The sequence below is a fragment of the Phodopus roborovskii genome, unplaced genomic scaffold (assembly GCF_943737965.1).
Source record: "Phodopus roborovskii unplaced genomic scaffold, PHOROB, whole genome shotgun sequence".
Classification (NCBI taxonomy): Eukaryota; Metazoa; Chordata; class Mammalia; order Rodentia; family Cricetidae; genus Phodopus; species Phodopus roborovskii.
In genome coordinates this window covers 3677140-3749228 of record NW_026125575.1, presented here as the reverse complement: position 1 = coordinate 3749228, position 72089 = coordinate 3677140, and the positions used below count along the sequence as shown (strand labels likewise).

General features: G+C 42.0%; 1 pseudogene and 6 gene segments (V, D, J or C); all 7 read right to left on the bottom strand.

Annotated features, from left to right (window-relative positions):
- Positions 1–7584: 7584 nt before the first annotated feature.
- LOC127216999 (Ig heavy chain V region PJ14-like) lies at positions 7585–8177 on the bottom strand (annotated as a pseudogene).
- A 13955-nt stretch (positions 8178–22132) lies between these two features.
- On the bottom strand, positions 22133–22549 carry LOC127216958 (Ig heavy chain V region PJ14-like). The segment is given in 2 exon segments: positions 22133–22422; positions 22504–22549. Coding segments are annotated over 2 exon segments (336 nt in total).
- A 5272-nt stretch (positions 22550–27821) lies between these two features.
- Positions 27822–28270, bottom strand: LOC127216957 (Ig heavy chain V region PJ14-like). The segment is given in 2 exon segments: positions 27822–28135; positions 28218–28270. Coding segments are annotated over 2 exon segments (360 nt in total).
- A 3117-nt stretch (positions 28271–31387) lies between these two features.
- LOC127216998 (Ig heavy chain V region PJ14-like) lies at positions 31388–31870 on the bottom strand. The segment is given in 2 exon segments: positions 31388–31725; positions 31807–31870. Coding segments are annotated over 2 exon segments (384 nt in total).
- Positions 31871–40678: 8808 nt separating this feature from the next.
- LOC127216997 (Ig heavy chain V region MC101-like) lies at positions 40679–47227 on the bottom strand. The segment is given in 2 exon segments: positions 40679–41058; positions 47172–47227. Coding segments are annotated over 2 exon segments (426 nt in total).
- A 7405-nt stretch (positions 47228–54632) lies between these two features.
- LOC127216955 (Ig heavy chain V region PJ14-like) lies at positions 54633–55095 on the bottom strand. The segment is given in 2 exon segments: positions 54633–54949; positions 55032–55095. Coding segments are annotated over 2 exon segments (363 nt in total).
- Positions 55096–68092: 12997 nt separating this feature from the next.
- Positions 68093–69160, bottom strand: LOC127216996 (immunoglobulin heavy variable 3-48-like). The segment is given in 3 exon segments: positions 68093–68136; positions 68542–68949; positions 69051–69160. Coding segments are annotated over 3 exon segments (498 nt in total).
- Between the last annotated feature and the right edge of the window lie 2929 nt (positions 69161–72089).

Below are 72089 nucleotides of genomic sequence, written 5' to 3'. Positions count from 1 at the left end.
TCCACTGATAATGGGAGTGCAAACTTGTACAGCCCTTTTGGAGATCAATATGGTGGTTCCTCAGGAAAATGAGAATCAGTCTACCACAGGACCTGGCAATCCCACTGTTAGGCATATACCCAAAGGATTCACATCCATGCAACAAAGAGGTCTGATCAACTATGCTTGTGGCAGCATTTTTTTTAAATAGCAAAAATCTGGAAATTACCTAGATGCCCCTCAATTGAAGAATGGATAAAGAAGATGTGGCACATTTACACAATGGAATACTGCTCTAGGGGAAAAACAAACAAACAAAAAAAATCCAATGGAATCTTGAAGTTTGCAGGCAAATGGATTGAACTTGAACAAACTATACTGAATGAGGTAACCCACCCACTAAAAGAGGAACATGATATGTACTTACTAATTTATGGATTTTAGACATAGAGCAAAGCATCACAAGCCTATAATTCAAAGAGCCAGAGGAACTAGGATACAAGGAGTAATTTAAGAGATTTTTTACAAAGTCCCTCATACAAGGGGAAAGGAACAAGATCTCCTGAGAATATTGGGAGTGGGGGGGGCAGTGAGTGGAGAGAGAGCTAGAAGAAAGGGGAGGAGATGAAAGCACATGGGTCTAGGAAGATTTAGTCAGGGGAAGAATAGACAAGAGAATGAGAGAGAGAGAGAGAGAGAGAGAGAGAGAGAGAGAGAGAGAGAGAGAGAGAATAAAAGAGGGAGCCATTATAGGATTGAAGAGAAAACAGAATCTAGAGAAATGTCCAGAGACCTACAAGACTGACCCCACCTAACAATTTGAGCAACAGTGGAAAGGCTACCATAAATGCCCTTCCCTGATAATGAGATTGATGACTAACTTATCAACTATCATAGAGTCCTCACCTAGTAGCTGATGGAAACAGAAGCAGACACCCACAACTAATCACTGAGCCTAACATGAATCCAGATACAGAGAGGGAGGACAAGACCAGGCTACAGAAACCCACAGAGACAGCTGACCTGAACAAGGAGGAGCTAATGGGCCCCCAGATTGATAGCTGGGAATCCAGCATGGGATCGACTCACATCCCTTGTACACGGGTTTCAGTTATAAGGCCTGGGCAGTCTAAGGGACCTCCGAGAATCGAAGCAAGAGTTATCCCTGGTGCACAAAAGGAATTTGGGTACAAATTCCCCATGGAGGGATACTCCCTTAGCCTAGAGACAGCAGAAAGGGCCTAGTCCCTCCTCCAAATGACTTGACAGATTTTGCTGACCCCTCCTGGAATGCACTACACTCCCTGTGGAGTGTGGGGGGATGGGATTGGATTGTGGTCTGGGTACAAGGCATGGAGCTAGCCTGGGAGGGTGGGGACCAGGGAGGTAGGGTAGGACGGAGAGGAACTGGGGTTGATATGTAACCACATTTTAATAAATAAAAAAAGATATATAAAATAACATTTTAAAGGTATCATAGGAAAGTAAAGTTAATTCAAGGAAGGGGCGCTTTTCATTCATATTCACCACCTAAATAAGGAATATCAATTAAAGGTCATTCAAAATTGAAGTTTTTTTGTACAAATATATGCATATGTAATACATATGCATATGTACACATGGAACATGTAAAGCCATATGCTGATATGCCTGATAACAAGAAGCATATAGATACCTTAGAGAATTCGTGAGAAAAATAATTTGTTCTAGTGTGTGAATGAGTAGGAAGTTAAATAGAATGTGACCATGGGCATGGGCCGCTTTAAGGTTTCCTTGGTTAGAACGGAGCCTGCAGGTCCCGAGGATAAATCACTTACTCTTGTAGCATAGTCCGATAGTTCCAAGGTCCCGAAGTAACTATTGTTACAGGAGACTCTCTGAAAGTCCTTGGTTCCATCTGCTGGTCCTAAATGTACTTGCAGAGAGGTTTTGGTGTAGGCTCAAACTGGAGTTCCCTTACTGTGTGTTGCTGGCACAGTAATACACGGCTGTGTCCTCAGTTTGCAGATTGTTCAGTTGTAAGAAAACTTGGCTCTTGGAGGTGTCCCTGCTGAAGCTGACTCTGGATTGGAGAGCTGAATTATAATTTGTTTTTCCATCGTGCCATATTACTCCCATCCACTGCAGACCCTTTCCTGGAGGCTGGCGGACCCAGTGTACTCCATCAATGCTTAATGAGGACCCAGAGACAGTGCAGGTGAGGGACAGGGTCTGTGAGGGCTGCACCAGGCCAGGTCCTGACTCCTTCAAATGCACCTGGGACAGGACACCTGTGGACAGACAGCATCATCATCAGTCATCCATCCCATAATGACACTCCTGGTCCCTCTCCTGAAACCCTGCACACTCACAGCATGGAAAGGTCAGCAGGCAGAGGAGCAGCACCAGGACAGCCATGCTCTGCTGGAGGCTCCAGTGAGAAGCAGATGGGGCTGCTCAGCTAGGCCTGGGCTTTCAGCCTGAGCCTGAGGCTGCTTTGCATTGTGGGAGGATCCTGAGAGGATAAAAGGGGGCTTAGGGCAAGGTTTCCACTCTTCTCTGGGGTGGCTGATATTTGCCTTGTGCTTCCAGAGGAAGTGGTGTTAAATTAATCAGGAACTATTTAATACTTCTGCCTATATGCCCACTTACATATAAACAGGAGCTTGTATGATTCACATTGTGCAGGCTTATGTCAAATACATAGATCCACATTCATGCTGCGCAGAGAGAAGAGCACATCTCTTTAAATTGAAGCAGAGTTTTTGTGATGCAATTTAGTCACATGATAGACTTCAGTCTCTTATTTATGTGAAATGAGTTCAAGGATCTCCTTAAAATACTCCCCTTTGCCATTGAGTTAACCTTATTCTCATGACTGACCATTAATTCCAACTTGTGAGAAAGTAAGTCACAAACATTTAATACATGTGATATTAAATGTAAACACACACATTTAGTGCATGTGATATTAAATGTTCATCTGAGAGGAGACAAGAAGTTGGCTTCTGTGATGAGATCCTCTCCTTTTTGAACAACTCGGTCTGATTATTGGACCTGTCTTGGAAACTTTGGATTTGGTAACAATTGAGTCATCTCTTTATTTACTTTAGAGTAGCAATCTTCCATCTAGTGTTCTCAGCTCACTCAGTCTCCTCCCTCTAAGGGTCCTCCTCAACTTTACGGTCATACAGGACGTAGAAGAATTGTAGTGCTTGTATCTCTGAACACATCCATTAATAAATATTTTAGAGAAATTAGCCATGATCTTTTGGAAATAAAAGGCAATGACAACAATGGCCATTCTCAGGCATCAACCAGGCTGGACCTTATTTCCAGTTAATGAATCATTCACTAGTGGCAGTTGCGGCTATGAAGTTGTTGTGGTCTTGATATTAATGTCTCAGCTTCTTACCAGTCAGAACATAGTCCTCACACAATTCTATGGACCAGATGCTGGAAGGGCAGGAAAGAAATGATGGAATTGCTTTGCAGAAGTAGCCTTGGCTCCTGTTTTTAAGTTCCAGGGACTCTGCTTAATTGCTGAACTTATCAATACCCAGCCCTCTCCTGACAGTTTCCCAGAGCTCACAGGATGCCAGAGTATCCCATCCCTAGTTAAGACATCATCATAGAAGAGACTAGTTCAAGACAATGTGACCATGTTTAATCAGTTCTCAGGGTCATCACACTTTCACTGAAAAAATAATTCCTGGTTTTAAATACTTAACTGCATTTTCACAGACTCCCAACAAGCCATTGAGAGAGGAATCATTATCATTGAAAGCCTCTCCCAGGTTTCTGTAGGAGCCATACTCGAGTGCATACAAGCTTCAGGTAAGAACCTGTTTCAGATTTAGCATCAGGGACTAAAAATCATGTGTCCTGGGGACGAAGAGTTAATCAGTCATAGTAAGGATCTACAGGAAAGAAAAGGAATGAGCATGTCAAAAGAAAGTTCCTCAGGCCCATGGAATTTAGAGGAAGTATGAGATTAACACTATAACAAATAAATAGTAAAGAAGGAATTGAAAGGCATGCTGCCTGCTGAGTGGGTTAGGAGCTGCTTGCAGCCTTCTGAAACCTTCTTGGTGTCCCTGTCTGCCTTGTGCTCTCTGTCTCATTGATGAGCCTCACACACATTTCACGTCAGGCCCACACCTGCATCTGATGTGCACCTGTTTTGTGATGATGGAGGTGGTAATGAGGGCATCCAGTTTCTTGGTCTCTGACTCTGTGTTATTCCTATGTTGGCTAGAACTTGCACCCCACACAGTGCTCTGACCCTGGTAAATGCTGTCTGTGGCCTGAATCTGAGGATTCATACTCTCCAGTGCCTTTGGGTATTTCAGGATCTGTTTATTTCAGGATCACCACACAATCAACTCATCCCTTTGACACTTTACCTTTATTTAGATCAGAGCATGCTATAAATGTCACCAAAAATAAGGTCAGGGGAAGAGCTCTGTGGTTCACGTTTCACCACGTGAGAATCCTTGGGTGGGATCTGTACTCTTATTGGGAGTGAGAGAAACATAATAAAACATCACGACATATTAAAAAACCCAGAAAATTGGATAACCATTTGGATACTTCAAGGATTAATGTGCTCTACAGCTGTAAAAAATGCTTGAGTGTGATATGAAGAGGGGCTAAACACAGAGGAGTCAAGCCCTGTTTGCTTCTCTGGAACTGATCTGTTAGTGCTTTGTGTATCATCTGCTGGACTTGAGCAATGTTGTAGGGAGGTTTGTGTCTGAGCTCACAGTAGCATTCACTCATGGTGTCTATTGCACAGTAATCCATGGCTGTGTCCTCAGACTTGAGATTGTTCATTTGCAGGTACAGGGTGTTCTCGGCATTGTCTCTGGAGATGGTGAACCGATTCTTCATGGCATCAGTATATTTGATATAAGTACTACTGTCATAACTAATATATACAACCCGCTCCAGCCCATTCCCCGGAGCCTGCTGGATCTTGTGCAAGTAATAGCTACTGGAGGCGAAACCAGAGAGTGCACAGGAGAGGGTCAGGGGACCCTTAAGGTGCACCAGGCCTCACCCAGACTCCACCAGCTACTCCTCACAGTGGACACAGCAAACACACATAATTCTGGTTAGGAATCTGTCAAAGAAGCCATATTTTCTTTTTTCATTTATCTTTCTTTTTTTATTTTATATAACCAAGTCCATTTAAATGAAAACAAATATTTATAGACAAGATTTGGGAATTTGGGCATTGTTCTTTCCAAACTACTTCCTGCGGGTAAGGGGCGCTGTCATGGGGGATCAGATATCCTGGCTGTAGTCTGTCAGGCTGCTTTGTCCAGCTGTTTTGAATGTAGGATCACCTGGTACTCTGTTTCAGGTGGTCTGGCTTGGTAAAACCACACCAGTCTGGAAGGAATCCACATCTTTCCATTTTCTGTGGAGACAAAAATAGAAATCCTTTTCCCCAGTAACTTGTCCTTGAACTTAAATTTTGGAGTCAAAGCATTTTTTTAAATTTAATTTATTATTTTACATGTCGAACCCAGTTCCCTCTCCCTCCCTCCTTCTTTCCTAGCTCCCTTCCTCTCTCCCTCCCTCCCTCAGAGCCTCCCTCCATCCCTTTCTCCCTACCTCCTTTCCTCCCTTTTACTCTCTCTGCCCTCTCTCATGCACTCTAAACACCCTCCACTCCCATCCCCCACCCCAATTCCACATGCCTCTGGATGTTAGCAGAATCCTTCCTAGTGCAAAGAACACTTTGGAGTTTTCTGAATTTTACCTAGTTATGAGATAAGGCTGACCTCAAGTCATAAGAGGATTACAAATATGCCTTCCCTTGTCACATTGCTCTACTGCTGTCTTTGGTGCAGAGACACAGTTCTATTTATAGTAAATTCACTTGTTTTGCATTTGAACTTCTCTCTTTGATTCCTTTAACTCCCAATTTCCATTGTCTTATTCTGTCATTGCAGCAGGCAACTCATGACTTTCTTTATGCTACTGGCAGTGACTGGAGTGGGGTTATTGCATTCATCAATTCATCATGTCCCCTCTTTTCTGTGTATACTCTGCCTATGAACACATCCACAGTGTTTATTAATTGCAGGCCTTTCCTCTTACTGAGGAACTGTTGGATGTAAATGGATCAAGGAGAAGAAGAATCCATTTTTGAGACTGTCTTCATTGGTAGATATTTTTTTATGTTGCATGTTTGGCTCTGTGCACATATGTGCAATGTTAACTGTCCTTTAAATGTTACGAAGTATTTTTAGCCTTATTTTAGGGAACATATTGGTGGTGTTTTAGGAGAAATTGGGCAGAGATGTATTATATTTAAATATCTATTTGTAGAGATTACAGTTCCATAAATGATGAAAATAGTAATATGTGATGAATTAATAAATGTTTAAGATGAAAACATAACCTAAATGACTCTTAGCAGAGGGGACCATGAGAAGAGACACGGAATATCCAGGAATTGGCAGACAGGGGTTTGGGAGATCTCCTGTGGGAGAAATGCAGGGAGTTGGATGTGCATTATGTCTGTGTCTGACTTAGTGGGACTGACTGAGGGTCCTTGGTTGTCAGTTGGGATGATTTTGGGACTCCTGAATGAAGTGGGGTGAGGAGAAGAAACACAAGATACCAGATTAGCAATTGATTATATATTAGGGACTGACTATTCTTAAGGGGGCTGAGGAGGATCAGAGTCTGATTTGAAGAGATCTGGACAGTGCAGTCTTTCCTTCGGACAGTACATGAGGAGAAAATGTCACACAGATTAGCTATAGCTGGAGTCAGCTGGGATTGCAGACAGGTGGCTGAGAATTTCCTCATAGAAAAGCACACAGTACACCTGCAGAGGAATCAGTATTAGGGACTTTGATGTGTGGGGTAATTTCTCTCTCTCTCTCTCTCTCTCTCTCTCTCTGCTTTTTTATTTATTATTTTATTTCTTTCTATATATACCAATCCCAGTTCCCCCTCCCTCCCACCCTCCCATGCCCACCCTGACCACCTCCTGTCTAATTTGTCATGCACTCCCCACGGTGATTGAGTCCTTTAAGGATGGATCATCAAAATCTGTCCAGTCCTTTGGGGTAGGACCTAGACCCTCTTGAGGGGTAATTTCTACCAAGCTGGAAATACATAAAAAGGGACTCTGTAAAAGATAGTAACCATGTGAACTCTTTTAAGTCCTGTTGGTTTAGACGGAAAAACTGAATATTTATAATTTTAAGGTGTTATTGGAAAGTAACATTAATTAAGGGAAGGTATGTTTGCCTCATCATATTCACCCCCCAAAATAAAGAATATCAATTACAGATTTCTCAAAATGTCAGTCTACTGTAGAAATATATGCATATGTTATGGAATCCATATATGTGGAACATCTAACAGCATATTCTGGTATGTCTGATAGCAAGAAGCATATAGATAGCTTAGACAATCTGTGAGAAAAGTCATTTTCTCTAGTGTGTGAATGAATGGGACGTTTAATAGAATGTGAACATAGGCAGAGACCTCTAGGGGATTTCCCTATGTAGTAAGGAGCCCACAATTTCCTACAAAAAACCACGTGCTCCTGCAGCATAGTCCAATATTTTCTAGGTCCTGAAATAATTCCTCCTGGTCCTAGAGAGTGTCCATGGTCTGCGTCGCCATCTGCTGGTCCTGAGCGTCCCTGCAGACATGTTTCTGTGCAGGTTCACACTGGAGTTTCCGCATTGTGTGTCTCTGGCACAGTAATACATGGCTGTGTCCTCAGTTTGCAGGTTGTTCAGTTTTAAGAAAACTTGGCTCTTGGATGTATCCCTGCTGATGCTCATTCGGGGTTTGAGAATGGAGTTATAATATAAGCCTCCACCACTACTGATTGCTCCCATCCACTGCAGACCCTTTCCTGGAGGCTGGCGGACCCAGTGTACATTGTAGTCATTTAATGAGAACCCAGAGACAGTGCAGGTGAGGGACAGGGTCTGTGAGGGCTGCACCAGGCCAGGTCCTGACTCCTTCAGCTGCACCTGGGACAGGACACCTGGGGACAGACAACATCACCATCAGTCATCCATCCCATAATGACACTCCTGGTCCCTCTCCTGAAACCCTGCACACTCACAGCTTGGAAAGGTCAGCAGGCAGAGGAGCAGCACCAGGACAGCCATGCTCTGCTGGAGGCTCCAGTGAGAAGCAGATGGGGCTGCTCAGCTAGGCCTGGGCTTTCAGCCTGAACCTAAGGCTGCTTTGCATTGTGGGAGGATCCTGAGAGGATAAAAGGGGGCTTAGGGCAAGGTTTCCACTCTTCTCTGGGGTGGCTGATATTTGCCTTGTGCTTCCAGAGGAAGTGATGTCAAATTCATCAGGAACTATTTAATACTTCTGCCTGTATGCCCACTTACATATAAACAGGAGCTTGTATGATTCACATTGTGCAGGCTTATGTCAAATACATAGATCCATATTGATGCTGTGCAGAAAGAAGAGCACATCTCTGTAATTGAAGCAGAGTTTTTGTGATGATTTTTAGTCATATGATAGACTTCAGTCTCTTATTTATGTGAAACGAGTTCAAGGATCTCCTTAAAATACTCCCCTTTGCCATTGAGTTAACCTTATTCTCATGACTGACCATTAATTCCAACTTGTGAGAAAGTAAGTCACAAACAGTTAATACATGTGATATTAAATGTAACCACACACATTTAGTGCATGTGATATTAAATGTTCATCTGAAAGGAGACAAGAAGTTGGCTTCTGTGATGAGATCCTCTCCTTTGTGAACAATTCGGTCTGATTATTGGACTGGTCTTGGAAACTTTGGATTTGGTAACAATTGAGTCATCTCTTTATTTACTTTAGAGTAGCAATCTTCCATCTAGTGTTCTCAGCTCACTCAGTCTCCTCCCTCTAAGGGTCCTCATCAACTTTACCGTCATACAGGAAATTGAAGAATTGTAGTGCTTGTATCTCTGAACACATCCATTAATAAATATTTTAGAGAAATTAGCCATGATCTTTTGGAAATAAAAGGCAATGACAACAATGGCCATTCTCAGGCATCAACCAGGCTGGACCTTATTTCCAGTTAATGAATCATTCACTAGTGGCAGTTGTGGCTATGAAGTTGTTGTAGTCTTGGTATTAATGTCTCAGCTTCTTACCAGTCAGAACATAGTCCTCACACAATTCTATGGACCACATGCTGGAAGGGCAGGAAAGAAATGATGGAATTGCTTTGCAGAAGTAGCCTTGGCTCCTGTCTTTAAGTTCCAGGGACTCTGCTTAATTGCTGAACTTATCAATACCCAGCCCTCTCCTGACAGTTTCCCAGAGCTCACAGGATGCCAGAGTATCCCATCCCTAGTTAAGACATCATCATAGAAGAGACTAGTTCAGACAATGTGACCATGCTTAAATCAGTTCTCAGGGTCATCACACTTTCACTGAAAAAAAAATTCCTGGTTTTAAATCCTTAACTGCATTTTCACAGACTCCCAACATGCCATTGAGAGATGAATCATTGTCAGCCTCTCACAGGTTTTTGTAGGAGCCATACTCGAGTGCATACAAGCTTCAGGTAAGAACCTGTTTCAGATTTAGCATCAGGGACTACAAATCATGTGTCCTGGGGACAAAGAGTTAATCAGTCATAGGATCTACAGGAAAGAAAAGGGGTGAGCATGTTAAAAGAAAGTTCTTCAGGCCCATGGAATTTAGAGGAAGTATGAGATTAACACTATAACAAATAAATAGTGAAGAAGGAATTGAAAGGCATGCTGCCTGCTGAGTGGGTTAGGAGCTGCTTGCAGCCTTCTGAAACCTTCTTGTTGTCCCTGTCTGCCTTGTGCTCTCTGTCTCATTGATGAGCCTCACACACATTTTACGTCAGGCCCACACCTGCATCTGATGTGCACCTGTTTTGTGATGATGGAGGTGGTAATGAGGGCATCCAGTTTCTTGGTCTCTGACTCTGTGTTATTCCTATGTTGGCTAGAACTTGCACCCCACACAGTGCTCTGACCCTGGTAAATGCTGTCTGTGGCCTGAATCTGAGGATTCATACTCTCCAGTGCCTTTGGGTATTTCAGGATCTGTTTATTTCAGGATCACCACACAATCAACTCATCCCTTTGACGCTTTACATTTATTTAGATCAGAGCATGCTATAAATGTCACCAAAAATAAGATCAGGGGAAGAGCTCTGTGGTTCACGTTTCACCACGTGAGAATCCTTGGGTGGGATCTGTACTCTTATTGGGAGTGGGAGAAACATAAGAAAACATGAGGACATATTAAAAAACCCAGGAAATTGGATAACCATTTGGATACTTCAAGGATTAATGTACTCTACAGCTGTAAAAAATCCTCGAGTGTGATATGAAGAGGCTCTAAACACAGAGGAGTCAAGCCCTGTTTGCTTCTCTGGAACTGATCTGTTAGTGCTTTGTGTATCATCTGCTGGACTTGAGCAATGTTGTAGGGAGGTTTGTGTCTGAGCTCACAGTAGCATTCACTCATGGTGTCTCTTGCACAGTAATCCATGGCTGTGTCCTCAGACTTGAGATTGTTCATTTGCAGGTACAGGGTGTTCTCGGCATTGTCTCTGGAGATGGTGAACCGATTCTTCATGGCATCAGTATATTTGATATAAGTACTACTGTCATAACTAATATATACAACCCGCTCCAGCCCATTCCCCGGAGCCTGCTGGATCTTGTGCAAGTAATAGCTACTGGAGGCGAAACCAGAGAGTGCACAGGAGAGGGTCAGGGGACCCTTAAGGTGCACCAGGCCTCACCCAGACTCCACCAGCTACTCCTCACAGTGGACACAGCAAACACACATAATTCTGGTTAGGAATCTGTCTAAGAAGCCATATTTTCTTTTTTCATTTATCTTTCTTTTTTTATTTTATATAACCAAGTCCATTTAAATGAAAACAAATATTTATAGACAAGATTTGGGAATTTGGGCATTGTTCTTTCCAAACTACTTCCTGCTGGTAAGGGGCCCTGTCATGGGGGATCAGATATCCTGGCTGTAGTCTGTCAGGCTGCTTTGTCCAGCTGTTTTGAATGTAGGATCACCTGGTACTCTGTTTCAGGTGGTCTGGCTTGGTAAAACCACATCAGTCTGGAAGGAATCCACATCTTTCCATTTTCTGTGGAGACAAAAATAGAAATCCTTTTCCCTAGTAACTTGTCCTTGAACTTAAATTTTGGAGTCAAAGCATTAATTTAAATTTAAATTATTATTTTACATGTGGATCCCAGTTCCCTCTCCCTCCCTCCCTCTTTGCTCCCTCCCCTCCCTCCCTTTTACTCCCTCTGCCCTCTCTCATGCACTCTAAACACCCTCCACTCCCATCCCCCCACCCCAATTCCATATGCCTGGGGATGTTAGCAGAATCCTTCCTAGTGCAAAGAACACTTTGGAGTTTTCTGAATTGTACCTGGTTATGAGATAAGGCTGACCTCAAGTCATGAGAGGATTACAAATATGCCTTCCCTTGTCACATTGCTCTACTGCTGTCTTTGGTGCAGAGACACAGTTCTATTTATAGTAAATTCACTTGTTTTGCATTTGAACTTCTCTCTTTGATTCCTTTAACTCCCAATTTCTGTTGTCTTATTCTGTCATTGCAGCAGGCAACTCATGACTGTCTTTATGCTACTGGCAGTGACTGGAGTGGGGTTATTGTATTCATCAATTCATCATGGCTACTGTTTTCTGTGTATACTCTGCCTAAGAACACATCCACAGTGTTTATTAATTGCAGGCCTTTCCTCTCACTGAGGAACTGTTGGATGTAAATGGATCAAGGAGAAGAAGAATCCATTTTTGAGACTGTCGTCATTGGTAGATATTTTTTTATGTAGCATGTTTGGCTCTGTGCACATATGTGCAATGTTAACTGTCCTTTAAATGTTACGAAGTATTTTTAGCCTTATTTTAGGGAAGATATTGGTGGTGTTTTAGGAGAAATTGGGCAGAGATGTATTATATTTAAATATCTATTTGTAGAGTTTACAGTTCCATAAATGATGAAAATAGTAATATGTGATGAATTAATAAATGTTTAAGATGAAAACATAACCTAAATGACTCTTAGCAATGGGGACCATGAGAAGAGACACAGAATATCCAGGAACTGGCAGACGGGGGTTTGGGAGATCTCTGGGAGAAATGCAGGGAGTTAGAAGTGCATTATGTCTGTGTCTGACTTATTGGGACTGACTGAGGGTCCTTGGTTGTCAGTTGGGATGATTTTGGGACTCCTGAATGAAGTGGGGTGAGGAGAAGAAACACAAGATACCAGATTAGCAGTTGATTATAAATTAGGGACTTTGTATTGGTAAGGGGCTGAGGAGGATCACAGTCTGATTTGAAGAGATCTGGACAGTTCAGTCTTTCCTTCTGACAGTACATGAGGAGAAAATGTCACACAGATTAGCTACAGCTGGAGTCAGCTGGGATTGCAGACTGGTGGCTTAGAATTTCCTCATAGAAAGGCACACAGTACACCTGCAGAGGAATCAGTATTAGGGACTTTGATGTGTGGGGTAATTTCTCTCTCTCTCTCTCTCTCTCTCTCTCTCTCTCTCTGCTTTTTTATTTATTATTTTATTTCTTTCTGTATATACCAATCCCAGTTCCCCCTCCCTCCCACCCTCCCATGCCCACCCTGACCACCTCCTGTCTAATTTGTCATGCACTCCCCACGGTGATTGAGTCCTTTAAGGATGGAATATCAAAATCTGTCCAGTCCTTTGGGGTAGGACCTAGACCCTCTTGAGGGGTAATTTCTACCAAGCGGGAAATACATAAAAATGGACTCTGTAAAAGATAGTAACCATGTGAACTCTTTTAAGTCCTGTTGGTTTAGAAGGAAGAACTGAATATTTATAATTTTAAGGTGTTATTGGAAAGTAACATTAATTAAGGAAAGGGATGTTTGTCTCATCATATGCACCCCCCAAATAAAGAATAGCAATTACAGATTTCTCAAAATTTCAGTCTACTGTAGAAATATATGCATATGTTATGGAATCCATATATATGGAACATCTAACAGCATATTCTGGTACGATTGATAGCAAGAAGCATATATAGCTTAGACAATCTGTGAGAAAAGTCATTTTCTCTAGTGTGTGAATGAATGGGACGTTTAATAGAATGTGAACTTAGGCATAGACCTCTACGGGATTTCCCTATGTAGAAAGGAGCCCACAATTTCCTGCAAAATACCACATGCTCTTGCAGCATAGTCCAATATTTTCTAGGTCCTGAAATAATTCCTCCTGGTCCTAGAGAGTGTCAATGGTCTGCGTCGCCATCTGCTGGTCCTGAGCATCCCTGCAGACATGTTTCTGTGCAGGTTCACACTGGAGTTCCTCATTGTGTGCCTCTGGCACAGTAATACATGGCTGTGTCCTCAGTTTGCAGGTTGTTCAGTTTGAGGAAAACTTGGCTCTTGGAGGTGTCCCTGCTGATGCTGATTCGGGATTGTAGGGCTGCGTTATAAACGGTGTCTCCACCACTCCATATTACTCCCATCCACTGCAGACCCTTTCCTGGAGGCTTGCGGAACCAGTGTACATCATAGCTGCTCAATGAGAACCCAGAGACCGTGCAGGTGAGGGACAGGGTCTGTGAGGGCTGCACCAGGCCAGGTCCTGACTCCTTCAGCTGCACCTGGGACAGGATACCTGTGGACAGACAGCATCACCATCAGTCATCCATCCCATAATGACACTCCTGGTCCCTCTCCTGAAACCCTGCACACTCACAGCATGGAAAGGTCAGCAGGCAGAGGAACAGCACCAGGACAGCCATGCTCTGCTGGAGGCTCCAGTGAGAAGCAGATGGGGCTGCTCAGCTAGGCCTGGGCTTTCAGCCTGAGCCTGAGGCTGCTTTGCATTGTGGGAGGATCCTGAGAGGATAAAAGCGGACTCAGGGCAAGTTTACAACTTTTACTCCAGGTGTCTGACATTTGCCTTTTGTTTCTTAGTGTAAAATGAAATAATGTATATTCCCATGCGTGCGTGTACACCCCCAACCCCCCCCCACATGCACACAGAAACACCCATGAACACAGAAACACACACACTCACAGACACAGAGAATTACACTTTGACTTTCTGAGATAGACTCTTAGCCCAAAAATACCCACACAGCATCACAATCCCCCACACAAACACTCTCATGTACACAGGCAGAGGAGCTGACTTTCTTCTTCATTTTATAGGATCATCTTTGTGGCCTCAACTTTCTATTTACAAGAAGGTGGTATTGAGCTATGAGAGATTGTCTTGCCTCTGTCTCCCTAGTGAAGGGATTAAAGGCATGTGCAACCATCACATGCAGTGTTTTTCAATAATTAACTTAATGTAAAACTTTCAGCTAAATATATTCTGATAATTACTTCTCTTCCCTCTTCTTTTCCCGGATCCCACCCCTCTCCGCAGTTCCAGAGTTTCATAACAGGCAGAATTTAAAGAATCATTCATGAAGATATATAATTGGTTGAACTCATGACATTCCATTCCAAAACAATATTCAAGGGTTTAAAAATCCAGAATTGACGTAACATTTTTCTTTTAAAATTATTTTAATACACTAATTTTCTTTTACAGGATGCATTTCTCTTATCAATGTGTTCAGTGTGTAGTGATAGTACGCACAGATGTTGAGATGGCTCTGAAGCAATTTGTTTGTTTTCCAGTATGAGTACATCAGTGTGGTCCTTAGCACTAGCTCAGAAGCCAGGTTTGATAATTTATCCTATAGTCCCTGCACTGGGAGATGGTGATGAGGCCTCTCTGAGACTTGAAATCCAAACATTCTATCTGAACATGGGAACTGCAGGTTCAGTGTGAGACCCTGTCTCAAAAGATAAGGCAGAAGGCATCAAGGAAGACTCTCAGAATCTAAATGCAGTCTCCACACTCATATGCAAAATAAGCTGTGCACACACAGTCTACGAGACTACCATTTTCCATCATTCAATCATTGTCATTTGTCTGCATTTTGTTCATGGTTTGTGGTTATCTAGAACCCTGTCATGGATGGTGAGATCTTGGATGAACTGATTGTTATGCAACCCAAGAGCTGACTCTCTGTAGACTTGTTCTCTCTAATCACATTCCAAATCCTCTTCCTACTCTGGAGACTGCCATTTCCAGACATGAGATTGGCTCAATTATGCCTATGAAAGTGAGAAATGATATTTTTCTATGTGCTTAATTCCTGTTTTTGAAGTGGGTTTAGTTCTTGAACATAAGACGTTTTCATGGTCAGAAAGCACTCTACCACAGGGGTAAATGCCTACCTCAATCTTTTAAAACATCAATTTTTTTTTCTTTACAGAAAATAAATTATGATGACAGCATTGATTCAATACTAAAATAAACAGCAGGCACTGCGAATTCTTCTTCCTTGATGTCTAACACTTATGACCGATTCAGGAAAGGATCATTGAATGGAGCATGGATCTTAAGAATGTTGGGATATGGAGGATCAATCAAAGCGATCGAAGAAAAGAGAAGGAAGGGGACAAATGCAGAAGCAGAGGGAAACCCTCCCTAAGCTGCTGACTCCCTTCTGAGTCTGGACAGCATGGCATTATCAAGTGTAGTGTGAAGTTGAGCCACAACACATGTCAGAATCTCACTATTGGTGTTCAAGACCACACAGCTCAAGGAGAAAAAAAAATAACACCCGGCTGTTCCTATGAGTAACACAATGTCTTCCACACATTTAATTGATGAGGGCAGGATCAGCTGAGCTGTGCCTTCAGCCCCTGCTCTGAGAATCACTGGCATCTTAAGAAGGGGAGCTGGAATTTCTGCAGTGGCTTGCTCAGTGTAAGGACACACTGACCTGAGAATCAAACCCTTAATCCAGGTCTCTCTGGGAAACAGACCCCACAACCGGTCCCTGAGGTCGGGAGATGCTGTGCTAACCTCTGCAATGCAAACTATTTGTATATTATGAGAAAATATGCGCCTCTAAGGCTAATAGACACACAAACCTGTATACAGACATACAAAACAACTGAGAAAATCCTACACAAAGGCACACATAGAAGGACAGACAGGTGTGTGTGTACTGACATCCTATGCTATTTGAATATATTCTCTTTCTATACATTCATTCATTCTACTTAAAAACAAATCCGCATGCTCATATAAAAAGCATGGAAATTAAACGGATTCTGCAAACCACCCGCTCTCTCCTTCCACTCACTCCTTTGATCCACCTGTACCCTCCTACTCTCATGCCTCAGCTTCTCTCTTCCATCTTTCTCTACTGCGGTGGTGTATACTTTATGATTTATTAAAGCCTGACATTGGATTAAGAAAAACAAAGTCTGCCACAAGCCATTCAAATCAGGCACACAACTTTAGTCTTAGCAGCCAGAAGTTGGAAGGTGATGGCACACTTTTAATTCAAGAACTCAGGGTTAAAAAGTAGAAGAATCTGATTCAAAGTTCACGCTGATCTACACAAGAGCAAGAGTGAATCAGTCTAAAATAGCATCAAATCTCACACCTTTAATCCCAACATTAGGGAAGTGTATAAGACAGAATCAAGGTCTCAGAAAGAAGAGTTTGGTTCTGCAGCCACACTGAAGAGCAGTTAAAGTCTGAAGCTTGCTGAGAGCCTGTGGAGACAGGATCAGCCCTTTTAGCCTAAGGTAGAGGAGAGAAGGTAGAGGCCAGCTGCTTTGTCTTACTGACTCTCAGCTTGAAGTCTGAAACCCAATATCAGTCTTGGGTCTTTTATTAATTGGTGTGGCACCTGCTTTCCTGCACCCAACTCTGCTTCCATTGTCTACTCACCCAGATGTGCGATAGGTCAGTCACATCATCTTGTGTGTGTTTGTAATTCTGAGACACCAACATGTTGTTTGCTGATGTCTTAGTGGAAACACACACCCTTTGTCACAGCACAACACCTTCCCTCTCTTTCCCTTCCATACTTGATTTCATTCTTTCTTTGGGTAAGTTGAACTCATATCACGGTTACAAGCACCTTCACCTTTTGGCGTTATTACAATTACTGTGGTGAGTAGAGATGTTGGCTTCATGCAGCCTCTTCTGTGCACATGATTTCGCCTAGATGATGGAGCCCAGTCGAGCATGGAGCATGGGCTAATGTCTGCAAGTGAGGACTTCAACTCTCCAAACAGTATTCCCTGACCTATCTGTTTTTCTGATGACTCAAAGTGCAGAAAAGTGATAGAAATGAGTGTTCCTCGAGGAGAGAAGTCAAACTTATCTCTCGGATGAGAGAAACAGTGTCATAACATATAACTTGCAGTACAGATGCTTCAAACACAATATTCATCAATGAAAATGAGAAATGGATTTTGAAATACTACAATTTCAATCAAAGTCTCAAATATACTGCATACAAAACTTGACCATTGGGCTAAATCACATCACTGGATGAGAACTTAAAAAAAAATAACTGTTTTAATGTATGTATATATGTTCCTGTGAGGCTTGTGTAGTGATCACAGAGACAAGGAGAGATCTCAGGGTCTGTGGACTCTCATTGTTGCTGAGCTTCCCTGAATCTTGGGCTTAGAGTATCATATTCTTGTGTTTCTTCAGGATTCTGTTTTCTACACACAGAATCACTTATGCTCTGTGTGATGAACTGCATGTTGTTCAGGTCACAGAGCATCCTATATTCAAAAAGGTACCACAATATGCCTTGAAAATCACATTGTGTGTAGTGACCTCGGATCTCAGATCACTTTAACCACAAAAATAAATGGGTATGACAGCCAACAGGGTAGACCATCTAGGGAACATGGAGAATGCACTCTCAGTAAGGCTCACAGGACGTTGAGGTGATCCAGTCGGGGATGTCCAGCCGAGTGAGAAAATTCATCCCCAGAATATAATGCACATTGTTAGGGAAATGCATAAGTCAACATGGGATTTTTCTTAATTTTACTTACTTCTGAGACAATGCTGTCCTCAAGCCACACAAAGCTTGCAAGGGAGAAGATATCCTTTTAACTCTCTCTAAACGTGACGTAATGTTATTTTCAGCAAACGTGCTTTTTTTTTTTGCATCATAAACTTCTCTCTTTGATTCCATTCAACTCCCCATTCCACCATGACCATCTTCCTTCTTTGTGCCTGTCTACTAGTGTAAATCATTACTGACTAGTCTCCTGCAGGGGATCACAGGAGTGTATATCAAGGACAACTAGTATTTAAAATTCAACCCACTTGACAGTGTTGGAGAGTCCTATTTGCTAAAGGTGACTCATCAGACATTATAGGGTATCCCCACTTGGCAAACCCATGGGGTTGTTGCCTGTGAATGATTGGGTGTTTTCTGACTGTAACTGCTCAGTTACCACTGATAATATTAAGAGCTGTGGGACACTTTTCTCAGCCAATTGGTGCTGTGTTTATACTCTCTGGGTACACATAGTTGTGGAGGATGAAGATGATGATTCTGCTTAAGTTATATAATATTGATGGACAAGAACAATACAAGAATATGTGTAATGATCCTTAGTTACGAAGGAGATTTCTCATTTACAAACACAGCATTTTACACATTGGGATTTCCTGAAAAAGAGGGGTGAGGAGTGGAAGGAAAGGATATAGATGAACATAGATAGTGACTTGTGAATTACATATGAGTAAGGGTGCTTAGAAGGAATAGCAGTATTGACCAGCCATCCTAGGACTCTGGGACAGTTGTAGGATCCCTGGCAGGAAGGGGACATCAACCATATTCTTAATGTTTCATGTATCCATTAAAATACATTTAATTAAAATTTCCTGAGTAATGCTTAGTTCCTAGATAGTGGGAAACGAAGATGCTGTGTAAACATAGATTTTTTTTCATCCATTATGAAACAGCCATTTTGATCAAAAAGCTTGGTGAGAAACAATCCTTGAATAGACAAAACAGAGCAATCAGGAGTTTCTGCTACCATTACAAAATAACATCAACCTTTTCTGGGGGGAAAAGCCGGAGGAAACTCATCCAGAAAGCATAAAAATTGTCAGCACATATTCCAGAGTTTGCTAGCACAATCATATGAGGGGATATTGGAAGAAACTTCAGGGAAGCAAGAAATGTTTTGTTGTCTTATAGTGTAGTGGTTCATGGGTGTTTACTCCCCTGGAAACTCTAAAAGGTGTGTTTTTAAACAGAGATTATCGTGTGCCTACTGTTTCTCAGTAAATTACTTTGTAAAAATCTGACTGATGTAACTTCTGTCCTCATGTAAGTGGAATCATCCTTATTCTTGTCACTCATCTGGACTATAACTTGTGAGGAAGAAGCTCACTTACATTATTACATGTGATACCATGTGTCACCTGAGAGATAACCTAAGAGACTGATTTGGTTCTGAACACACTAGGCTCAGCTTATTCAACTTCACACTTAGAATCCCCTTGCCCGATGGACTAGATTTACTATCACTTGGTTTAAAATAGTCTACTGTTCTCTGTTGAGTTTTATGTCAGTCACTTTAACTAGTAATACAGAAAAAACCAAACAAAACTGGTTCCTATATGTCATTTTGCATTTGTAAATCATGGGAAGTATAGATAGCTGTTCGTTAAACTTCATAACACTCAGCACTTTGTAACTAGGCTTGAGTTTTGTTATCTAGGTAGAAATTAATCCAGGGAAGGTGAAGTCATGACAGGTGGCAGGGAAGACGTCAGACATGAGCATACGAAACCCTGGGCGTTGAGTTTAAATGACCATGGAGAAGAGGTGTTGCCTCCATGCCTTGGTAAATTAAACTTCAGACAAGTCAAGTGCAGATCTGGGACCACCCTATTCAGTCAGCATTAGAGAATGTCTGTCTGCCACTTGGTAGTGGACATCTCACATCAGTGTCCTTTCCTCCTTCCTTCCTTCCTTCCTTCCTTCCTTCCTTCCTTCCTTCCTTCCTTCCTCCCGTTCTTTATTTAATTTTTATTTTACATGGCGATCCCAGTTCCCTTTCCCTCCCTCCCTCCGCCTTACAATCTCTGCCCCTCACATGCACTCTGACCACCCTCCCCTACCCTCCCTCCATCCCAATTCCCCATGTAAAGCAATGCCATCCAGTTGGGGTCATGTAAATCTGTCAAGTCATTGAAGTCAGGACTAGGACTTCTCTCCTGTTTCTAGGTAGGTGAGAATCCCTCCATGGGGAATGTGTCCGCTAGGTCTATTTGTGCACCAGGAATACCGCCTGGTTTCACAGTCTGAGGTCACTTAGACTGCTCAGTTCTTCTGGGTGAGACCCATATTCATGGGGACCTGTGTCAGTCCAATGCAGGATTCCCAGCTATCAGTCTGGGGGCCCGTTAGCTCCTCCTTGTTAGCTGTCTCTATGTGTTTCTGCAGCCTGGTCTTGTCCTCCCTCTCTGCATCTGGATTCTAGTTCGACTCAGTGTCTAGTTATGGGTGTTTGCTTCTGTTTCCAACAGGTACTAAATGAGGGCTCCATGATAGTCGATAAGTTAGTTGTTGACCTCACTATCTGGCATGTATTGTCGCCTTTCCATGGTTGCTCAAATTGTTAGGTGGTGGCAGTCTTGTAGGTCTCTAGACATTGCTTTAGGTTCAGTTTTCTCTTCAAACCTATAATGGTTCCATATTTTATGTTCTCTCTCTCTATCTCTCCCTCTCTCTCTCTCTCCTGTCTTCTATGTGGCTTGAGACAGAAAATGGAAAAAGATATTTGGTTAAAAATATTAAGTAGCTGAACATTGGAAGTACATGCCTTTAATCCCAGCACTAAAGAGGCAAAAGCAAGCTAATCTCTGTGATATCAAAGTGAACCTGATGTTGCTGGCTCAAAAAACAAACAAAAAATAGAAGAAATAGAAATATAGTAATAAAAAGCCACCTAACGAAGGGAAATACACACAGAGTCTGGATACTGTATGCTATCGTGTTGTCTTTGAATCGCTCAATTGGTAAGGCAGGAACAATTCCTAAAATGCAATTGATTATCAATGCTGCTAAGTTAATCCAACTTACATATTTTAAAAATGCTTTGACATCAAAATTAAAGTCTAAGGACATGTTACTGTGGAAAAGAAACTCTAATTTTGTTTTCACTGAAAATGAAAAGCTGCAGATTCCTTCCAGACTAACATGGTTTGATCAAGCAAGACCCTCTGAAACAGTGTCCCAGGTGAGTCAGAACACAGAGAAAAATGACTGGCAAACTGCCAATACAGGTTGACAGTTTAAAGTTTCCTGCTTTGCTGAGGAGTCTGCCATACACACTATGGCCTATGGGCTGAAGATGGATGCACCAATTTACAGAAGAACTTTGGTATACTGTCCAGGTAGAGAGATGTTTCTGTTATTTCTAGAGTTTATATATTATCCTTCTATGTTCTTTGTTGGAGTTGAAGACAGGTACATTTATAGTTTTCCTTAGTTAGGATTAAAGGTAGGTTATTTATAAGATATTAGCTCACAAAGAAGGTTTAGATTATAGACTATTTTGTTTAACTTGCTAAATGTTATTTGAATAAATATTGTTAAATATAGTTCTTATATGATATGTGTTTCGTTGTATATTTTACTATTCTAAAGTTAAAGCCCTTCTTCATTATTTTAGACAGAAAAGAGAAGATGATGGGAGATGACATTCTGTAAATATGTTTTTCTTACTGGTAAATGAACAAAGCACTGTTGTCAAATAGGAAGGCAGGATAGGCAGGGCTAGGAGGAAAGGAGAATTCTGGGAGAGGTAGAAAGGAGGATTCAAGAAGCAGGTCTTGAAAGGAATACGTGGCACTGACACTCTCTCCCATAAAACCACATAAAAATACTTAGATTGATAGAAATGTGTTAATAGGTAAAACAGAGCTATCCAATAAGAAGATATAGCAAAAAGCAAACAACTTTATAACTAACAGTGTCCTTGTATATTTTGGGGTTGACTGGTTATGGGACCAGGTTGGCAGGGAAGTGCTCATAAAAGAAGAGGCAACCAAAGGTTCTGCCAGAAAAACAACTGGTTTGTGGCATAGTGCAGAACTTCCTGGGCTCTGATGTGACTTCTACTGGTTCTGAGGAGATGATGTTAATCCTAAATGCCCCCTGCTGGTCGTGAGAGTCCCTGCAGGGAGATTTCTGTGTAGGCTCACACTGGAGTTCCCTCACTGTGTCTGGCACAATATTACATGGCTGTGTCCTCAGTTTGCAGGTTGTTCAGTTTGAGGAAAACTTGACTCTTGGCAGAGTCCTTAGTGATGCTGATTCGGGATTGGAGAGCTGAGTTATAATTGGTGCTTCCACCACCCCATATTACTCCCATCCACTGCAGACCCTTTCCTGGAGGCTGGCGGATCCAGCTTACACCATAGCTGCTCAATGAGAACCCAGAGACCATGCAGGTGATGGACAGGGTCTGTGAGGGCTGCACCAGGCCAGGTCCTGACTCCTTCAGCTGCACCTGGGACAGGACACCTGTGGACAGACAGCATCACCATCAGTCATCCATCCCATAATGACACTCCTGGTCCCTCTCCTGAAACCCTGCACACTCACAGCTTGGAAAGGTCAGCAGGCAGAGGAGCAGCACCAGGATAGCCATGCTCTGCTGGAGGCTCCAGTGAGAAGCAGATGGGGCTGCTCAGCTAGGCCTGGGCTTTCAGCCTGAGCCTGAGGCTGCTTTGCATTGGGGGAGGATCCTGAGAGGATAAAAGGGGGCTCAGGGGTAGGTTTACACTCTTCCCTTAGATGACTGATATTTGCCTTGTGCTTCCAGAGGAAGTGATGTCAAATTCATCAGGAACTATTTAATACTTCTGCCTGTATGCCCACTTACATATAAACAGGAGCTTGTATGATTCACATTGTGCAGGCTTATGTCAAATACATAGATCCATATTGGTGCTGTGCAGAAAGAAGAGCACATTTCTGTAATTGAAGCAGAGTTTTTGTGAAGATTTTACTCATATGATAGACTTCAGTCTCTTATTTATGTGAAATGAGTTCAAGGATCTCCTTAAAATACTCCCCTTTGCCATTGAGTTAACCTTATTCTCATGACTGACCATTAATTCCACAAACATTTAATACATGTGATATTAAATGTAAACACACACATTTAGTGCATGTGATATTAAATGTTCATCTGAGAGGAGACAAGAAGTTGGCTTCTGTGATGAGATCCTCTCCTTTGTAAACAACTCGGTCTGATTATTGGACCTGTCTTGGAAACTTTGGATTTGGAAACAATTGAGTCATCTCTTTATTTACTTTAGAGTAGCAATCTTCCATCTAGTGTTCTCAGCTCACTCAGTCTCCTCCCTCTAAGGGTCCTCATCAACTTTACGGTCATACAGGACATAGAAGAATTGGAGTGCTTCTATCTCTGAACACATCCATTAATAAATATTTTAGAGAAATTAGCCATGACCTTTTGGAAATAAAAGGCAATCACAACAATGGCCATTCTCAGGCATCAACCAGGCTGGACCTTATTTCCAGTTAATGAATCATTCACTAGTGGCAGTTGCGGCTATGAAGTTGTTGTGGTCCTGATATTAATGTCTCAGCTTCTTACCAGTCAGAACATAGTCCTCACACAATTCTATGGACCACATGCTGGAAGGGCAGGAAAGAAATGATGGAATTGCTTTGCAGAAGTAGCCTTGGCTCCTGTCTTTAAGTTCCAGGTACTCTGCTTAATTGCTGAACTAATCAATACCCAGCCCTCTCCTGACAGTTTCCCAGAGCTCTACAGGATGCCAGAGTATCCCATCCCTAGTTAAGACATCATCATAGAAGAGACTAGTTCAAGACAATGTGACCATGCTTAAATCAGTTCTCAGGGTCATCACACTTTCAATGAAAAAAAAAATTCCTGGTTTTAAATCCTTAACTGCATTTTCACAGGCTCCCAACATGCCATTGAGAGATGAATCATTGTCAGCCTCTCCCAGGTTTTTGTAGGAGCCATACTCAAGTGCATATAAGCTTCAGGTAAGAACCTGTTTCAGATTTAGGATCAGGGACTACAAATCATGTGTCCTGGGGACAAAGAGTTAATCAGCCATAGGATCTACAGGAAAGAAAAGGGGTGAGCATGTTAAAAGAAAGTTCCTCAGGCCCATGGAATTTAGAGGAAGTATGAGATTAACACTATAACAAATAAATAGTGAAGAAGGAATTGAAAGGCATGCTGCCTGCTGAGTGGGTTAGGAGCTGCTTGTAGCCTTCTGAAACCTTCTTGGTGTCCCTGTCTGCCTTGTGCTCTCTGTCTCATTGATGAGCCTCACACACATTTCATGTCAGGCCCACACCTGCATCTGATGTGCACCTGTTTTGTGATGATGGAGGTGGTAATGAGGGCATCCAGTTTCTTGGTCTCTGACTCTGTGTTATTCCTATGTTGGCTAGAACTTGCACCCCACACAGTGCTCTGACCCTGGTAAATGCTGTCTATGGCCTGAATCTGAGGATTCATACTCTCCAGTGCCTTTGGGTATTTCAGGATCTGTTTATTTCAGGATCACCACACAATCAACTCATCCCTTTGAGGCTTTACATTTATTTAGATCAGAGCATGCTATAAATATCACCAAAAATATGGTCAGGGGAAGAGCTTTGTGGTTCACATTTCACCACGTGAGAATCCTTGGGTGGGATCTGTACTCTTATTGGGAGTGGGAGAAACATAATAAAACATCACGACATATTAAAAAAAACCCAGGAAATTGGATAACCATTTGGATACTTCAAGGATTAATGTACTCTACAGCTGTAAAAAATCCTTGAGTGTGATATGAAGAGGCGCTAATCACAGAGGAGTCAAGCCCTGTTTGCTTCTCTGGACCTGATCTGTTAGTGCTTTGTGTATCCCCTGCTGGTCCTGAGCAATGTTGCAGGGAGGTTTGTGTCTGAGCTCACTGTAGCATTCACTCATGGTGTCTCTTTCACAGTAATCCATGGCTGTGTCCTCAGACTTGAGATTGTTCATTTGCAGGTACAGGGTGTTCTCGGCATTGTCACTGGAGATGGTGAACCGATTCTTCATGGCATCAGTATATTTGATATAAGTACTACTGTCATAACTAATATATACAACCCGCTCCAGCCCATTCCCCGGAGCCTGCTGGATCTTGTGCAAGTTATAGCTACTGGAGGCGAAAGCAGAGAGTGCAGAGGAGAGGCTCAGGGGCCCCTTAAGGTGCACCAGGCCTCACCCAGACTCCACCAGCTACTCCTCACACTGGACACCGCAAACACAGATAATTCTGGTTAGGAATCTGTCAAAGAAGCCATATTTTCTTTTTTCATTTATCTTTCTTTTTTTTATTTTATATAACCAAGTCCATTTAAATGAAAACAAACATTTATAGACAAGATTTGGGAATTTGAGCATTGTTCTTTCCAAACTACTTCCTGCTGGTAAGGGGCACTGTCATGGGGGATTGGAAGAAGATTCAGAAATCCTGGCTGTAGTCTGTCAGGCTGCTTTGTCCAGCTGTTTTGAATGTAGGATCCCCTGGTACTCTTCTTCAGGTGGTCTGGCTTGGTAAAACCACATTAGTCTGGAAGGAATCCACATCTTTTCTTTTTCTGTGCAAACAAATATAGAAATGCTTTTCCCGAGTAACTTGTCCTTGAACTTAAATTTTGTAGTCAAAGCATTTTTTTAAATTTAATTTATTATTTTACATGTGGATCCCAGTTCCCTCTCCCTCCCTCTCTCCCTCACTCCCTCCCTCCCTCCCAACCTCTCTCCCTGCCTTTCTCCCTCCCTCCTTCCCTCCCTTTTACTCCCTCTGCCCTCTCTCATGCACTCTAAACACCCTCCACTCCCATCCCCCCACCCCAATTCCATATGCCTGGGGATGTTAGCAGAATCCTTCCTAGTGCAAAGAACACTTTGGAGTTTTCTGAATTTTACCTGGTTATGAGATAAGGCTGACCTCAAGTCATGAGAGGATTACAAATATGCCTTCCCTTGTCACATTGCTCTACTGCTGTCTTTGGTGCAGAGACACAGTTCTATTTATAGTAAATTCACTTGTTTTGCATTTGAACTTCTCTCTTTGATTCCTTAACTCCCAATTTCCATTGTCTTATTCTGTCATTGCAGCAGGCAACTCATGACTGTCTTTATGCTACTGGCAGTGACTGGAGTGGGGTTATTGTATTCATCAATTCATCATGACCCTTGTTTTCTGTGTATACTCTGCCTAAGAACACATCCACAGTGTTTATTAATTGCAGGCCTTTCCTCTTACTGAGGAACTGTTGGATGTAAATGGTTCAAGGAGAAGAAGAATCCAATTTTGAGACTGTGGTCATTGCTAGATTTTTTTTATGTTGCATGTTTGGCTCTGTGCACATATGTGCAATGTTAACTGTCCTTTAAATGTTACGAAGTATTTTTAGCCTTATTTTAGGGAAGATATTGGTGGTGTTTTAGGAGAAATTGGGCAGAGATGTATTATATTTAAATATCTATTTGTAGAGTTTACAGTTCCATAAATGATGAAAATAGTAATATGTGATGAACTAATATATGTTTAAGATGAAAACATAACCTAAATGACTCTTAGTAATGGGGACCATGAGAAGAGACACGGAATATCCAGGAATTGGCAGACGGGGGTTTGGGATATCTCCTGTGGGAGAAATGCAGGGAGTTGGATGTGCATTATGTCTGTGTCTGACTTAGTGGGACTGACTGAGGGTCCTTGGTTGTCAGTTGGGATGATTTTGGGACTCCTGAATGAAGTGAGATAAGGAGAAGAAACACAAGATACCAGATTAGCAGTTGATTGTAAATTAGGGACTGACTATTCTTAAGGGGGCTGAGGAGGATCAGGGTCTGATTTGAAGAGATCTGGACAGTTCAGTCTTTCCTTCTGACAGTACATGAGGAGAAAATGTCACACAGATTAGCTACAGCTGGAGTCAGCTGGGATTGCAGACAGGTGGCTGAGAATTTCCTCATAGAAAGGCATACAGTACACCTGCAGAGGAATCAGGATTAGGGACTCTCTCTCTCTCTCTCTCTCTCTCTCTCTCTCTCTCTCTCTCTCTCTCTCTCTGCTTTTTTATTTATTATTTTATTTCTTTCTGTATATACCAATCCCAGTTCCCCTTCCTCCCACCCTACCATGCCCACCCTGAACCCCTCCTGTCTAATTCGTCACGCACTCCCCAGGGTGATTGAGTCCTTTAAGGATGGATCATCAAAATCTGTCAAGTCTTTTGGGGTAGGACCTAGACCCTCTTGAGGGGTAATTTCTACCAAGCAGGGAATACATAAAAATGGACTCTGTAAAAGATAGTAACCATGTGAACTCTTTTAAGTACTGTTGGTTTAGAAGGAAGAACTGAATATTTATAATTTTAAGGTGTTATTGGAAAGTAACATTAATTAAGGAAAGGGATGTTTGTCTCATCATGTGCATCCCCCCCCCAAATAAAGAATATCAATTACAGATTTCTCAAAATTTCAGTCTACTGTAGAAATACATGTATATGTTATGGAATCCATATATATGGAACATCTAACAGCATATTCTGGTATGTCGGATAGCAAGGAGTATATAGATAGCTTAGACAATCTGTGAGAAAAGTCATTTTCTCTATTGTGTGAATGAATGGGACGTTTAATAGAATGTGAACATAGGCAGAGACTTCTAGGAGATTTCCTTATGTAGAAAGGAGCCCACAATTTCGTACAAAAAACCACATGCTTTTGCAGCATAGTCCAATATTTTCTAGGTCCTGAAATAATTCCTCCTGGTCCTAGAGAGTGTCGATGGTCTGCGTCGCCATCTGCTGGTCCTGAGCATCCCTGCAGACATGTTTCTGTGCAGGTTCACACTGGAGTTTCCTCATTGTGTGTCTCTGGCACAGTAATACATGGCTGTGTCCTCAGTTTGCAGGTTGTTCAGTTTGAGGAAAACTTGGTTCTTGGAGGTGTCCCTGCTGATGCTGATTCGGGATTGGAGAGCTGAGTTATAATTGGTGCTTCCACTGCTCCATATTACTCCCATCCACTGCAGAACATTTCCTGGAGGCTGGCGGATCCAGTGTACACGATAGCTGCTCAATGAGAACCCAGAGACCGTGCAGGTGAGGGACAGGGTCTGTGAGGGCTGCACCAGGCCAGGTCCTGACTCCTTCAGCTGCACCTGGGACAGGACACCTGTGGACAGAAAGCATCACCATCAGTCATCCATCCCATAATGACACTCCTGGGTCCCTCTCCTGAATCCCTGCACACTCACAGCTTGGAAAGGACAGCAGGCAGAGGAGCAGCACCAGGACAGCCATGCTCTGCTGGAGGCTCAAGTGAGAAGCAGATGGGGCTGCTCAGCTAGGCCTGGGCTTTCAGCTTGAGCCTGAGGCTGCTTTGCATTGGGGGAGGATCCTGAGAGGATAAAAGGAGGCTCAGGGCAAGGTTTACACTCTTCCCTCAGGTGACTGAGGTTTGTCTTGTGCTTCTCAAAGGAACTGATGAAAAAATAATTAGGAACATATTTTGATTAGGTCTGCATTTTCATTTCTATCTACAGAGGAAATTCTTTTTTGGACCATACTGTGTAGTTGCTGGATGCAAAACACTGAGTTAGTAGGGAACTACACAAGGGCATACTACTCTACAAATACTCTGTTTTTAATATGACCAATAACATTTTCATTAGGTGACAAGGCCTCATTTGTTTCTATACAGACACCTTTCAAGGTGGGGCCTGCAGCAAGCAGTATTCCAAGGTGTTCTCCTATCCAATTAATAACCATGCACGACAGTGATTAGATTCTGAGATCAGAAGAGATTTGTCGAATTCAGAGTGGTTTGGCCATAGAAACTCATTATGGAGTTTGCTTCCAATATAGCAAGACCCTTCTTTTTATGTAGACACAAAAAAGGAGATGATGTGAGATGTCATTTTATAAATATGTTTCTCTTATTGGCTGATGAATAAAGCACTGTTGTACAATAGAGGGGAACTATAGATAGGACTAGGAGAGCTGGTGGATTCTGGGTAATGGAGGACAGATGAGATCTCAGCTGATTCACCAGCAGTGGCTTCCTTTCCTCACCATTTGCGTCCTTAAATGTGGACTGAATCCCAGTCCACTGGAGTCAGACCCATGTCAATCTTTCCTTCACCAGTTCCCAACAGTGCAATTGTTTGTGTTGAACACATCTTCCACTTCTCAAAAAACCTGAGCTCCTCAGAGACACTGGGAAAATCAATTCTTTGCGATGGGGTCACAATGATGGCCCCTGTGCCTTGAAGAGAACTCCTTTAATCACCTCCTAGTAATCCAGAGAAACACAGATTCTTAGGAATGTTCTTGCCAGTTTCCTTCTTCTTGCTCAAGGTTGTCAGCCTTTCTGTGGAAAATCACTGATTCTCTAACCATTTCTTCTCCTCTCTGTGTTTCTAAAATTAAGGAAGGAAGACTTTTCCCTTCCTTCCTTCCTTAACTATTTTTATTTTACAAATAAACACATCACACACTCGTGTATGAATAGTGTACATAAAGCAAAGAACTACTAGACTTCAATCCACACTACCAGAGAAAATAGAATATGAGGAGGACCTTTTGAGAAAAATGCATGATCCTCTCTCAAAAGGGGAAGGGGAGAAAAGCTGCTGAGCATTTTGTTGGCATGGGGGGGGAGGGGAGCAGGTAGGAAAAAGAGAAGGGGAGATGAGTACAGGGGAACAGAACAAGAGAGATCATGAAGACTTAGACAGGGGAGGAAGAGAAGAGACCAAGAAGAGAGATATCTTAACAGAGTGGACCAGTATAGGTTAAAAGAGAAATCTGACTCGAGGGAAATGTTCAGAGATCCACAAAGATGATCCCAACTATGAATCTAGGCAGTAGTGGAGAGGCCTCCTTTGGTAACCTTCCTCTATTGTGAGATTGAGGACTATCTTAATTGCCACTCTAGAACCTCTGTCCAGCAGTTGGTGGAAGCAGAAGCTGACACCCAAAGCTAAGCACTGAGCCACACTCTGGGAATTCAGTTGTAGAGAGGGAGGAGTGATGAGCAAAGGGATCAAATCTAGGCTGGCGATACTCACAGAAACAGGTGAGCTGAGCAAGGTGGAGCTCATGTAACCCAATCTGACAGCTAGGGAACCATCATCGGACTGAACCAGCCCCCCTGGTAGGCAGTGAAGCAGCTCTTTATGGGGTTTGCTTTCATTGTACAAGGCTAGCCATTTAGCAAGAAACTGTTCTTGCCTGGTTTTCTTGACAGCATGCTATATAATCTGGGCATGCAGGACCCAAGAAAAATAACTGCTGAACTTGACAAAACAAGATGGGACAGTCCTTCAGGGTTACTACTACACTGAAGAATCTGCCAGACATTATAGAGTACGCAGAGGAAGATCACTAACAAACTGCTTATAAATACAAGACAGTTTCAAACTTCCTGCTTCCATGAAAGTTATGCCAGATTCTCTAGGCTTTTAGGCTGAAGATGGATGCCCCAACATTAGAACAGACCTTTGGATTACTGTACAGGAAGCCAAATATCCCTGCCATTTCTTGATTTGTGGAAGTTTCTTGTCATGCACTTTCAGTTTTCAGGTAATATTAAATCTTCTAGGGTTTTTGATGCAGCTGAAGACTAGTTATAATTATAGTTTTCCTTCCTTCTGGTAAAAGATAAATTAAATATGAAACTTTAGACTCACAAAGATAGGGTTGATGATAGAATAATTCTTTTTATTTTGCCAAAAGCAAATAGAATAAGAGTATTGTAACTGTAATTTTGCTTCATAACAGTTTTGTTATATGTGTTTTTACAACGTCAATATTAATACCTGTCTTTTTATCTAGTCAGAGAAAAGGTAAATATGTGGAAAGTCCTTCTGTATGCTGTGGATATGTGTTGCTTTTATTGGTTGATGAATAAAGCTGCCCTGGTCTTTGTCAGCACAGAATATAGCTGGGCAGGAAAGCAAACTTGAATACAGAAAAAAAAGGCAGCATTGAGAGAGATGCCAGCAGCCACCAGAGGAGTAACACGCCACATATTACTAATAAGCCAAAGGAAACATGGAGATACACAGAATAGAAATGGGTTGATTAAAAGTATGAGCTAATTAGTAATAATCCTGAGTCATTGCTTAAATATTATAATTAAAAAAAAAAGCTATATGGTGATATGTCTGATAACAAGAAGCATTTAGACAGTGTAGAAAATTTGTGAGAAAAACCATTTGTTGTAGTGTGAATGAGTAGGATGTTAAATAGCTCATGGCCATGGGGAAGGGCCACTAGAGATTTCCCTGTGAAGAAAAGAGCCCACAGGTTCTGACAATAAATCAAATGCTCTTGCTTCACAGGGCAGCACTTTCAAGGTCCTGAAGTCTCTGTTGTGTCTCACTGCCCCCTGCTGGTCCTGAGAGTCCCTGCAGGGAGGTTTCTACACAGTCTCACACTGGAGTTCCCTCACTTTGTATCTGGCACAATAATACATGGCTGTGTCCTCAGATTGAAGATTGTTCAGTTGTAAGAAAACTTGGCTCTTGGCGGTGTCCCTAGTGATGCTGATTCGGGATTGTAGGGTTGAGTTATAAACGGTGTCTCCACCACTCCCTATTGCTCCCATCCACTGCAGACCCTTTCCTGGAGGCTGGCGGATCCAGCTTACACCATAGTTGCTCAGTGAGAACCCAGAGACAGTGCAGGTGAGGGACAGGGTCTGTGAGGGCTGCACCAGGCCAGGTCCTGACTCCTTCAGCTGCACCTGGGACAGGACACCTGGGGACAGACAGCATCACCATCAGTCATCCATCCCATAATGACACTCCTGGTCCCTCTCCTGAAACCCTGCACACTCACAGCTTGGAAAGGTCAGCAGGCAGAGGAGCAGCACCAGGACAGCCATGCTCTGCTGGAGGCTCCAGTGAGAAGCAGATGGGGCTGCTCAGCTAGGCCTGGGCTTTCAGCCTCAGCCTGAGGCTGCTTTGCATTGTGGGAGGATCCTGAGAGGATAAAAGGGGGCTTAGGGCAAGTTTACACTCTTCCCTCAGGTGACTGATATTTGCCTTGTGCTTCTCAAAGGAACTGTTGAAAAAATAATTAGGAACATTTTTTTGATTAGGTCTGCATTTTCAGTTCTATCTACAGAGGAAATTTTTTGAACCATACTGTGTATTTGTTGGATGCAAAACACTGAGTTAGTCCACATCCATGCTGGGTGGACATAGGAGAATACCACATCTTCAGTGCAATATATGTCACATAAATTCCAGCAGAGTGTTTACATGTTATGTAGTCATGTGAATGTAGTCATCACTCTGGGCTTTTGTGTGTGAAATACAGAGTAGGGAACTACTTAAAATCCTTTCTCAGTGTGTCAGTGGAATATATATATATATATATATATATATATATATATATATATATATATATATATATGTGTGTGTGTATGTGTGTGTGTGTGTGTGTGTGTGTGTGTGTGTGTGTGTCTTATTTTACATATTGATAACTGTTCCATCTTCCTACATCCTTTGCCCCCTACCCCCTCCCAATCCACCCTCACCACTCCATAGGAAGGTGATGCCTTTCAGGATGGATCCTTAAATCTGTCAAATCATTTGTAGTAGGGTCTAGGCCCTCCCTCATGCCTCTAGGAGTGCATCTTTTTTGTTATCATGGACCTGGTATTCAACTTGTGAGAAGGCAACTCACAGACATTTAGTACATGTGATGTTAAATGTTTATCTGAGAGGAGACACACAGGACCATTGTAATGTCAGTGGTCTTAGAATCAATCACCTGTCTACTCATGAAGTCAAATGTGGAATCCAATCATACTACCTCCTGTTTGTCTGTCTCTCTCTCTGTCTCTATATGCTTTTACATTTCCCTCTTTGTCTCACTCCTTCATGAAAGACATTATAAATCAAGATTCCTGAATGGAACTATTGCATTGGGAATAGAAGGTGTTCATAACACATCATGAAAAGTAGTAGCATGCATCCAGGCATGAGGATTATGTTAAATGAAGCAATAAAAAGTGATCGAACCCTAAGTGATGACAGGGTGTGTAGAGCATGGCAGGCTTCAAAACGGGAACAGTTTGCTTTCTCAATACTGTACTGTATTATATTGTCTTTGTATCATTTGACTGCTGAGGAAATAACAACTGTTAAAATAAATGCTGCTAAATTTATTCAATTTATATATTTTAAAAATTCTTTGACTTCAAAATTTAAGTCTAAGGACAGGTTGCTGGGGGAAACGATCTATATTTTTGTTTCCACAAGGTTTGATGAAGCCAGACCCTCTAAAATAGCGTCCCAACATTCTAAACAGCTTTGACAAGGCAGCCTTGCGGCGTACACTCAGGATTTCTGCAAGACGGTGGCAAGACAGTGCCACCTACCAGCATTAAACTGTTTGGAAAGAACAACGCCCAAATTCCCAAAATTTGTCTATAAATGTTTGTTTTCATATAAATGGGTTTGGTTATAAATAGTTAATGACCACAACCAATCTCTTTAGAGATAAACAGGGGATTATGGTATAGATGTGAATACTTTGTTTTGGAATGGATTTTCATTTATTGGTACAAATTTAAGGTTAGTTTTGTAATATGTGATAGGTGACATGTATAATTCTTCTCTTGTTTAGGTATTATGTATATATTAGGTATATAATGTATAATTTAGTATAGATTATAGATAGTTACCTATGGTAGTCAAAACTTGGAGTTAAGTTAGTTTGGTTTTCAAGATGTATTTGAGATGGATAGGCATTCTTCAAACCTTTCAAAGACCTGCAAAATATGACATTTAACACGGTTTAGGGATTTTCTTAACAGTGAGCCACAACTACTCCTGACAATACCGCCTGCAGGAAAAAAAAAAAAAAAAAGATGGACATCGAAGAACCTTGTTATGGAGTTTGCTTTCAATATGGCAAGAGTAGCCATTTGGTCAAGATACTGCTCTTGTCTAAACTGATTAACTTTATGCTCTATGAATCCACAAGCAGGGCACTCAGGAAAGTAACTGAGATGTAGGATGGACATTGCTACAGGGTTCCTGCTTCATGAAAGAGTCTACCAGACTGTCTACAGGGCACACAGAAAAATGACTGACAAACTGCCTATACAAAAAGACAGTTCAAAGTTTCCTGCTTTGCTGAGGAGTCTGCCAGATACACTAGGGCCTATAGGATGAAGATGAAACATTACAGAAGAACTTCGGGTGACTGACCTGGCAGTGAGTTGTCTCTGTCATTTCTAGAGTTTATATATTGTCCTTCTATGGACTTTGATGGAGTTTCATACAGATAGTTATGGTTGTAGTTTTCCTTAATTAAGATTAAAGGTAAGTTACATATAGGACATTAGACTCATAAATATAGGATAGATGATGACATATTTTCTTTAAATCTTGCTAATTGTTTATGAACTAAACATTGGTAATCATGGTTGATAACTGTTTTGTTATATATTTTGTTATGTTAATGTTAAAACCCTTCTTTTAATTTTAGACAGAAAAGAGGAGATGATGGGAGATGTCATTCTGTAAATATGTTTCTCTTATTGGTTAATGAATAAAGCACTGTTGGCCAATAGGAAAGCAAGATAGGCGGGACTAGGAGACAAAGTGGATTTGAGGAAATAGTAGGGAGGAGTCAGCATGTAGAGACTGGAGGGAACAGAGGTCTGGGCCTTGTCTCTGGTAGGATGAGACCACATGGAAAAACTAGATTAATAGAAATGGGTTAATATTTAAGACAGATCTAGCCAAGAATAAACTAGTAACAGGCCAACAGAATTATATCTAATACAGTGTCTCTGTGTGTTATTTGGGGTCGGCAGGGCAGATGGACAAGGCCAGCAGGTGGGAAACTACTGATAACAGAGAAGAAGGGATTGTGGGCTTTCCACCATGCCTTGGTGATGTAAGTCACCAGGGAAGGAAAGAGAATAGTGATGAACAACCTGTTCAGTAGATACCCTGATAGTATTCACCACTTCTTTTTCAATCCACACCTGTATATTACGTGCCTTATTCCTCTGTGAACCCTCTGTATTGTGAGTGGCAGTGGTGGAGACAGGTCTTAACCTTGGGGTGACAGCCATCCTGGGCAATTTCTGAAGGACACACTCCAGCCATGCATGCTGTGTTCCCTTTGTTCAGGTTATTCTGAGGTTCAGAAGTGGATTTTTCAGATATAATGTTCATTGTGTCATATTTTCTTTTTTTTTTCTGAGTTTTCTTTGTGGTTATAAAATCTTGGGAAAGAAGATCACAGGAATAATTTGACATTTCCACACCATCTTGAAATTTTTGTCTCAGACATAGTATGTCCCTATATTTTGTGCTCATGTCCTTCTGGGTTTTTCTTCTCCATGAAATCCTCCAAAAGGAAGTCACCATGAAAAGTCAATGCCTTCAGGATAGAGTGGCAAGTAATTTGTAATTATCTTCCATTAGATAGGTATATCCTTGTACTTAAGTGCATGCTCTGTCAATCTCTGTCAATTATTTATGTATGTCTTATGGACACATGGACACTCACTTAATGCCTCATGTTAGAATACAGTACACAACTGTGCATTTATGTGGTGGTTATCATTTTGTCCATGTGACACAAACTATGAACATTTGTGTACTGCACATCTCAGTTGGAAAACAATGTCTCCATCAAGCAGCCTCTGGGCAAGTCTACAGTGGCATTTTTGCAATAATGGAGTGGCAGAATTTCATTTACACGTTTACTTTTATATTTTACCTATTTGTTAAATTTCATTTTACATTCAAACCAAATTTCTCCCTTTTACTCATTTTTCCTGCCTCCATTACGTATCCCAACCAGAGCACATGCCATCCATTCCTTCCAACTGGTAAGGGCTCCTATGGCGAGGCCACTAAGTCTGCACAGTAAATTGGGACTGGACCAAGCCCCTCCTCTCTGTGTTAAGAGTGAGCATGGCATTCCCTCCTGGAGAATGTGTTCCCACATAGCTAGCTCATGTACCAGGAAAGATCCTGATACTCCTGCCAGGTTCCCGTCAGCCACTTCATGCTTCACAACTGTCTCCTACAAACAGAAAGAAGCTACGTCTGTCCCATGGAGGTTCCACAACTGTCAGTCTAGAGTTCATGGGTTCCCACAAGCTTGGTTCAGCTGTCTCTGAAGATTTCTCCATCGTGACCTTGATCCCCCTTGTCCATGTATTCCCTCCTCTCTTTCTTCAACTGGTTTCCTGGAGTCTGGCCCACAGCCCAAACTGGGCTTACTTGTATTCAGATTGGTGACTACCCCAACTATCATCATAGCTAGAGCCTTCATTCACTACTTGAGCAAACCACATGCAGAAATCCATATCCTATCACCAGGTCAAGATCCTTTGTATTTTTGAGGAAAATGTTGGAGAATATATCATTTGAAGAAGGAAAATGGCATTTACTGCAGAAGAGGACATTTTACGAGGATTGAGACAGCATGAAGCTTATCTAGAAGAATCTATGAAGAACTCATGCCCCTCACTGTCTCTCCTCAGCCTCTCACTTCTGATGACCCTTTCTCTCCCCTTCTTCTTGCATATATCTTTCTTCCCCGACTCCCTGCCCACCTTCCTGTTTCCTTATTGACTATCTCCCTTCCACTTCTCATTCACTACAATATCCTTAAGTGAGATATGGCTAGGCAGCCAAGACACAGAGGAGTCCAGCTCTGTTTGCCTCTCGGAACAGGTTCTGCTGTGACCCAGAACTTAGTGTGCTGGCAGAGCCCCATGCTGTTCTGAGAGCCCTGCAGGGAGGTTTGTATCTGAGCTCAGAGTAACATTACACACTGTGTTCCTTGCACAGTAATGCATGTCTGTGTCGTCAGACTTTAGAAGTTTATTTGCAGGTACAGGATATTCTTGGCATTGTGTCTGGAGATAGGACTGGGCCCTTCACGGCATAGTAGGTTGTCACTACCACCAGTTCTAACAATAGTGACCCACTCTAGCCCCTTCCTTGGAGCCTGGCAGACCCAGTGCATAGTAGAGCTACTGAAAATGATTCTAGAGGCTGGACCGGAGAGTTTCATGGACTTTTGGACTTTTCAGGCTGCACTAAGCCTCCTCCAGTCTCTACCAGCTGCATGTCACATTGGTCATCTGCAAACAGAGAATTCTGATCAGAAAACTGTCACAGTAGCTAATTTTTCTCTTTCTCGTGTCCATACAAAACATAGCAACTCCTCTCTGTTACAAGGAAAAGCCTAATAAGCCCAAAGTCCATGGTGAGTGTCCAGTGCTGATCACAGAATGCTTGCACCGGGGTGTCAAGAGCTGGGCTTTATGCTCAAGATGCAAGGTCATGGCACAGCTGGTTTCTTTGCACAGAGAAGCCTTATTTGCATTCCATCCTGCTGTAACTGTCTTGGCAGTTGGTCCCCTGGTGGTTTGCAGTGCTCTGAGCAAGTATAAGTCATCAAAGACAATGATGGCCATTATAGAAATTGACATAGCAAGTTAGAACTTTATGCACCTCTTTATTAAGGATAAACAGCCATTTTGATCAGAAAGCTTGGTGAGAAACAATCCTTGAACAGACAAAACAGAGCTATCAGGAGTTTCTGCTACCATTACAAAATAACATCAACCTTTTCTGGGGGGAAAAGCCGGAGGAAACTCATCCAGAAAGCATAAAAATTGTCAGCACATATTCCAGAGTTTGCTAGCATAATCATATGAGGGGATAATGACAGAAAATTCAGGGAAGCAATAAAGGTTTTGTTGTCTTATAGTGTACTGGTTCATGGGTGTTTACTCACCTGGAAACTCTAAAAGGTGTGTTTTTAAACAGAGATTATCGTGTGCCTACTGTTTCTCAGTAAAGTACTTTGTAAAAATCTGACTGATGTAACTTCTGTCCTCATGTAAGTGGAATCATCCTTATTCTTGTCACTCATCTGGACTATAACTTGTGAGGAAGAAGCTCACTTACATTATTACATGTGATACCATGTGTCACCTGAGAGATAACCTAAGAGACTGATTTGGTTCTGAACACACTAGGCTCAGCTTATTCAACTTCACACTTAGAATCCCCTTGCCCAAGGGACTAGATTTACTATCACTTGGTTTAAAACAGTCTACTGTTCTCTGTTGAGGTTTATGTCAGTCACTTTAACTAGTGATACAGAAAAAGCAAACAAAACTGGTTCCTATATGTCATTTTGCATTTGTAAATCATGGGAAGTATAGATAGCTGTTCGTTAAACTTCATAACACTCAGCACTTTGTAACTAGGCTTGAGTTTTGTTATCTAAGGTAGAAATTAATCCAGGGAAGGTGAAGTCATGACAGGTGGCGGGGAAGATGTCAGACATGAGCATAGGAATCCCTGGGTGTTGAGTGTAAATGACTATGGAGAACAGGTGTTGCCTCCATGCCTTGGTAAATTAAACTTCAGGCAAGTCAAGTGCAGATCTGGGACCACCCTGTTAAGTCAGCACTCAGAGAATATCTGTCTGCCACTTGGTAGTGGACATCTCACATCAGTGTTCCTTCCTTCCTTCCTTCTTTCCTTCCTTCCTTCCTTCCTTCCTTCCTTCCTTCCTTCCTTCCGTTCTTTATTTAATTTTTATTTTACATGGCGATCCCAGTTCCCTTTCCCTCCCTCCCTCCGCCTTACAATCTCTGCCCCTCACATGCACTCTGACCACCCTCCCCTACCCTCCCTCCATCCCAATTCCCCATGTAAAGCAATGCCATCCAGGTGGGGTCATGTAAATCTGTCAAGTCATTGAAGTCAGGACTAGGACTTCTCTCCTGTTTCTAGGTAGGTGAGAATCCCTCCATGGGGAATGTGTCCGCTAGGTCTATTTGTGCACCAGGAATATCGCCTGGTTTCACAGTCTGAGGTCACTTAGACTGCTCAGTTCTTCTGGGTGAGACCCATATTCATGGGGACCTGTGTCAGTCCAATGCAGGATTCCAAGCTATCAGTCTGGGGGCCCGTTAGCTCCTCCTTGTTAGCTGTCTCTATGTGTTTCTGCAGCCTGGTCTTGTCCTCTCTCTCTGCATCTGGATTCTAGTTCGACTCAGTGTCTAGTTATGGGTGTTTGCATCTGTTTCCAACAGGTACTAAATGAGGGCTCCATGATAGTCGATAAGTTAGTTGTTGACCTCACTATCTGGCATTTATTGTCGCCTTTCCATGGTTGCTCAAATTGTTAGGTGGTGGCAGTCTTGTAGGTCTCTAGACATTGCTTTAGGTTCAGTTTCTCTTCAAACCTATAATGGTTCCATATTTTATGTTCTCTCTCTCTATCTCTCCCTCTCTCTCTCTCTCCTGTCTTCTATGTGGCTTGAGACAGAAAATGGAAAAAGATATTTGGTTAAAAATATTAAGTAGCTGAACATTGGAAGTACATGCCTTTAATCCCAGCACTAAAGAGGCAAAAGCAAGCTAATCTCTGTGATATCAAAGTGAACCTGATGTTGCGTGCTCAAAAAACAAACAAAAAATAGAAGAAATAGAAATATAGTAATAAAAAGCCACCTAACGTAGGGAAATACACACAGAGTCTGGATACTGTATGCTATCGTGTTATCTTTGAATGGCTCAATTGGTAAGGCAGGAACAATTCCTAAAATGCAATTGATTATCAATGCTGCTAAGTTAATCCAACTTACATATTTTAAAAATGCTTTGACATCAAAATTAAAGTCTAAGTACATGTTGCTGTGTAAAAGAAATTCTAATTTTGTTTTCACTGAAAATGAAAAGCTGCAGATTCCTTCCAGACTAACATGGTTTGATCAAGCAAGACCCTCTGAAACAGTGTCCCAGGTGCGTCAGAACACAGAGAAAATTGACTGGCAAACTGCCAATACAGGTTGACAGTTTAAAGTTTCCTGCTTTGCTGAGGAGTCTGCCATACACACTATGGCCTATGGGCTGAAGATGGATGCACCAACTTACAGAAGAACTTTGGTGTACTGTCCAGGTAGTGAGAGGTTTCTGTTATTTCTAGAGTTTATAGATTATCCTTCTGTGTTCTTTGTTGGAGTTGAAGAAGGTACATTTATAGTTTTCCTGATATAGGATTAAAGGTAGGTTATTTATAGGATATTAGCTCACAAAGAAGGTTTAGATTATAGACTATTTTGTTTAACTTGCTAAATGTTATTTGAATACATATTGTTAAATATAGTTCTTATATGACATGTGTTTCGTTGTATATTTTACTATTCTAAAGTTAAAGCGCTTCTTCATTATTTTAGACAGAAAAGAGAAGATGATGGGAGATGTAAATATGTTTTTCTTACTGGTAAATGAACAAAGCACTGTTGTCAAAAAGGAAGGCAGGATAGGCAGGGCTAGGAGGCAAGGAGAATTCTGGGAGAGGTAGAAAGGAGGATTCAAGATGCAGATTTGAAAGGAATACGTGGTGCTGACACTCTCTCCCATAAAACCACATAAAAATACTTAGAGTGATAGAAATGTGTTAATAGGTAAAACAGAGCTATCCAATAAGAAGATATAGCAAAAAGCAAACAACTTTATAACTAACAATCTCCTTGTATATTTTGGGGTTGACTGGTTATGGGACCAGGTTGGCAGGAACGTGCTCATAAAAGAAGAGGAAACCAAAGTTTCTGCCAGAAAAACAACTGGTTTGTGGCATAGTGCAGAACTTCCTGGGCTCTGATGTGACTTCTACTGGTTCTGAGGAGATGATGTTAATCCTAAATGCCCCCTGCTGGTCGTGAGAGTCCCTGCAGGGAGATTTCTGTGCAGGCTCCCACTGGAGTTCCCTCACTGTGTCTGGCACAGTAATACATGGCTGTGTCCTCAGTTTGCAGGTTGTTCAGTTTGAGGAAAACTTGGCTCTTGGAGGTGTCCCTGCTGATGCTGATTCGGGATTGTAGGGCTGCGTTATAAACGGTGTCTCCACCACTCCCTATTACTCCCATCCACTGCAGACCCTTTCCTGGAGGCTGGCGGATCCAGTGTACATCATAGCTGCTCAATGAGAACCCAGAGACCGTGCAGGTGAGGGACAGGGTCTGTGAGGGCTGCACCAGGCCAGGTCCTGACTCCTTCAGCTGCACCTGGGACAGGACACCTGTGGACAGACAGCATCACCATCAGTCATCCATCCCATAATGACACTCCTGGGTCCTTCTCCTGAATCCCTGCACACTCACAGCTTGGAAAGGTCAGCAGGCAGAGGAGCAGCACCAGGACAGCCATGCTCTGCTGGAGGCTCCAGTGAGAAGCAGATGGGGCTGCTCAGCTAGGCCTGGGCTTTCAGCCTGAGCCTGAGGCTGCTTTGCATTGGGGGAGGATCCTGAGGGGATAAAAGGAGGCTCAGGGGTAGGTTTACACTCTTCCCTTAGATGACTGATATTTGCCTTGTGCTTCCAGAGGAAGTGATGTCAAATTCATCAGGAACTATTTAATACTTCTGCCTGTATGCCCACTTACATATAAACAGGAGCTTGTATGATTCACATTGTGCAGGCTTATGTCAAATACATAGATCCACATTGATGCTGTGCAGAAAGAAGAGCACATCTCTGTAATTGAAGCAGAGTTTTTGCGAAGATTTTATTCATATGATAGACTTCAGTCTCTTATTTATGTGAAATGAGTTCAAGGATCTCCTTAAAATACTCCCCTTTGCCATTGAGTTAACCTTATTCTCATGACTGAGCATTAATTCCAACTTGTGAGAAAGTAAGACACAAACAGTTAATACATGTGATATTAAATGTAAACACACACATTTAGTGCATGTGATATTAAATGTTCATCTGAGAGGAGACAAGAAGTTGGCTTCTGTGATGAGATCCTCTCCTTTGTGAACAACTCGGTCTGTTTATTGGACCTGTCTTGGAAACTTTGGATTTGGTAACAATTGAGTCATCTCTTTATTTACTTTAGAGTAGCAATCTTCCATATAGTGTTCTCAGCTCACTCAGTCTTATTGCGGTAAATAAGGATCAGGATAAACAAATAGGCTGAATAGATGTTTATCCAGGGAGAAATAACTTACAACCTAGACAGATGAACACCAGGAAATTCAACCCCTCTCCTGTCCGAGTCAGGCCAGAAAGAGAGCTTTTCCTGGCTCTGTCTCCGACCTCCTTCCACAGGTCACTTCCGACCATGGCTCCACCCCCAATGGGCGTGGTCAGTGTCACAGAAGGACTATCTCATTACAATTCCCTAAGATTTAGGCTTAATACAAAACTATATACAAAACAGTGAATAACAAGTGTGCTCCAAAAAAAGGAAAATCGAGAACAAAATGACCTACACAGTCTCCTCCTTCTAAGGGTCCTCATCAACTTTACGGTCATACAGGACGTAGAAGAATTGTAGTGCTTGTATCTCTGAAAACATCCATTAACAAATATTTTAGAAAAATTAGCCATGATCTTTTGGAAATAAAAGGCAATCACAACAATGGCCATTCTCAGGCATCAACCAGGCTGGACCTTATTTCCAGTTAATGAATCATTCACTAGTGGCAGTTGTAGCTATGAAGTTGTTGTAGTCTTGGTATTAATGTCTCAGCTTCTTACCAGTCAGAACATAGTCCTCACACAATTATATGGACCAGATGCTGGAAGGGCAGGAAAGAAATGATGGAATTGCTTTGCAGAAGTAGCCTTGGCTCCTGTCTTTAAGTTCCAGGGACTCTGCTTAATTGCTGAACTTATCAATACCCAGCCCTCTCCTGACAGTTTCCCAGAGCTCACAGGATGCCAGAGTATCCCATCCCTAGTTAAGACATTATCATAGAAGAGACTAGTTCAAGACAATGTGACCATGCTTAATTCAGTTCTCAGGGTCATCACACTTTCACTGAAAAAAAAATTCCTGGTTTTAAATACTTAACTGCATTTTCACAGACTCCCAACATGCCATTGAGAGATGAATCATTGTCAGCCTCTCCCAGGTTTCTGTAGGAGCCATACTCGAGTGCATACAAGCTTCAGGTAAGAACCTGTTTCAGATTTAGGATCAGGGACTAAAAATCATGTGTCCTGGGGACAAAGAGTTAATCAGTCATAGGATCTACAGGAAAGAAAAGGGATGAGCATGTTAAAAGAAAGTTCCTCAGGCCCATGGAATTTAGAGGAAGTATGAGATTAACACTATAACAAATAAATAGTAAAGAAGGAATTGAAAGGCATGCTGCCTGCTGAGTGGGTTAGGAGCTGCTTGCAGCCTTCTGAAACCTTCTTGGTGTCCCTGTCTGCCTTGTGCTCTCTGTCTCATTGATGAGCCTCACACACATTTCACGTCAGGCCCACACCTGCATCTGATGTGCACCTGTTTTGTGATGATGGAGGTGGTAATGAGGGCATCCAGTTTCTTGGTCTCTGACTCTGTGTTATTCCTATGTTGGCTAGAACTTGCACCCCACACAGTGCTCTGACCCTGGTAAATGCTGTCTGTGGCCTGAATCTGAGGATTCATACTCTCCAGTGCCTTTGGGTATTTCAGGATCTGTTTATTTCAGGAACACCACACAATCAACTCATCCCTTTGAGGCTTTACATTTATTTAGATCAGAGCATGCTATAAATATCACCAAAAATAAGGTCAGGGGAAGAGCTCTGTGGTTCACGTTTCACCACATGAGAATCCTTGGGTGGGATCTGTACTCTTATTGGGAGTGAGAGAAACATAATGAAACATCACGACATATTAAAAAACCCAGGAAATTGGATAACCATTTGGATACTTCAAGGATTAATGTACTCTACAGCTGTAAAAAATCCTTGAGTGTGATATGAAGAGGCTCTAAACACAGAGGAGTCAAGCCCTGTTTGCTTCTCTGGACCTGATCTGTTAGTCCTTTGTGTATCCCCTGCTGGTCCTGAGCAATGTTGCAGGGAGGTTTGTGTCTGAGCTCACAGTAGCATTCACTCATGGTGTCTCTTGCACAGTAATCCATGGCTGTGTCCTCAGACTTGAGATTGTTCATTTGCAGGTACAGGGTGTTCTCGGCATTGTCACTGGAGATGGTGAACCGATTCTTCATGGCATCAGTATATTTGATATAAGTACTACTGTCATAACTAATATATACAACCCGCTCCAGCCCATTCCCTGGAGCCTGCTGGATCTTGTGCAAGTTATAGCTACTGGAGGCGAAAGCAGAGAGTGCAGAGGAGAGGCTCAGGGGCCCCTTAAGGTGCACCAGGCCTCACCCAGACTCCACCAGCTACTCCTCACACTGGACACCGCAAACACAGATAATTCTGGTTAGGAATCTGTCAAAGAAGCCATATTTTCTTTTTTCATTTATCTTTCTTTTTTTATTTTATATAACCAAGTCCATTTAAATGAAAACAAATATTTATAGACAAGATTTGGGAATTTGGGCATTGTTCTTTCCAAACTACTTCCTGCTGGTAAGGGGCCCTGTCATGGGGGATCAGATATCCTGGCTATAGTCTGTCAGGCTGCTTTGTCCAGCTGTTTTGAATGTAGGATCACCTGGTACTCTGTTTCAGGTGGTCTGGCTTGGTAAAACCACATCAGTCTGGAAGGAATCCACATCTTTCCATTTTCTGTGGAGACAAAAATAGAAATCCTTTTCCCCAGTAACTTGTCCTTGAACTTAAATTTTGGAGTCAAAGCATTAATTTAAATTTAAATTATTATTTTACATGTGGATCCCAGTTCCCTCTCCCTCCCTCCCTCTTTGCTCCCTCCCTCCCTCCCTTTTACTCCCTCTGCCCTCTCTCATGCACTCTAAACACCCTCCACTCCCATCCCCCCACCCCAATTCCATATGCCTGGGGATGTTAGCAGAATCCTTCCTAGTGCAAAGAACACTTTGGAGTTTTCTGAATTGTACCTGGTTATGAGATAAGGCTGACCTCAAGTCATGAGAGGATTACAAATATGCCTTCCCTTGTCACATTGCTCTACTGCTGTCTTTGGTGCAGAGACACAGTTCTATTTATAGTAAATTCACTTGTTTTGCATTTGAACTTCTCTCTTTGATTCCTTTAACTCCCAATTTCTGTTGTCTTATTCTGTCATTGCAGCAGGCAACTCATGACTGTCTTTATGCTACTGGCAGTGAATGGAGTGGGGTTATTGTATTCATCAATTCATCATGGCTACTGTTTTCTGTGTATACTCTGCCTAAGAACACATCCACAGTGTTTATTAATTGCAGGCCTTTCCTCTCACTGAGGAACTGTTGGATGTAAATGGATCAAGGAGAAGAAGAATCCATTTTTGAGACTGTCATCATTGGTAGATATTTTTTTATGTAGCATGTTTGGCTCTGTGCACATATGTGCAATGTTAACTGTCCTTTAAATGTTATGAAGTATTTTTAGCCTTATTTTAGGGAAGATATTGGTGGTGTTTTAGGAGAAATTGGGCAGAGATGTATTATATTTAAATATCTATTTGTAGAGTTTACAGTTCCATAAATGATGAAAATAGTAATATGTGATGAATTAATAAATGTTTAAGATGAAAACATAACCTAAATGACTCTTAGCAATGGGGACCATGAGAAGAGACACAGAATATCCAGGAACTGGCAGACGGGGGTTTGGGAGATCTCCTGTGGGAGAAATGCAGGGAGTTAGATGTGCATTATGTCTGTGTCTGACTTAGTGGGACTGACTGAGGGTCCTTGGTTGTCAGTTGGGATGATTTTGGGACTCCTGAATGAAGTGAGATAAGGAGAAGAAACACAAGATACCAGATTAGCAGTTGATTGTAAATTAGGGACTGACTATTCTTAAGGGGGCTGAGGAGGATCAGGGTCTGATTTGAAGAGATCTGGACAGTTCAGTCTTTCCTTCGGACAGTACATGAGGAGAAAATGTCACACAGATTAGCTACAGCTGGAGTCAGCTGGGATTGCAGACTGGTGGCTTAGAATTTCCTCATAGAAAGGCACACAGTACACCTGCAGAGGAATCAGTATTAGGGACTTTGATGTGTGGGGTAATTTCTCTCTCTCTCTCTCTCTCTCTCTCTCTCTCTCTCTCTCTCTCTCTGCTTTTTTATTTATTATTTTATTTCTTTCTGTATATACCAATCCCAGTTCCCCTTCCTCCCACCCTCCCATGCCCACCCTGAGCCCCTCCTGTCAAATTCGTCACGCACTCCCCAGGGTGATTGAGTCCTTTAAGGATGGATCATCAAAATCTGTCAAGTCTTTTGTGGTAGGACCTAGACCCTCTTGAGGGGTAATCTCTACCAAGCAGGGAATTCATAAAAATGGACTCTGTAAAAGATAGTAACCATGTGAACTCTTTTAAGTACTGTTGGTTTAGAAGGAAGAACTGAATATTTATAATTTAAGGTGTTATTGGAAAGTAACATTAATTAAGAGAAGGGATGTTTGTCTCATCATGTGCATCCCCCCCCAAATAAAGAATATCAATTACAGATTTCTCAAAATTTCAGTCTACTGTAGAAATACATGTATATGTTATGGAATCCATATATATGGAACATCTAACAGCATATTCTGGTATGTCGGATAGCAAGGAGTATATAGATAGCTTAGACAATCTGTGAGAAAAGTCATTTTCTCTAGTGTGTGAATGAATGGGACGTTTAATAGAATATGAACATAGGCAGAGACTTCTAGGAGATTTCCTTATGTAGAAAGGAGCCCACAATTTCGTACAAAAAACCACATGCTCTTGCAGCATAGTCCAATATTTTCTAGGTCCTGAAATAATTCCTCCTGGTCCTAGAGAGTGTCGATGGTCTGCGTCGCCATCTGCTGGTCCTGAGCATCCCTGCAGACATGTTTCTGTGCAGGTTCACACTGGAGTTTCCTCATTGTGTGTCTCTGGCACAGTAATACATGGCTGTGTCCTCAGTTTGCAGGTTGTTCAGTTTGAGGAAAACTTGGTTCTTGGAGGTGTCCCTGCTGATGCTGATTCGGGATTGGAGAGCTGAGTTATAATCGGTGCTTCCACTGCTCCATATTACTCCCATCCACTGCAGAGCATTTCCTGGAGGCTGGCGGATCCAGTGTACACCATAGCTGCTCAATGAGAACCCAGAGACCGTGCAGGTGAGGGACAGGGTCTGTGAGGGCTGCACCAGGCCAGGTCCTGACTCCTTCAGCTGCACCTGGGACAGAACACCTGTGGACAGAAAGCATCACCATCAGTCATCCATCCCATAATGACACTCCTGGGTCCCTCTCCTGAATCCCTGCACACTCACAGCTTGGAAAGGTCAGCAGGCAGAGGAGCAGCACCAGGACAGCCATGCTCTGCTGGAGGCTCAAGTGAGAAGCAGATGGGGCTGCTCAGCTAGGCCTGGGCTTTCAGCCTGAGCCTGAGGCTGCTTTGCATTGTGGGAGGATCCTGAGAGGATAAAAGGGGGCTCAGGGCAAGTTTTCCTGTCTTCCCTGGGGTGACTGATATTTTCTTGTGCTTCTCTTGAGGAACTGGTGACAAAATCTTCAGGAACAATTTCCTGGTTCTGCCTGTATTATCTCTTTAATATAACTGGAGATTGTATGATTCACAGTATGCATGCTTGTGTAAAATACATAGATCCATACTCCGGCTGTGCAGAAAGAAGAAGATTCACATCCTCAGTGCACTTCTCTGTAAATTCAAGTACTGTGTTTGGGATTCAGTTTAATCACACGATGCACTTCAGTCTCTTACTGATGTGAAATAAAGAATATGATATTAAATGTTCATCTGAGAGGAGAACAAGCATGGATTTTGCTGCCCTGTCAGTGATCTTAGTGTATTCACCAGCCAAACCAGGGAAACCACACCTGGGACCAGTCTTGTTACCTGCTGTTTTCAATTTGTCTCTGTCTGTCTTTCTCTTTGTACTTTTATGTTTCTCTCCTTTTGTCCTATAACATGAAGCACATTTTGAAAGCATTTTCCTAAATATGCTTATTTCATTGGTAGGGATGTTAGATCAGCTTTTCATACCACATCACAAAATGCAGTAGCATGCAGAATGCTTGAGCATTGTGTTAACTGAAGTAATAAGAAGACAGGGAATCCTAAGTGATGCCAAGAAGTGGAAAGATGGGTGGACTTCAACAAGTGGAGGTGTTTCCTTTGCGATGAAGATCCCCATTGAGAACAATGCATGGTGGGCTTCCCACCATGCTTTGTTGATATAAATCTCCAGGGATGGGAAGAGAATAATTGCTAAACAACCTGTTCAGTGAGGACCCAGAGAACATCCAGCACTTCTTTCACATTGGACACCCCACATGCTTTGTCCCTTATTCCTCTGAGCATCCTCTGTAATGTGAGTGGCCGTAGTGAAGACTGGTCTTATCATTGGTGAGACCTACATCCTCTGCAAGTTCTGATTCTGGTCCCCTCGTTTATGTTGTCCTGGTTGTTGAGACTATTTTCACAGATTATGTTCAATTTGTCTCATCTTGTTTTTTTCTGGTTTTTCATTGTTCTTACAGGGTCTTACAAATCTCAAGAATAATTGCATGTTTTCCCTAACATCGGTGCATAATTTATGACTTTGGTTAACTACATAATAGCCAGTGTACACATATTGTGGTCTGTTGTGAGATTCCCTTCTCATGATCCATAAAACTCTCTAGGATGAATTCACTAAGAAAAGTCACTTTCAAATGGAATGCCTTCTGGATAAAGCTGCACAATTCCCATAGTTATCTTCTATTTGATAGTTAAATCTGTGTACTTGTGTGAGTTTAGTCAGGTGTTTACTTCTGTCTTTTTTACACATGAACACTAACATTGGTTGTGTTACAATGACTATACAAGACTAGACATTTGTGTGATGGCTAGCATTGTGTCAATGAATCAAAAGTTACGATCGTCTGGGTATTGAATGCCTCAGTTGAACAAAAGAAAAGCCTCCACCAGATTGGCCTGTAGTAATCCTGTAGAGGCAACATTGGAGTAGCACAATTTCCTTTGTATTTTGAATATATCATTTGAAACAGCAAAGTGGAATTTGTTGCAGAAGAAGACATTTTATGAAGATTGAGACAGAATACAGCATATTCAAAAAATGTTATGTGCCATTGAACCCTACTTTTTTCTCCGTCCTCTGCTGCTCACCCGTGATGACCCTCTCTCCCTCCTCCTATTCTCAGGTCTCTTCAACCCTTCCCTTCCTCCCCACCTTCCCTGCTTCTCTGCCCCTCTTCCTGCTTCCTCAGTTCCTCTCTCCCTCATCCCATCCTCCCTCTCACTCACCTCCACATCCTCTCTTCCATAACTTACTTCCACCCTCCTGTTGATTGCTACATTCAGCAAGTTGTTGCTAATATATTATGTGCAGAAATGTAACAGCTGCATTGCCTCTCTCTGCACCAACTCTGTTGCATTCCTATGGCAGTCTAGAAACCACACAACTTATCTTCTTATGTCTGCTGGACACGTGGATACTCACATAGTGAACTATTTTATTATCACACACACACACACACACACACACACACACACACACACACACACACACACCCCGCATCAGATTAACATGCAGTAACAACTATTCACAGATGATGACTTGACATTTTACAGGGTAACTATGCTTGCCCTGGACTCACTGTGCAGACCAATCTGATACAGACCTGTAAGAGAACTCCTTGTCATGTTTGTCTCCCTAGTGACTGGATTAAAGGTGCGAACAACCATTCCAACCAATTACATATGGAATTTTTTTAAAAAATAATTGGAATATATTTTTATTACGTTAAAATAATGTGATTCTGAAAACCATTCCTTCATCTTTTCTTAGATCATCCCACTCTCAAAAGTTGTGCAATTCCATTACATCAATAGTTTTAAAGGTATTTAAGATACAGGATTCATAACATTTATTTTCATATTCAGAATAATTTATAAAAAACCATAAATGCTCTTGTGTGAGATTTCTCTTTAAACCTGCAATGGCTCCCTTATCATGGCATCTCATTTCTTATTCTTCTCTATTCTTCCCCTGACTCAATCTTTCTGCTCCCTCAGTTCCTCCTCGCCCTTCTCCTTTCCTCCTTCCCTTTCTCCTACCTCCCGCTCCCTCCCACCATGCTCCCAATGTTCTCAGGGGGTCCTGTCACTTTCCTCTTCTCAATGGGACTATGTATGTTTCTCTTAGGGTCCTACTTGTTTCCTAGCATTTTAGATTTGTGGAGTGTATGCTGGTCATCCTTTGTCTATGCCTAATATCCACTTGTGAATGAGTACATACCATGTTTGTGTTTCTGTGTCTGGTTTATCTCAATCTTTTAAAACAGCACGTTTTCCCTACAGGGAACAATATTTTCGTTACACCTTTGGGTTATATCAATTTAAACACCAGACTCCAATATTTCCTCTCTTTGATTCCCAGTAATTATGACTGAGTGTAACACAGTAGCAAAATAAAGTGTACAAGATCAGTGTTCTGAGCATCAATGTCAAGATCATAATGGATGGACAAATCAAATCAACCAATGAAATGAAAAGGGAGGAGGAAGAGGAGAAGGAGAAAGATATTGCATCCCTAGCTGGTGGCTCCTACCCAGAGTCTGAACTACATGATATGATGGCATCATCAAGTCTAATGTGAGCATCACCCACAGCACATGCAGCACATGTCATTATTCTTGCTCAACACCACACACCAGAATGATTATTTTAATATAAGTGTGAACTGTTGGGATGCGCAGCACAGTGTCTGCCACACTTTGAAATATGATGGTAAGGCTGCTGAGCTGTGTCCTCCTCCACTGCCTTCCGGGGAGTCGCTGCTATCTTAGACATGAGGGAAACTGGTCTGTCTACAGAGGCCTTCTCAGGGGAAAGGATACACAGTCCCTAATGTCAAACTCCTACTCCCTGCCTTCCTGAGCACCTGATTCGGACCCTGTCTTAGTTATCTGAGGATGCTGAGGTAACACCTTTAGTATAAACTATTTATATTAGGACAAAATATGCATCTCTCAAGCAAAGAGAACAACAGCCAGACATAGACACATAGACAGAGATACAACAACAAAGACATAACTACAAAAGACATGCATACATACAAGGAAACACACACACACAAATATATATATATATATATATATATATATGTATACATATATGTTATTTAAAATAATCTTTTTATTATATGCCATTCTTCCTACTTAAAATATCCTGCTGGTTTATAAAGGGCTGTGATTATATTGATTCACCTCACCACATTCTTTTTCATTTAACTCCTGATAAACCTTATTGCCCATACTACTCACAGAATCTGTTCCCCCTCATTCCAAACAGTTGTGTACATTTTTTTCTTTTGGTAAATAACATTCTTTTCCTTAGCTCCAAAGTAAATTTGTTTTTTTTTTTTTTTTTTGTCTTTAACATCTGTTTGACTGGTGCTATAGATGTTTGCTTTTATGAAAACTTTTGCTCCTAAATTGGTCAAGATGAAGGAGCCCAATCAGAGGATGGATTGCAGGAAGATGTCTGTTCATGAGGACATCACCTCTTGTCTGTGTTCCCTGTGACATCTAATGCCTCAGATAAGTGACAGACATGGGTTGTCCTTGAGACAAAAAACGATACAGATCTCTTAGGTGCTCTTTAACAGTGAGTGCCTGTAAATAATCTTAAACAGGGAATAGTGATGGTATAAACACATTGCTTATTAGTCAAAATGAGGAATGTGTTCTGACATTTTAACACTAAATCAAAACCACATGTATACTGCACAAGAGCTCTTAAGCTACAATACTACCCAGTGCTTGATGATAAAAGAATTACACAAATACTACATTTTTAGTTATGAGTGTATGTTTCTGCATTCATAGCTTAGAACTCGTGGTGATGAATTAAGGGCATGTGTTCCTCTTTTCTTTCTTTTTTATTTATTTATTTTATCTAACCAAGTCCATTTAAGTGAAAACAAACATTTATAGACAATATTTGGGAATTTGGGCGTCGTTCTTTCCAAACTACTTCCTGCTGGTAAGCGGTGCTGTCATGGGGGATTCGAAGAAGATTCAGAAATCCTGGCTGTAGTCTGTCAGGCTACTTTGTCCAGCTGTGTTGAATGTAGGATCACCTGGTACTCTGTTTCAGGTGGTCTGGCTTGATCAAACCACATTAGTTTGGAAGGAATCCACATCTTTTCATTTTCTGTGGAAACAAAAATAGAAATCCTTTTCCCCCAGCAACTTGTCCTTGAACTTAAATTTTGGAGTCAAAGCATTTTTTTTTTAAATTTAATTTATTATTTTACAAGTTGATCCCAGTTCCCTCTCCCTCCCTCCTTCCCTCCCTGTTACCCTCTCTGCCCTCTCACATGCACTCTAACCACCCTCCCCTCCCATCCCCCAACCCCAATTCCATATGTAGGGGAATGCCATTCAGTTGGGGTCATGCAGGTCTGACAGGTCATGTGAAGTAGGGACTAGGGCTTCTCTCCTGTCTCTAGGTTAAGGCAGTTATCCCTCCATGGGGGATGTGTTTGCAAGGTCCTTTTGTGCTTCAGGGATACATCCTGGCTCCACTGTCTGAGGTCCCTTAGACTGCTCAGTCTTTCTGGCTGAGACCCATATTCAGGGGGGCCTGAGTCAGTCCCATGCTGGCTTCCCAGCTATCAGTCTAGTGGGCGTTAGCTCCTTGTTGTTCAGGTAAGCTGTCTCTGTGTGTTTCTGCGGCCTGGTCTTGTCCTCTCCATCTGCATGTGGGTTTTACTTCGACTCAGTGTTTATGTATGGGTGTTTGCTCCTGTTTCCAACAGGCATTAGTTGAGGGCTCCATGGATAAGTTAGTTGTTGATCTCACTATCTGGGAAGGGTATTTATGGTAGCCTTTCCTCGGAAGCTCAAATTGTTAGTTGGCAGCAGTCTTGTAGTTCTCTAGACCTTTCTTTGTGTTCAGTTTTATCTTCAAACCAATATTGGCTCCCTCTTTTATGTTCTCTCTCTCCTTCCCTCCCTCCCTCCCTCCCTCCTTCCCTCCCCCTCCCTCCCTCCCTCACTCTCCCTCCCTCCCTCCCTCCTTCCCTCCCTCCCTCTCTCTCTCTCTCTCCTGTCTTCTATTCCTAACCAGGCTCAATCTTCCTGGTCCCAGGGGTTTTCCTTTCCTCCCCCTGGTTTTCTCCTACTTCTCTCTCCATTCGCTGTCCTCCCCCACTTCCCCTGTGCTCTGGAGGACTTGTCCCTTCCCCTTCTGTGTGGGACTTTATATGAATCTCTTAGAATACACCTTGTATCCTAGTTCCTCTGGTGGTGTGAATTATAGGCTGCTGATCCTTTGATCTAGGTCTAATATCCATATATGAGTGAGTAAATACTGTGTTCCTCTTTTTGTGACTGGGTTACCTCATTCAGGATGGTTTCTTCAAGTGCCATCCACTTGCCTGAGAATTTCAAGATACCATTATATTTTTCTGCAGAGTAGTATTCCATTGTGTAGATGTGCCACATCTTCATTATCCATTCTTCAATTGAGGGGCATCTAGGTTGTTTCCAGGTTCTTGCTATTACAAATAGTGCTGCTATGAACATAGTTGAACAGATGTCTTTGTTGCATGGATGTGGATCATTTGGGTATATGCCTAAGAGGGGGATTGCCGGGTCCTGTGGTTAACTAATTCCCATTTTTCTGAGGAACCGCCATACTGATCTCCCAAATGGCTGTATGAGTTTGCACTCCCACCAGCAGTGGAGGAGTGTTCCACTTTCTCCACATCCTCTCCAACATGAGTCACATGTTCCTCTTTCCTTATAGGTTGTTAAGAACTGCTAATTGCCAGTGTCAGGAAATTCATGTAAATTCCCAGTTGTTTCTCTAGCACTGGGTGAGCAATCTAAACTTTTTTCTCAAGTTTACCTCAGCTTTGTTCTCAAGAGTCTACGTATCACATCAAGCAGGATGAACCTGTGGGCATTTTGTAATTGCCTTCCAGGCACCAAGAAAACAAAGGACCTCTTAGGAAATGTACTCTAAGAAATGGATGTCAGCCATACTAAAATTATTGTAGGGTGTCCCAGATCTGTACATGGGTTTGTTTCCTTGCAGTCATGGGAAAATGACATTAAATTAGGGAGATTGTGATTTCTCTCTGAAAGTAGAAAAAGAAACAGGATGAAATACAAAGTTTTCAAAATTCCCAACTTACTGATCTTAACCCTCATCAAATGTAAAAATTGTAGAATTCTTTTGAGATATCTGGATATATGAGGAAATGTTCATGCGTGTGTGTGTGTGTGTGTGTGTGTGTGTTCGTGTGCCGGTCCGTATGTGTGTGTGTGTGTGCGTGTGTGCGTGTGTGCGTGTGCGTGTACGTGCGTGCGTGTGTGTGCGTGTGTGTGCGTGTGCGTGCGTGTGTGCCTGTGTGTGTGCGTGCGTGCGTGTGTGCGTGCGTGCGTGCATGTGTGCGTGTGTGTGAGTTTGTGTGTGTGTACACATAGGGAATTTATAAAAATATATGTTCTTCAATGGGATAACAAAAGCAATTGGATATCTTAGAGGACTTGTGGAAAAAAACCTGAGAACAATATGACAGTAGAGAAGCCTCTAGATGATATCCTTGATTGGAAAAGGAAATAACAGGTTCTGACATTAAAATATGTGCTCATGCAGCATAACCCAAATCTTTCTAGCCTGTACTGTTTCCATGAGCCCCCTGCTGGTCTGAGGTGTCCCTACAGAGAGGTTTTTGTGCAAGCTCACACTAGAGTTACCTCATTGTGTGTCTGGCACAGTAATACATGGCTGTGTCCTCAGATTGCAGGTTGTTCAGTTTGAGGAAAACTTGGCTCTTGGCGGTGTCCCTGCTGATGCTGATTCGGGATTGCAGAGCTGAGTTATATTCTGTGCTTCCATCACCCCATATTACTCCCATCCACTGCAGACCCTTTCCTGGAGGCTGGCGGACCCAGTGTACACCATAGCTGCTCAGGGAGAACCCAGAGACCGTGCAGGTGAGGGACAGGGTCTGTGAGGGCTGCACCAGGCCAGGTCCTGACTCCTTCAGCTGCACCTGGGACAGGACACCTGTGGACAGACAGCATCACCATCAGTCATCCATCCCATAATGACACTCCTGGGTCCCTCTCCTGAATCCCTGCACACTCACAGCTTGGAAAGGTCAGCAGGCAGAGGAGCAGCACCAGGACAGCCATGCTCTGCTGGAGGCTCCAGTGAGAAGCAGATGGGGCTGCTCAGCTAGGCCTGGGCTTTCAGCCTGAGCCTGAGGCTGCTTTGCATTGTGGGAGGATCCTGAGAGGATAAAAGGAGGCTCAGGGCAAGGTTTCTACTCTCACCTCAGGTGACTGATATTTGCCTTGTGCTTCTCAGAGGAGCTGGTGACAGGAACAATTTGTGATGAGGTCTGCATTTCCAGTTACAAGTAAAATGAAATGTTATGATTCACACAGTGCAGGGCTTGAATGAAAAACTTTAAATTAGTCCAGATCATGCTTGGTAGGCAGAAGAGCGCATCATATCCCCGGTGCAGTGTATGTTACTGTATGTTCCAGCAGTATTTAGATGACATTTAGTCATATGCATGTAGTCAGCATTCTGGTCTCTTACCTGTGAAATACAGAGTAAGTAACTACTTAAATTCCTTTCTCTTTGTGTCAGTGGAGTCAGCCTTTTCCCTTTCACTCACCTTAATTGAAGTTTTGAGGAAGCAACTCACAAACATTTAGTGCATGTAATTTCAAATATTCATCTGAGAGGACACCCAAGGGATTTGTGTGCTACCATGTCAGTGGGCTAAGAATCATCTGCCCACTCAGATATAACATGCATGGAGATATGTCTTACTACGTCCTCTTTGTCTGCCTCTGTGTACTTTTATATTTCTCTCTTTATCTCAATACTGCTTGGATCACATTGCAAAACCACATTCATGAATATGATTATTGTATTGTTGAGGTATGGGAAGGTCAGCTTTTCATAATGAGCACTCCACGCAAAGCAGTAGCATGCAGACAAGCTTCAGGGTTATTTTAACTGAAGCAATAAAATGTCATAGAACCCTAAGTGATAACAGGATTTGGAGGCAGGGCACGCATGAACCACGGGAACTGTTTTCTCTGTGTTGAAGATCACCATGGAGAACAAAGGATTGTGGGCTTTCCTCCATGTCTTGATGAAGTATATCACCATGGAAGGGAAGATAATAACTCAAAACAACCTGTTCAGTAAGTTTCTGGGAACACCCTCCACTTCTTTCTCAATGGGCACCCCATGCATATATCCTGTCTCTTCTTCCTCTGGGCACCCTCTGTAGTGTGAGAGGCAGTGGTGTAGAGAGGTCTTAACATTGAGGTGACAGCTATCTGAAGGACACCCTCCACCCATGCGTGCTCTGTCCCTCTTTTTCATGTTCCTCTGAGGTTTGGAAGAGGATTTTTCAGACATTATGCTCATTGCGTTGTATCTTGATTTTTCCTGAGTTTTCTTTATGTTTATAAAACCTTGGGAAATAAGAGCATAGACATAATTCAATATTATTCTCCCTGTCTTTTTGAAAGTGCTATGAGGTCACTTACTCAACAATTTTTTTCTGAGACGTAGTGTGTTCCTATGTGCTCTCATACTTGTGGGTTTCTCTCCTCCAGGAAACTCTCTAGAATGCTTTCACTAGAAAAGTCACATCGGATGGGATTGCCTTGAGGATAGAGCTGCACATTGTTTGTAAATATCTGTTTTAGGGGGTAAATCCTTGTACCTAGAGCTGACTCAGTATTTTATTTACTTATGTCTTGTGGACACATGGACCCTCATGAATTGGTCATGTTAGAATACAGCACACATTGTGTATTTATATTGTGGTTAGGATTGTGTCAGTGTAGCACGAGCTATGATCTTCTGGGAGCTGGAAATGTCAGTTGGAAGAAATGTCTGGGCAAGCCTCCAGTGACAATTTTGCAAAATGGCAAAGGCATACACGTGTTTTGCCCTATTACATTTAAATTTCATTTTACATTGAAACCAAAGTTTTCCCTCATACCCCTTTTCTTGCCTCCATTACCTACCCCACCAGACCACACACCATCCACTCCTAACTGGTAAGGGCTCCAATGGCGACACCACAAAGTCTGGCACAGAAACTGTGACTGGTCCAAGCCTCTCCCCTCTGTGTTAAGGATGATCATAACATCCCTTCCTAGGGACTGGGCTCCCATAGCTAGCTCATGTTCCCAGAGAATACCCTGATACTACTGCCAGGGTCCCCTTAGCTAGTTCAAGCTTCACAAACAGAGAGTAGCTAGTTCTGTTCCATGGTAGCTCCACAGCTATCAGTCTATAGCTCATGAGTTCCCCAAGTTTGTTCATCTGTCTCTGTAGATTTCTCTGTCATGATCTTGACTTCCCTTGCTCATATATTCCCTCCTCCATATCTTCAAATGGATTCCTGGAGTTTGGCCCAGAACCCAAAATAGACTTATCCTATAATCAGATTGGTGACTACCTCAACTATCATCATAGAGCCTTCATCCACTAAATGATGAAACCAGACACAGATATTCACAACCAAGGAAGATAATGGGGAATGTTTCTTTTGAAATAGGGAAAGGGCATTTTCTGCAGAAGACATTTTATGAAGACTGAGACAGTATAAAGCTTATCTAAAAGAAACTATGAAGAACTCATTGTTATCACCCTGTCTCCTCAGCTTCTCACTTCTGATGACGCTTTCTGTCCCCTTCTTCTCTTATACATATTCCATCCTTCCTTCCATCCTTCCCAGGCTCTCTGACAACCTTCCTGTTTCCATATTAAATCTCCCTCCCCTTCCTTCTCACTCACTCCTGTATTTTTAAGTGTGATATGAAGAGGCAGCCAAGACACTGAAGAGTCCATCCATGTTTGCCTCTCTGAATAGGCTATTCTGTGACTCAGAGCTCTGTGTGCTGTCTGCGGCCCATGCTGGTCCTGAGAACCCTGCATGGAGGTTTGTTTCTGAGATCAGGGTAACATTCACTCACTCTGTGTCTTGCACAGTAATACACGTCTGTGTCGACAGACCCAAAAATTTCATTTGCAGGTACAGGATATTCTTGGCATTGTCTCTGGAGATGGTTACTAGGCCCTTTACAGCCTCAGCATAATAGGTGTCAATATCACCAGTACTGAAGACAGTGACTCACTCTAGCCCCTTCCTTGGAGCCTGGGAGACCCAGTGCATGAATCCAGAGGCTTGACTGGAGAGTTTCAGGAACTTTCCAGGATGCACCTAGCCTTCCCCAGACTCCAACAAATGCACCTCACACTGGAATCTGCAAACAGAGTATTCTGATCAGAAAAATGTCCCAGTAGCTGATTTTTCTATCTCATGTTCACACAAAACCAAGCAACTCCTCTGCATTGATGACCTTTTAAAAATATGACAAGGAAAAGCTTAACAAGCCCCAGGGCCATGGAGAGTGGTCTGTGTTCAGTGCTGCTCACAGAAGAGGAGGACCTGGGAATACAGTGTTTGTCTCCTCTACCAGAGCTGTAGGGTCAGGACAGGGCTGGTTTTCATGGCACAGAGCAGATTTTTTGCATGTCTTCTTGATTTAACAGGCTCTGGAGCTGGTCCTTTGGAGAAATGCAGTGCTCTGTGCAGGTATAAGACATCAAAGACAATGATGGCAGCTATAGAAATTGACATAGTAAATTAGCATTATGCTCAACTTTTTAATAAGGTTTCACCTTATTTCATTTAGTTCTGTTTTGTGAAGTTGCTCAGAACAGCATGCTGTGTGTCCTCACTGTCACAGCTCCTTGGTCCATGTGTGAAATTTAAATGTGCCACAAACAGTTGAGATTCTGTAAGAGGTCAGTTTCCCCACTATCTGTGCTGGACGTGGCTTCTCTCTGACTCCATGATGGTGACCATGGGCAGGGTCACACCTGCCTCATGAGGTTTGCAGAGCTCATTCTCTGTGGTTGGAACGCTTAACACTTTGCTGACTTTTATTTTGCATGGGACAACAGTGTCCTCTTGCCATAAGAATCTTTCCAATGAGGCATTCCTTGTCACTGTGACTCTACCACTCTGTGCTTGCTCTGGAGACACATTTCTGTTTGTAGCAAATTCACTTGTTTTTCATCCTGAACGTCTCTCTTTGATCCCTTTAACCTACCAATATCCATTGGCTTCTCTCTTCTCTTTCCCTGACCTATGTGTTATCCTGTGGACTCCCCTCTCAGACAAGTGATAAAATTAGTTGTTCTCGAGAAGAAAATGAGACTGCTCTCTTGGCGTACTTCAACTATTCAAATAAAATATAACCCCAGAGAATACTCAAGAATGTCAAAGACATCTCCATACTAATTGACATCGGTTCTACTTCAAATTAGAACACTCATCTGTACTTCTTTGCTCAGTAATAATTGTGTCAACATGGCAGTTGTATTATCCTGCAGCAGAGTGTTAGACTCTGAATAACACATTGTTCATGTTCTTGGTCTAAAGTGGTTCTGATATATTTTAGGTCCAACAAACTTAAAGTTTCTCCCTTGGCATCCAGAAGCTTTCAGCAGTTTCTAAAGCATGATTTCTGATCACTAAGAGCCCCAAATTCCATCCTGAATTCTCTACAGGAATTTTCAGAGATAGACAAATGCACTGAGGACACGTAGACTGTGTGAGCACCACATATTTTGCACATGAGAATAGAGGCTGCATTTAGATTCTGGGTGTCTTTCTCAATACACTATGTCTTATTTTTTGAGGCAGGGTCTCACATTGAACCTGCAGTTCACATGTTCAGATAGAATGTTTGTATCTCAAGTCTCAGAGAGTCCCCTGTCACCATCTAAAGTGCAGGGAATATAGGATAAACCATTGAACCCAGCCTCTGAGCTAACTGTTAAGGATCTCACTGATATACTCATACTGGGAAAAAGCCACATTACCTCAGAGCCATCTCCTCATCTATGGATACTATCACTACACACTGTACACACTGAAGGGTCATTTTCAGTCAGTAACCCCACTAATGTGCAATGTGGGGCTTTCCAATCAGGAACATAGGTCTGGGGGGGTGACCTTGTTAAATACCAGTTGTCACAGCTGTGTGTTCTCACGGGTGTTTACTCACTTGGAAACTCTAAAATGTGTGTTAATTAGCAGAGATTATTGTATGCCCCTAGCCCCTCAATAAATTACTTTGTAAAAATCTGAATGATGTAACTTCTGTCCCCATGTAAGTGGAATAATCCTTATTCTCATCACTCAACTGAACTATAACTTGTGAGGAAGCAGCTCACTATTATTATGACACGTGACTTCATGTGCTACCTGAGAGATAACCCAAGAGACTGATTTGGTTCTCAACTGATTAGGCTCAGCCTACTCACCTTCTCACTTAGAAACACCATGCCGGAGGGACTAGATTTACTATCACTTGGTTTACAACAGTCTACTGTTCTCTGTTGACTTTCATGTCAGTACTTTAATTTGTAATACAGATAAAACAAAACAAAACAGATTTCTAAATGAGAATTTGCCTTGGCAAATGGTGGGAAGTACAGCTGTTCATTAAACTTTATAACACAGATCACTATGTAAATTGAGTTATGTTATCTAAGGTAGAAATTAAGCCAGTGTATGTGAATTCATGACAGGATGCGGGGAAGAGGGCAGATACAAGGATCGGAAACCCTGGGCAGTGAGGTGTAGTTTTCCATGGAGAACAGGTGTTTCCTCCATGCCTTGGTAAAATAAACTTCCGGCAAGTCAAGTGCAGATCTGAAACCACCCTGTTCAGTCAGCATCAGAGAGTGTCTGCCTGCTGCTTGGTAGTGGACATCTCACATCTGTGCCCCTTATTTCTGTGTGCATAATCTTTGTGCACTCAATGTGGCAGAGGTAGAGACTGGGTGAACATTAGTGAGCCAGCCATCCTGTGCAAGGTCTGATGGAATCCTACACTAACTATGAGTGCTGTGTCCCCTGTTGCTTGATGCTCTGAGTGTTAAGTCAATATTTTTTTCAGATATTATTCGCAGTATGTCTCATCTTGGAATTATCTGATATTTTCATTGTGGTAACAAACATTTGAGGAGTATTGAAAAACATGCTCATAGCTCATACTATACTGAAGAACTTGGCATAAGTCCATTTATTCAAGTACTTTTTTCTTTGGTTAATTTGGAAACAGTTTGTATCCATTTTCTGTATTCTCTTTTTTCCTTGAGTTTCCCTTTTCTATGAGTTCCCTAAAGGAAGTCATAGCAGAAGTTATTTTCAAAGGTAAAGTGTTCGTAGTACACCCAAGCATCTATTTGAGATGTGCATTTTATCCTTAAGTGTATTATGAGACACAAGATTAAAGGTGTGAACCAACATTCTCCACCATTGCATAGAGTTTTGAAATATTAATTAATTTGTACAAAATATATGTGTATATGGAAATGTGTAAGTATATGTATGTAGATATGAAATGTAGAAAAAATTGCTATTCAATGGGAAAACAAGAAGCAACTGGATTACTCACTTAATGGGTCATGTTATCCTAACAATACGAGCATGGTCATGTATGTTGTGGTTGGAACTTTGTCAGTGTAACACAAGTTAGGGTCATCAGGGAACAATGAACCCCACTTGATAGTCAATGTCTCCATCTGTTGTTGTGCACGAATCACTGTGGGGTGATTTTCCTAAGTATTGATAGATGTGGGAAGGTCCAGGCAGACGGGAGTGATGCCATCCATGGGGAGGTGTTCCTGCATTAGGTGAGAAAGCATGCTGAACAACCATGGAGTGTAGCCATAAGAACAGTTCCTTCATGGTTTTTGATTCAGTTCCCACCTTCACTTTCCTGCCTTGATTTCATGCCCTAATTTTCATCCACGAGGACTTTCAGATTAAGATCACATAAAGTCTTTTCTTCCCATGTTGCTTTTGGCATGATGATGGACTGATCTATAGATTAAAAAGATAGGATAATTTCAGTCTTTTTTGAAAGAATGTGGGATCAGTTCTTGTCTATACAAATGTACCCACAGTCACATATAAAGTCACACATCCAAACACACACACACACACACACACACACACACACACACACACACACACCATCACATCAACATGAAGAAACAGATATCCGCAAGTCAATGAACTGACTTATTTTCTCATTTTCTTTTTTACAGGGACGCTCTTTTTGGCCTGGACTCAGTGTGTAGAACCAACTGACCTTGAACTTTGAGAGATTTTCATGTCACTGTCTTCCTAGTGACAAGATTAAAGGCGTGGACCAACATTCTCCACCATTGCACAGAGTTTTGAAATATTAATTAATTTGTACAAAATATATATGTATATGGAAATGTGTAAGTATATGTATGTAGATATGAAATGTAGAAAAAATTGCTATCCAATGGGAAAACAAGAAGCAGCTGGATTACTCAGAAATTTCTTGAAGAAAAATATTTGTTCTAGTGTGTGAACATAAAACTTGGAATAGAATATGAAACAGAGGAGACTCTAGAAGAAATCCATGGCAGGAAGAGGAGACCACAGGTGCTGACATTAAAACACATGCTTATGCTGTGTAGTCCAGAACTTCCTAACTCTGAAGCAACCTGGTACTTGTCACGGGCTTCCCTATGGATATCAGGTCCTCCTGCTGGTCCTGAGAGTCCCTGCAGGGAGGATTCTGTACATCTCACACTGGAGTTTCCTCACTGTGTATCTGGCACAGTAATACATGGCTGTGTCCTTCAGTTTGCAGACTGTTTAGTTTTAAGAAAACTTGACTCTTGTTGGTGTTCCTGCTGATGCTGATTCATGATTTGAGGCCAGAACTATCATATAGGCCTCCAACATTATCTATGGCTCCTATCCACTCAAGACCTTTTCAGGGAGGCTGGCATACCCAGCTTAGTATAACTGGTAATTAGAATGCAGCATAAATCCAGGTGAGAGACAGGGTCTGTGAGGGCTGTGCCAGGCCAGGTCCTCAAGCTGTCCCGGAGGTTTCTGTAGTGAGATTTTTGTACAGGCTCACACTGGGGTATCCTCACTGTGTATCTGGCACAGTGGTAGGTGGCAGAGTCCTCAGTTTGCAGATTGTTCTGTTTTAAGAAAATCTGCCTGTTGGAGGTGTCCCTGCTGATGTTGATTTGGGATTTGATAATGGAATTATAATACATGCCTCCACCACTTCATGTTCCACCCACTCAGGACCCTTTCCTTGAGTCTGGAGGAACCAGTGAACTCTATACCCAGTCAATAAGAACCCAGAGACAGTGCAGGTGACGGACAGGGTCTGTGAGGGCTGCACCAGGCCAGGTCCTGACTCCTTCAGCTGCACCTGGGACAGGACACCTGGGGACAGACAGCATCACCATCAGTCATCCATCCCATAATGACCCTCCTGGGTACCTCTCCTGAAACCCTGCATACTCACAGCTTGGAAAGGTCAGCAGGCAGAGGAGCAGCACCAGGACAGCCATGCTCTGCTAAAGGCTCCAGTGAGAAGCAGATGGGGCTGCTCAGCTAGGCTTGGGCTTTCAGCCCGAGCCTGAGGCTCCTTTGCATTGTGGGAGGATCCTGAGAGGATAAAAGGAGGCTCAGGGCAAGGTTACAATTTCCCTTCAGACGTCTGATATTTTCTTGTACTTGTTGGAGATGCTGGTAACAATGAAAAGCTACAGAACATTTTCCTCATCCTCCTCTGGATTTCTAATTCCATGTAAACAGGAAATTGCATGGTTCACACAGTGCAGTCCTTGAATGCAAAATGTTAAGTGAGTCCAGGTTCATTCTCTGCAGGCAGAAGAGGGTACCACATCCTTAGTGCAAATCTCTGTAAATTCAACGAGAATATATTAGATGCAGTCTGGGTTTAGTCATATTGTTTACTTCAATTCTTAGCGATGGGAAACCAGAATTAAGGAACTAGTAGAGATCTTTTCTCTTAGTGTCAATTGCTTTAATCTATTTGTTATCAGTCATATAGAAAATTCAGCTTGTGAGAGAGCAACTAGCAAACATTAATACACTTGATTTAAATGTTCGTATGAGAGGAGATACAGGGGAATTGGACTGCTACTTTACCCCATGCAATCACCCACCATATTTGTGGGTCAAGATTTCAGAATGTGAAATTTTAGGCATTTATCCTTCTCTAGAGACATCCCACAGGATGTATGTTAGTTTAAACTTCCCAAATGGTCCCCAGAATCATCATCAAACACTCTCTTCATGTTTAGCATATATCCTGGTCTTTGTTGATTTATTAAATCTGACCTCACGACTAACATCACTGTTCAGTTTCACTGTGGGGAAGTTCTGTAGACTACAGATTTTATGTATGAGAAACGGAATAGAGATCAGTCTTCCTTCAGGTGGAAACATTGGGAAAGCACAGTGATGTTCTGAGGGACAATGGTACATGAATGTGCTTAGTATTCCATACAAGGGTCCCATGAAATAATTCTGCTGATCTCAGCTGGTAGGCACAGTTTTTAGGTTGTGACTATCAAAGGGAAATTATAAGAATACCAGAGCTTTGGATCTGGATTTAAAACACATGTTTTCATCCTTGGCTGGCCATGCCTAGGTGTGCACAGGACAAGAAGGGGCAATAAAAATATCCTGATTCTTGTTCATCATTCACAGATTTGAAAACCAACAACACTAACTCTTTCACTGTTCCATTAATCAAGTACATATTTTTCATATACTCTTGACAAAGGGCATCATGCTTATGCTTGCCCTGTCTGCAGTAGGACATTTAAAAGTGAGCCTGAATGGACTAAGGTGGCCACTGAGCACCAGCAGCGAGGTAAACATTTGTGATGAACACTTCTCGGACTCCTCTGGCCAATGTCTAAGCTTAGCTGCACAGAGTCAAAGCTGAGAGATGGGTCATGTGATGAGGGCCTGTGACTTGGGGACAGCTCAGCTGGACAATGGGACCTACCCTGGAAACACAGGTAGTTAGTGACTCTCGATTCCCATCTTCACTTACTTTAGTCCTGTAACCTCCACCCATGCTCTCGTATCCCTCTGCATTACTCACCCAGGGTGCACATCTACTTTACAGATGCACACAAGTTACAAGAATTTTGTGTCTGAATCTCATAAAACATGCACCACCAAATATTTTAGAATTTGTTCAGCAAAAGTCTGCTGAAAAACAAGAGGAAATCACTGCAATTTTCAGTCTCTGGCATCAGCTTGTGTGGACTGCAGTTTCCAGTTACCCAGTCATTCACTTTTCCAGTGTTGATGGAGGTGGTGTTGCCAGGAGCATTCATGTCTCACTGTCAAGAAAAACCCTAAACCATTTTAAATGCCATGTTCTGTAGGTCTTTGTAAGTTTTGAAGAATGCCTATCTATCTCAAATACATCTCTGTGCATCTTGAAAAACCTAACTAACTTAAATCTAAGCTTTGACTATCATAGGTAATTATCTATAATCTGTACTACATTATACATTTACATTTCTAAATGAGCTATATAAACACAATACCTAAACAAAAGGAGAAATATACACTTCACAAAGTTGACCTTAAATTGTATCAATAAATGAAAATCCATTCCAAAACAAAGTATTCATATCTATACCATAACTCCCTTTTTACCTTTAAAAAGAATTGTCTGTGTTCATTAACCATTTATATCAAACCCTATTGAAATAAAAACAAACATTTATAAACAATATTTGGGAATTTGGGCATCGTTCTTTCCAAACTACTTCCTGCTGGTAAAGGGGACTGTCATGGGGATCTAATGGGAGATGCCATTATAGATGTCATTCTGTATATGTTTCTCATACTGGTTAATAATAAAGCACTGTTGGCCAATAGGAAAGGAAGATAGGAGGGACTAGGAGACAAGGAGGAAATAGGAAGTAGTAAGGAGGAGTCAAGATGGAGAGTCTGAAGAAAGCAATATGCCGCCGGCTCCCTGGTAAGAGAAATACATAGATCAGCAGAAATGGGTTAATAATTAAAGGCAGAGCTAGCCGATAAGAAACAAGTAACCGGGCCAACAGTATTGTATCAAATACAGAGTCTCTGTGTGTTATTTGGGGCTGGCGGCGTGGCGGCGGGACAATACCAGGCGGCGGGCGGAAAAACCGTACGCCTTACAGGGATCCTAAGAAAATGAAGAAATCCTGCTGTAGTCTGCAAGGCTGCTATGTCCCAACTCTTTTGAATGTTGGATCACCTGCAACTGTTTCATGGGGTCTGCTTTTTCAAATCATTTTAGTCTGGAAGGAATCCACAGCTTTTTATTTTCTGTGGAAACAAAATTAGAAATCCTTTTCCCTAGTAACCTGTCCTTAGACTTAAATTTTGAAGTCAAAGCATTTTAAAATATATAAAATGGATTGATCCAACAGCATTTGTTTTAACAGTTGTTATTTTCTCAGCAGTCAAACGATAGAAAGCCAATATAATTCCATACAGTATCCAGATTCTCTCCATCTTTATGTGGCTTTTTTTTTTATTACTCTGTTTCATTTAATTTTTATTTTTGAGACAGGGTTTCTCTGTGTAACTTTTATCTGTCCTGGAATTCACTCTGCATGCCACGTTTACTTTGAAATCACAGAGATCTGCTTGCCTCTGTCTCCTGAGTGCTGGGGTTAATGGCATGTCTCTGTATTTTTAAAACCATTTTATTCCTTTTATTCCTCCCAAGCCTACATATATATTAGAACACATTGTAAACCTTTAGAGGTTTTTCTTAAACAGAACCTGTCTTTACTGTAAATCTTTATCTTTTTCTGGCCACAAGTCTTTTATCTGGTAAACATCAACATTGCTAAAATTAAAGCCAGAACTGTGTCAGCCCCAGTCTATCCAAGATGGCGGCAGGTAGTTTTACCAGCAGAACTGAGAGCTGGTCTATGCTGCCATCCACCAGCATACTGCCGGCTTGGAGATATGGTCACTGCCATTTCCAGCTCTTGTACACACCAATGAATTGTTAGCAGCACTTCTTAAAAGCTCTGCGGGTTTTTTTTGCCACTTTAGCTGAGTCAGGAAACCTCCCTTAAAGGAGCCATGCAAATCTCTGTCTCTAGCAAAGCAGAGTCCAACTGAGAAAAATGCTGCTACCAAGAAATCTTACTTGTCTCTGTTCTTTTGTTTCTAAAACCATTTCTTTAGGTTTTCTTAGTTTTAAGTGGAAGTTCTTATTAGCCACGTAGCAGTGTCATGTTAGGAGTAAGGTTTTCTGCCGGTGTGTTCCCCCCCACGGCGCCAGCCCCAATTAACACAGAGAAACTCTGTATTTGATATAATTCTGTTGGGCAGTTACTAGCTTCTTATTGGCTAGCTCTGTCTTAAGTATTAACCCATTTCTATTAATCTAAGTATTTACACGTGGTCTCATCTTACTGGAGAGTGGGGCAGGCATCTCCTCTCCCCAGTCTCTATGTGCTGACCCCTTACTACCTCCTCGAATCCTCCTTGTCTCCTAGTCATACCTATCTTGATTTCCTATTGGCCAACAGTGCTTTATTCATTAACCACTATGAGAAACATATTTAGAGAATGACATCTCCCATCAACCCCAACTCAGAATTAGCTATAGGTCCTTCACACCATGTTTCTGAGACACTCGGCAAATAATGCTCACAGAAGCCTGTAGACAGAAAATGAATTAACATATTAAAAGAATTTTCATTATGCTAATTATATTCTGCTGGAACTGTATAATGTAACCATGATAAATCCACAGAAACGAAACAAGGAAAATACTCATTACCCATGAGTCAGGTAGGAGCAGTTTCTGCTAACTGATGCTCAGTGAGAGTCACTACCTACATCAGCCTCATGTCTCATTGCGGCGGCCTTATCAACACTACACTGGGTCAGGGATGGTTGTGTCGCCCATGGTCTGTGTGAGGACGACACAGAGACTGAAGGACATCAGGGTTCATGCCTGGTTTCCTTGTTTTATTTAACTTGAACCCACACAGGTGCTCTAACCAGGGAATCTTACTGAGTCTCTGTCCTGAGTCTGTGGCTCTGCAATCTCAAGGGTCCCTTATTTCTTCTGCATCTGATCCTGGTCCCCATACAGAATCATCTGCCCTGTGTGACCCTCTGCCTGCTGTTCAGGTCAGTGTGCATCACATATGACACATGTATAACAGGGTTGTGGAGATAGATTTGTGGTTCATGTTCTAACCACACAAGAACAAGGACCCGTGTTTAGTCCTCTGTCACTGTAAAAAGAGGTAGGTGCGGTAGCGAACCATTACGCCACCTATGAGACGTAGATCATGGTGATCACAGCCATCACTGGGCATCTAGTCTAGGTATCTGATGAGATCCAGGCCCAGTGATAGAAATTATCTCAAAAACTAGGTTCACATTAATAGTCACTTCATGTCAACATGTACATATAAACACACAGACAGTACACACACACACACACACACACATACACACACGGAGAGATAGTAAGATGAAGAGAAGCAGGGTCAAAGATCAAGAGACAGATGTTATAACAAATACACATGTCAACAGGAAACAGAAGTTTGAATAAATATTTGGATACTTCAAAAATTACTACACAGCAAACCTATAGAGGGAATCCCTGAGTGTGATATGGAGAGGCTGCCCAGACACTGAAGTTTACAACCCTGTGTGCCTCTCTGAACAGTCTCACCTGTTACCCACAGCTCTGTGTGCTCCCAGCACCCCCTGCTGGTCCTGAGAGCCCCGCAGGGAGGTTTGTGTCTGAGCTCACTGTAGCATTCACTCACTGTGTCTCTTGCACAGTAATATGTGGCTGTGTCCTCAGACTTGAGATTGTTCATTTGCAGGTACAGGGTGTTCTTGGCATTGTCTCTGGAGATGGTGAACCGGCCCTTCACAGCGTCGGAATAGTAGATGCTACTACTACCACTACTAATGTATGCGACCCACTCCAGCCCCTTCCCTGGAGCTTGGCGGACCCAGCTCATGTCGTAGTTACTGAAGGTGAATCCAGAGGCTGCACAGGAGAGTTTCAGGGACTTCCCAGGCTGCACTAAGCCTCCTCCAGACTCCAGCAGCTTCACCTCACACTGGACACCTGCACACACAGAGAAAGCTGATAAGAATCTGTCACAGAAGCCAAATTTTCCTCTATCTCTTGTCGACACAGAAACACAGAATGTCATTTCAACAAATTACCTTTTAAAATTACGACAAGGAAAAGCCAAGTGAGCACCAAGTCCATGGTGAGTGGTTTGTGTCCTGTGCTGATCACAGAATGGCAGGACCTGCTAATCCAGGACTGAGCTCCTCTGCCAGAGCTGCAGGGTCAGGGCAGGGCTGGTTTTCATGGGCCCAGAGAAGCCTTATTTGCATGTCTTCCTGCTGGAGCAGGCTCTGATTTGGGCAATGCTCAGAGGAGATATAAGCCATCAAAGACAATAGAATCAGTTACATAAATTGAAACATTGTGTCAGCTCCAGTTCACTTTTTCCTTTTGAAGGATTCCCCATATTTCACTTGGTTTTCTTTTTGCCTGTGAACAGAACTTGCTGTGTCCTGACTATAAATGTGAAATGAAATGGCTTCACACAGTTGTGTTTGTACACAAGAGCTCTGTCTCAATCTCTGTGGTGGACCTGGTCCCTCCATAGTGAGGTTCTTAGACAGGGTCAGACCTGTCTACAGTGGTTGTTGTTATTACTACCTTGTGATTAGAACAGGGGTTGCCACATTTCCTTCTCTGTGATGAGAACACTTGAGACTTTCTTGACATTTTCTCATTGCTGAGAGAGCTGTTTGCTCAGGTCTTTAGATGTTGCAAATATGACTCCTCCTGTAACTATCTTCTGTCTACCACTCAAGTGTTTGGTGTGGAGGTAAATGCCTGTTAGTAGCAAACTAGATTTTTTGTATCTTGACTTTCTTCCTTAGGTTTCATAAACTTCTTTCTGCTATCTTCTTCACCTTTCCACCAGGCAAAATTGCTGTCTTTATGTTGTGTTAGACTAGTTTTCAATTCCCCAAATTTATACCATTAACATATCCATGTCTTTTCACTATTTCTTTACGATGACTAGAACTTTAAATTGCATTATTAAGGGAGTTTCAGAGGTACAATACCTTAAACAAGAGTAGAAACACCTACATTATATAAAAATAATCTTAAATTTTTATCAATATACAAAAATCCATACCTATGTAAAATTTTGAGACAAGTAGTTCAAAAGTTGACTCAGCATTCCACTCGTTCATCCAACCACTTCTATTCTATATCCCTTATTTTTCCATTCAGAATGAGAATCCGGAGTTATTTGCCTTTTTAATGCTTTTTCTAATTTGTTTTTTAAATAAAGCTGTTGGCCTGTTACTCGCATTTCTTTTTAACTAGCTCTGTCTTAAATATGAACCCATTTCTGTTAATCTAAGTATTTCTTCGTGGTCTTATCATAGAGAGGGTCCGCACCTTCCTGAATCCCCCTTTACATCTCCCAGAATCCTCCTTGTCTCCTAGTCCCGCCTATCTTGCCAACAGGGCTTTATTCATTAACCAATAAGAGAAACATATTTACAGAATGACATCTCCCATCATCTCCTCTTTTCTGTCTAAAATAAAAAGGTTTTTTAACCTTAACATAGGAAAATACATTACAAAACAGTTATCAAATAAGAATCACGGTAAACAATGCACAGTCCATTAAAATTTTGCAAAATTTAAAGAAAATATTCCACCATCTATCCTATCTTTCTGAGTCTAACTTCCTATATGTAACCTATCTTTAATCCTAACTAAGGACATCTATAACCATAAGTATCTGTCTTCATCTATATTAAAGACTACAGAAGGATAATATATAAACTCTAGAATTGATAGAGCCATCTCACAACCTATTAACCTATAGGTCATAGTGTGTCTGGCATACTTCTCATGAAAGCAAGAAATTTCAAAATGTCCCATTAAAACACATTAAAATATATCTCTCTATGTCTAGAAAACCTAACAACATAAGTTTTGACTATCAAAGGTAACTATCAATAATCTGCACTAAATAGCTTTTGTTAAGTTTTAAGTGGAAGTTCTCGTGCCCCACAGCACAGGCACCATTTTGTTGTGAGTAGTATTCCATCTAGCCAGAACCCACAGCCTTGCCAGACCCCATAAACATACCTAGATTCTATATTAGATATAATGCTGTTGGCCTGTTACTAACAATTTCTTATGGGCAAGCTCTGTCTTAAATATTAACCCATTTCTACCGATCTAATATTTCCACGTGGTCTTATCTTACTGGAGAGAGGGTATAGAGTTCTGCTCTCTTGGTCCTACATTTTGAATCTCCTCATGGTTCTCCCTGAATTCTCCTTGTCTCCTAGTCCTGTATCTTGCTTTCCAATTGGCCAATAGGGCTGTATTCTTTAACCACCAAGAGAAACATATTACAGAGTGACATCTCCCATCACCTTTGTTAATAAAGTACTGAAATTTGGGAGTTTATACAAACAACAAAATGATAGTCCCATCACAAGCAGGGCCATAGACTAGCCTAATCTAAACACCTCAGAGGTATGTATATAGGTTTGCCTAGATGATCATAGATCCTGTCAATCTGCCAATAAACTGGGAAACTTTGGACACATGAAAATGGAAAACAGACATCTAAGGTATACTACTGGAGAAATTTTGAAGCCCCTGAATGTGCCCAAGTGTTTAAGAACACTAGAGGCTCACTCAGTTGGCATATCTGAAGAATGAATATCAGTGAATATATCTTTCCTTTAGCCTCCACTGTTCTGGAGTCTACTTCTGTATACCAGCACTGGTGTCAAGGGCCAGAGAGTGTCCACCTGTGTCTGTGGCAAGAGTCTCATGAAGAATCCTTACTGCTATGTGATGGCAGTTTCCCATTCAGTTCTCCAACATGGATTGATCTTTTTTTTTATTTTGAAAGTTCAACAAACACTGGGGCATATAAATGTGATTCATGCATACATCCCAAAGCCATCCTGGAACTGAGTCTCCTCTACCATTCAAGTTCACAATCAAGAACTATCCCTGGGCCTTTGAGTCCTTTTTAGTTCTGGTACTCTTGTTTGCCTGAAGATGGACTCCAACAGGTTTTTCTATCCACAAATATCATGATATAAATAATATAATCCCCAAGCTCAATATATATGAAGACAAGGCCATTAGGAAAAATAGCTTGGCAGAAGTTATTATCAAAGGTAAAGAATTCATAG